Source organism: Clarias gariepinus, chromosome 20 (genome assembly GCF_024256425.1).
Source record: "Clarias gariepinus isolate MV-2021 ecotype Netherlands chromosome 20, CGAR_prim_01v2, whole genome shotgun sequence".
Classification (NCBI taxonomy): domain Eukaryota; kingdom Metazoa; phylum Chordata; class Actinopteri; order Siluriformes; family Clariidae; genus Clarias; species Clarias gariepinus.
In genome coordinates, this window is record NC_071119.1 from 17,406,476 (window position 1) to 17,478,564 (window position 72,089).

A 72,089-nucleotide genomic window follows, 5' to 3' on the forward strand; every position below is an offset into this window, starting at 1 on the left:
CCATGTTCCCTGAAAAAGCGGGAACGAGATGCGAGATGAAAACGCTATGGGAACATCTCTTTGTTCCACCAGTTGTGAAGCATGTGTGTGTCAAACACGCCAAAACTTTGGCTTATATAACCTTGGTCAGGTGACGTCATCTGATGAGGTGCACCTGCAGGTTATAAATAGGACTGAACCGGAAACATCCTCAGGTCAATTTTCGTCTGAAAGGACGTCCAGTCACGCCCGTAGTGTGGCATTGGAGCGCAGCATTTTGTTCCCGCTTTTACAGGGAACAGGGTTACAGCAAAGTAACTTGAGACGTTCCCTTTTAAAAGCTACACTTGATGCTGCATGAAAACGCTATGGAAACAAGAATACTAAAGCCGCCTCACTGCAAGTGTCTGGACCCCCAGTGTTGTGTAGTGTGTGCACAGCATGGACATCCAAACTACAGTGTAAAATCTGTCAAATGTGTGCGGAGAGGACCAACCTGCCACATTACACATTTGCTGCAAGGGGACACATTTTGTCAGCGCAATGATTCCTAAAGGCGAAGTGTGACCACGGGCCTCGTAGGCTAGGGCAATAGCATCTCTTACCCAATGTGACAGCGTTTGTCTAGTGGTGGCCGCCCCCGATTGCGGCCCCCATAGCATATAAAAAGCTGCTTCGACTTACGCCACTGGCTAGTGCGGTGGACATAAATCTGAAGAGCACGTACTGGACACAGTCAGGAAAGTCTTTCTAGCTCCAGAGCTGTAAAAAGCGGAGGACAGAAGGCCTCGAGAACAACTGGGTGCTTTCGGAACATAGTTCAGGTGAGGATGCAGAATAGCTTTGACTAGCCTAGGGGCAAATTCTAGGCAGGATGGGGAGACTGACAAAGCCTGCAGATCTCCAATTCTCCTCAAAGAAGTAGAGGCCATAAGAAAAACCATTTGAAGACTGAAAGGCACTGACTCTAGTGGTTCGAAAGGGGTGTCAATTAGACCTTCGAGCACAATCGCTAAGTCCCAAGAAGACCGTCGCTCTAGTGGGTGGCCTCAACTGTTTAGCTCCATGAATAAAATGAACAACTAAAGGGTGCTTTCTCACAGAAACCCCATCAGTCAGAACATGATGATGAACATGATAAGCCTGAGGACAACTTTTCTTGCAGAAACTCCAGCACTAAAACAATTTGGCAGTGGACTGGGTCTCAATGTTTTGCCATGCACCAACTTTCAAATACACTCCATTTGAGGGCATAAGTTTATCTAGTGGAGGGAGCCCTAGCACTTATAGTTTTAGTTACGATGGCTGGAAGACCAGCATCTCTTTATTGGTCTCCCTTAAAGGCCAGACGTGAAGGTTCCAGACCTCGGGCCAGGGATGGTCCTGCGTCTAAGACAGAAGATCCCTCCTCACTGGAATCACCCACGGTGAGCCATCGAGGAGAGATATTAGATCCAAGAAACACACTCTGGTCGGCCAACAGGGCGCTATCAATAAAAGGAGCAAACCCTGTTGACGGAACTTTGCCAGGACTCCTGGGAGCAGAGCTATCGGAGGAAATGCATAAAGACCCAGTCTGGGCCATCGCATCCAGACCCAGGGGAGCTGGAGGAGTCCGAGAGTAGTAAAGGGGACATTGTGCTGTTCCTTTTGAGGCAATTGATGTGCCACAGGAGAAGATGACCTCTCCAGATCCCTTAGGCTGGACAGCCATCTAAGACCGCACCCCAGTTCGTGAGGGAAGCGCCTGTTGCGATGACAACACAGACCTAGAGTGGGACCCAGAGTCAAAAACCAGGGTCTAAACCACATAGAATGGGTACGAAGCCCCTGGCGCATATCCCTTATTTGCCTCTGGGGATTGGTCCTTAAGTGAAATCCCCTGGTGCTTAGCCACAACTGAAAAGATCTAATGTGCAGAAGGCCCAAGGATATCACTGTGGATGCAACTGCCATGAGACTTAAAAACACTGAAAGTAATGAACAATCACTTTCTGGCCTAGCCTGATTTCTTTTAGGGTATTGGGAATGGTTTCAACACGTGCAGGAGACAGATGTGCCTGCATTGTGATCAAAATCCATATGACACCCAAATATGTTGTACTCTGAACAAAAAAAAGACTGCCTCTCCGGCGATAAGTCTCAATCATAAAGAATCGAGGTGAACTAGGACGACATCTCGATGTTAAAGCGCTAGCTGCTAAGACTGAGCCAGAATCAGCTAAGCACTAGCACCTAAGACTGAGCCTAAATCTATGTAATTTAGGATAGGGCTGCATCCGTGCATATTATATATATGTGCAGGGTGACAGGGCTAGGCAAAATGGAAGGACCCGATACTGGTAGGCCTTGCCCCCGAAAGCAAACCTCAGGAACTTTCTGTGTTGTGGCAATATTTGGAATTTGTGGAACAGCGTGGCAATGGTTTGCTTCTTACCTAAAAGATAGGTCATATGAGGTAACATGAAGGGGATCTACATCTGCCCCACGTAGACTCTCTACTGGTGTCCCGCAGGGCTCAGTACTTGGTCCTCTTCTGTTCTCCCTCTCTACCCGGTCTCTTGGTAAGGTAATATCATCGCATGGATTCTCATACCACTGTTATGCAGACGACACCCAACTTGTTCTCTCCTTTCCTCCCTCTGACACTCAGGTTTCCACCCGGATCTCAGCATGTCTGGCAGACATCTCATTTTGGATGGCTGCTCATCAGCTGAAGCTCAACCTCAGTAAAACAGAACTGTTGTTTATCCCTTGTGACTCATCTCCAGGTCAAGACCTTGTGATATCCATGGACAACAACCAAATCACTCCTTCAGCCACCGCCCGCAATCTTGGGGTAACCGTGGACAATCATTTGTCATTTTCCCCACACATCGCTAACCTTACTCGCTCTTGTCGATTTCTTCTTTACAATATCAGAAGAATTCGCCCATTTCTTTCTTCACAGGCTACTCAGGTGCTTGTTCAGTCCCTTGTTATTTCAAGACTGGACTACTGCAACTCACTCCTGGCAGGCCTGCCTCTGTCCACGATTCGTCCTCTGCAACTGATCCAGAATGCAGTAGCACGTCTTGTTTTTAACCTCCCCAAATTCTCCCACACCACCCCACTCCTCCGCTCCCTGCACTGGCTTCCTGTAGCTGCCCGCATCAAATTCAAAACACTGATGCTTGCCCACAAAGCTAAAAATGGCCCAGCACCCACTTACCTCTCTGCGCTAATTACACCACGCACTGCACCACGTTCCCTCTGATCCTCCAGCACTGCTCGCCTCATCCCACCATCTCTCAGGGATCGAGGGCGGCATTCATCCAGGCTCTTTTCTGTTCTGGCACCTACAGTGGTTAATCAATCGGAATGTAGGTCCTACCGTCGCCGCGCTCGGCGGTACCGTTTGGCTTTGTGCGTTTGCTGGCTTTTACCGTTGAGTGGCGCTATATAACTACAGGCTGACGCCTCATGCCTTAGTTCATTCTCTGCTGGATTAATGAGACACAGAGTTTTAGAACTGCACATAGTAGCGGATAAAATCAAGTAAAACGTAGTTAAACAAATTTATAATCACAGAACTAAAATGACGATACAAATGTAGAATTTAAATTAAATTAAATCTTATTAGGATCAAATTTAAACAAAATAAATGTTAACACAGTGAGCCTTCAAATTTTATCACGTGTAATTAGAAAAGACGCGTGTAGGGTTTTGTGTCGTCTTACATCTTGTGTTCTTTAAATTTATAGTAGATTTATTAACTAAAATAAATGACCATAAAAATTATAACATTGTCAGGACGTTCTACTGCGTCAGCTGATGTTGGTCATTCAGCCCCGCTTGTGTTTGTGCGTTATTATAAGAATGAAATGCAGTAGACTGTTATGATCTGTAACGGATTCGACCCATGTTGCACGGGCGGCACCATAAAGCACGGACACGAGGCGAGGTCTTATGGGAAAAGGGTAATTTATTTAGGTAAAATGGGGAAGGAAAGTGTTGAAGGAGGGAGAAAGGAAAGAATGGGATAAAGGTTGTGCATGTGCAGTTCCGGGGGCTGTGCCACACTGGCATGCGGGCACACAGCTGATGCTAAGTGTTGGTGCGAGTGGCAGAACTGAGCACGCAGAGGCAGCGCTCCTGCACGCTCCCTCGTGACGGCGCTTCTCCCGCTGTCGATGGCCGGCGCGAGTTCTCGCTGACGCAAAAACCTAACCACACTTTTCCTCTTCGGCAGTGGGGCTGCGAGGGCGGGCACGGTGCGGGAGTGTAGAACTGCCGCGGGAGCTCGCCCAGCTCTTTCTCGCGTTGTCCTCAGCGCGGAGATCAAAGGGCGGAATTCTAGTGTCCTTGTTTAAAGTCCCTGGGCCGCGTCACATCTCCTCTTCAATAACCTGCGTCTATTTTTAGGCGTGCCAGCTGCCACTTTTTAGTTAGAAGTTTTCAATACAAAGCTTATAATGCCCACATGACATGACGGAATAAGGCACGGCTGGTGATGATTGGGGTTTGTTGGGTTGCAGTGGATTGGACAGTGTGAGTGCAATGGCCATCCGTCTGCTCGCGCTGACTCTGCTCTCCGCGGATGGCAGGACCGGCCCCTCCCACCTCTCGCTCCTTTGAAGTCCCCGGGGCGCGTTCCATTTGCCCTGCTTGCATGCCGCACTTCCGCGTTGTTGCACGCGCGCTGCATACACAGCGCGTTGTAAAATCCCCTTTGGCCATACAAACCCCGAGTATTTTATAGCGCGGGGTGCAAGCCCGGGCCACGATAGCAACGATAGCTCACCAGTCGTGTAATTCTGCGGTCCCGCTGCTTCGCATGTCTGAAGGGGAGGCCGCCTAACTAGTGAGCGAGGAGCGATATTGATTTGGGCGCACGCCGTGACAGGATGAAAAAACTGTGTCAGATTAATGTGCAAAAACTATATAATAAAACTATATAGGACTACATGCCTTTATAAGACTCAACTTTTATTTAAGCGCACTCACAATAACGAAAAAACGTTGTGATTTTGTAAGTGTTGTGATTTTGTAAGTGTTGTAAGCTGCGCTGCTCTGTACTGTTTTTGGTGAACTTGAGCGCGTCAGAAAATGAACGCAAACGTTTTTTTAAATGGTCAGAGTCAGTCTGCTTGCTGTTTTCCCGATGCGTTCATAATCACTAGTCTACTTCTGCCGGTGCGCTCTGGAAAACTTTATGCATGCGGCTGAGCGCTGATTAAAACTATGGAGTAAATTAAAGAGGAGAATCACGATGCCGAGTCGAAGTCCTGAGCCCAAACCTCATTTAAATTAAATTAACAAATATTATAAGTAAAAAAACAATAGCCCACGTTTAGAAACCGTTTATAAATTCTTTCCGACATGAGTTGGCCCGGTGTTATGTGCAGAGCGCCGGGAGATTTCCTGAAGCTCAGAAATCACTGGGCATGTTTTCTAAATAGCCGCTATCTTTAATAACTGATGGAGGTTTTGAGCTGTATACACACGCATTCCTGCCTAAACAACTCTTAAAACTACACCTGTAACACAATAAACAGTAATATTTCAAACATTCTGCAGGCTGATATTTGGAGAAAGGAAAGAATAATGAATAAACCAGTTGTTGGGTCAAAATAACCCAACCAGGTGTTCATTTGTAAACTATATCTCATATGAGCCAACATGAGCAACCCAACAATGTGTTTAAAGTACCTGAAATAATCCAGAACTTAAATAACAATAAACCGATACAGAGATACGCTGTATAACGGTCACTGTTGTATTTATGGCAATGAGCGAAAATGTCACTTTGCGCGGCCATTTTACGAATAACTTTGAAATGCAACTGATTTATTTTGTCCGCTGACGTTTTTACGCGCCGGTGAGCGCGACGGTAATAACCATTCCAATTGATCAACTACTGTAGGTGGTGGAATGAACTTCCTCTAGATGTCCGTACATCAGAGACTTTGACTATCTTTAAACGACGACTCAAGACTCATCTGTTTCTCCAGTACTTGGACTAACTAGTGAGCCCCCCCCCGAAAAAAAAAAAAATAAAAAATTCTTAGTTGTGTTGGACTACTGGCACTTAGTTATTAACCTAGTTAACCCAGTGTAAGTATGTATCCAATTATGTAAACATTAAAGCACTTTTTGTAAGTCGCTCTGGATAAGAGGCGGGACTGTGAAGCGTGGCGATTCCTGCCCCAATCTCTACGAGGGGGTGCTCAGCTCGCCATACTTACCTTTTCCGCTTGAACTCCTGGAGAGAACCGGACCTGGTCTGGACTGGTACCCCTTTTCCACTGCTCTGGTTCTAGTGCCGGTTTTCAATTTTGGAACGAGTGCCCCGCTTTTCCACAAAAAAAAAAATTGGTGTTGGTGTCACACACACCCATTTCGCGACCGGCACTAGGACCCGGAAGTAGTACGGTCGCGAAACAGGAAGCATAAAAGGAGACAAGATGGCGCTTTACACTCGCTCAGTCATTGAGTTTCGCCCATGTTGGTCCAGATTGTCTGTCTGCCAAATCGTGAGAACTCATTTTCTTGGGTTTGCCTTCTGATTCGACTGTGTGTTTATAGGACGCGCGTTAAATTTGTGTTTTTCCCTTGCTCCCCTTGTGTGAGAGTCCTTAGATAAAATCGCGTGGTTATCCTGCCTACTCGCTTACTTCCGCGTTTGGGTTTACCATCCACGCTACAAAGAGCTAACCGCTAGTGCTAAAGTCTTCCGATCATCCCAGTTAGTTCGTGACAGTCGGTGCCCTAAAATAAGCACCGAACCAGCCCCTAAACTCTGCTGGTCTAGTTGCGAAAAGCCGTGACGTCACGAGCAGTGAGCGGAGTTATAGGGAGTGTTAAAAAAAATGGCGGAGACCCAAAGTCTGTTAATGTGGAGCGCAGACGAAACAAAAGCGCTTTATCTGCATTTTGGACATTCGCCGAGATTCAGCAGAAATTGGAAAGTGCTTTAAAAAAAGAAAAAGTGTATGAAGAAAAAAGAGAAAAACTAATAGTCGCAGGCTTCACACGAACAACCGACCGAATAGTGTATAAGCTAAAAAAAGAAAGACTTTCAGCCGTTATAACTCGAATAAGCTGCTTTTGGAGACTGAAAAACATTTTCATACTAGTTTGGAGAATTAACAGTAAACTGACTTCGGCCATAGTCGTTTCTATTTAGTGGGCGTGGCCTGTGACGTATTATCATGCAGCTCCCGCTGAGCTCCTGTCTAGTGTAAATGCGGGCCAGTTCTCGGTGGTTTTCAGTCCAGCACCGGCCGAGCAGCACCAGTGTAGTGGAAATGAGGAATGGGTGGCGCGACGGTCCCGACTCCTAAACACGGGGGAGAAGCCTCACAAAAGCCTGCTCAAAAAGCTAGTGGCGGCGGTGTTTGCGGCATCACCAAAGAAGCCAGGAGGCGACATGAGGGCATCAAGAAGGAAAGAGCGATCCCTGTCCATGATGCTGGTAAGGTTAAGCCACAGATGTCTCTTCGTAAAGGAAGCTGCCGCTTACTAAAAAAAACATTGCTGCATGCCTGAAGTTTGCAAAAGAGCACATTGACACTGCACAGCAGTAGTGAAAAAATGTTTTGTGGACTGATGAAACTAAGATTGAACTATTTGGAAAGAACATGCAACACTACATCTGACATAAAAAGATCACTGCATATCCTCATGAAAACATCATTTCAACCATAAAGCATAGTGCAGGAAACATTATGATTTGGGCCTGTTTGCTGCATCAGGGCCTGTCTGCTTACAGTCATAGAGTGGAAGATGAATTCCCATCACATTGGCTTAAACTCTGTAGAAGCTGGGTGATACAACAGGACAAAATCCCTGGAGTATGCAAGTCCATGACAGAATAGGGAAAAAAAAAACATCCACTTTTTGGAGTGGCCTAGTCAGAGCCCAGACCTCAACCCATTAGAGATTCTATTAAATGTCTTGAAGAAAGTCATACACATGAGATATCCAAAGAATATGACCGAGCTAAAGCAGTTCTGCCAGAAACTGATGTGATGTGATGTTCAGGACTGATCCATAGCTAGAAAGTGCCAAACAACATACAATTCCGAAAGGTTTAAATACTTTTTTTTGCCTCTGTATATAGAACAGTTTTCCACACTTTTGTGCTTTTCTGTGTATGTCTATTCTCTTCTCTTTTCCCCTCTTCTTTAGTTGATGTGGCCCTAAAAGGAAAAGCAACACAATCTTCTTTATATCAAAACTATCCTGCTAATTTGGCTATTGATGGCAACAGAGCATCTATCTTGAGTTCTGGCTCATGTGCACACACAAATGCTGAATATAATCCATGGTGGATGGTGGACTTGTTGGCAGTGCATAATATTAGCACTGTAATCATCACGAACAGAGCCGACTGCTGTACACAACGGCTAACTGGTGGTGAAATTCACATTGGCAACTCCTTAGTCAACAATGGCAACAATAACCCCAGGTGAATAAATTTTATATGTATTTAGATAATGCTTAAAAGTTTGGGATCACTTTTGAGATCACTTAGAAATATTTGTTTTTCCAAGGAAACACACACAAAATTAGTCTGAATAGAAAATACAGTATAGCAAAGGAACAAGACATGCTGACATTGTTAGAAATAATGACTTGGATGAAAATGATAAATGGGCTCTGCAAACTGTTTCTTTATTTAAAAAAAAACATTTGCAGCAATTATCTCCCATAGGATGGATTGGCTTGATGGACAACGTTAATTGTTAATAATAATAATAAAATTGTTTGTGAATAGCTTAAAAATGTTTCTCTTTGGAAGACCGAGATATGCAAGTGATCCCAAATTATTGAAGAAACAGATAGGTCTTTAGTCATTATTTAAAGACTGCCAGAGACCTACAGTAGGTGCCAGAACAGAAAACAATCTAGATGCATGTCCTCCTCTATGCCTGAAAGATAGTGGGACTAACCAGTTTTATAAGTGTGTATGAATTTTGTTTGGCTGACAGAGGTAAATAGAAATTTGAATATTATTGAAAGGTTAATTTTATTTCAGAAATTCAATTAAAAAAGATATATAGATTCTTTACACACAGACTGATATTTAAACTGTTAATTTTTTTTTCAACATGATCCAAATAGGTGACCCTGTAAAATGCCCCCACCCATCCCTTCATCAAAGACAAAATTCTAGCAAGAAAACTCTCTCACCATGATAATTGTGTCCCCAATTAAAATAATTTTAATCTGCAGTAAATCTGACCTACTAAAACACGTGATGTCATTCAGAATTTACATGATCCTTTCATTCACTTACATGATCCTGAATAATTCAATTCAATTTTATTGTATAGCACTTTTAGCAATTGTCATTGCCGCAAAGCAGCTTTACACAATCAAAAGAATTATTTAAGTTTGTATGAAATGTAAATGTGTATAAATCACAATGGTCAGTTTGTCCCTGGTGAGCAAGCCGAGGGCGACAGTGGCAAGGAAAAACTCCCTGAGATGGTAATAGAAAGAAACCTTGAGAGGAACCAGACTCAACACACTCAAAAAAATAACTCCTTGAATGAACATAATTAAATTATGCAAAGAATTTCCACCTGATTTAATGGCTCTCTTTCAGCATTAAGTAATTTTGTTGGCCCAACTTAATGTTCTTAGGTTCAGTCAAATTAATTTTATTAGGGTTATTTAACTTATTTACTACAGCTGCGTCCAACATAATTTAATACTGTTAACATAAATGAATAGCGTTGGTACAACAAATTTTTCAGTTGTAAATTAATTTGATCCAACTCAAGTAAATTAAAATTTTAAGCCCTGGTCAACAGAATTCTGTGAAGAAAGGAAGCATAAGACAAACGGGATAAAACAGAGATTTTTATTTTACACCAGCAGCAACTTACAAATGAGGTCTCAATTTAAAAAGAAAACATAAAACACCACAAATAAGTATTAATCATAGAAAAACAATTAAACACCAACAGAAACGTTTTGTACTTTATAACTGTTCGTTATGACTTTTAAATATGACCGTTAGAGACGGTTGGTCAGGAAACTCCTAAAGTCAGATACAGACAGGACACTTTCACTCACAAACTCCTGTGAAAAAATACAGTGTAAGGGCCATATTTCATTCTTGTGATTTGTTGTTATGTTTATCTTATTTCAGTTTATTAGTTAAGCATTAAGCATTAAGTATCATACATATAATTTGTATTGTGACATCATTTCATGGGTTGTTCTGTGACATCATCCCACAGTTATGCAGTTCCATGTCTATCACGCACGTTAGTTGTAGTTGTTGTTAAGACACGGAAGGATACAGAAAGGTGTGGAGCACACAAGCTTTTGACCGTGAGACAGTAAGCTAAAAGGAATACAGTAAAATAAGTTGTTGTAACTGTAATCTATCGAAGCTACAGAACACAGCAAGCGACTTGTCGTGACTACAGTGGATTTATGCAAGAAACTGTAACAACCGTTGTTTTTGATGTTGAAAATAAACAAGAGACAAAGAAATCAACGAAACGTCTGATGTCGTCAGTGACACTGTGTAACTTAAGACACGCGTCAGAACTTGTGAATAACATGCAGCTACATAAAGTCAAAAGCTTGGCTCCGCCGCAGAAATGAAGATAAGTGATTTAAGATTGTGAAGAGCGCGCGTGCGACTTCAAAAACGCGCAGAAACCGAAACCGAGAAGAGGACTTGCCTGCCTTAAACTTCACCATGTCACACGGCGAGGACAACGCCGCTATCGCCAAATCTGAGCAGGTGATGGTGCTCGACGAACTGAAGAGCGCCAGAGAAGGCAAGTGGAGTCAGTTGACTGTATTATACAATGAACTGGAGGCGCTTATGGACAATGCTTGCAATTTGCATGACGTTAAAGCCAAGCGCCGCCAATACAAAGCGCTGCTAAATGACTTTATTGAAAGTAATGTAACAGTGCGATCGTGCGCAAAGGATGAAGAGCGTGAAACCGATCAGCACCACTGGTATCACCCTAGATTAACGCGCTGCACAGAATTCATGGTAAGAGTGGAGTCGTGGATCGCGGACACTAGTAATCGCTTTACGTTGTCTCAAACAGTTGACGATGGAGTTTCGCCAAACGACAGTGTGTCAATGGCGGAGCGTAAGACGCCCGCCCCCCAAAGGCACGGAAGCGTAACGTCAGCGGCATCCAAGAGGTCCTTAACGTCAGCAGCATCCGAAGCTCGACTAAAAAAGGCAGGCGGCAGGCGCTGGAGCTGGAGGAAGCACAACTAAAGGCTAAACAAGCACAATTAAAGGCACAAAAGGAAAGGCTGGAAATGGAAACGGCGCTTGCAATGGCCGATGCTAAACTAAATTCTTACCAGAACCGCAAAAAACAACATCCTGCCAGACGGAGCTGGTCGTCGAAACGAGTGGTGCATGCCCCCCGGAACCAGAGCAAAACGACCACTGCAACCACAGTTCGTCAACAGAATACCTCGAGCTGCCATCACGCCTTCGAGCAACCCACTTAAGCATGCCAGTGAGTACCAAACCCATAATGTCAAGCACCCTAATGGAACGGCCCACCCAAGGTAACGAACACTCACTTTACAACACTGACATAGTGGAGCCTCAGGGTAGGATGCCACTTCAGGCAGATCTTACAGAAATGTTTGCAAAGAGTCAGAGGCAACATTCCTTACCTCCGCGCAACGTTCCTCCATTCTATGGTGACCCTCTTGAGTTCACGTCCTTCGTAAGAGCCTTTAAATATGCCATCGAGACCAACACTGATAGCAATCATGAAAGGCTATTCTTCCTCGAGCAGTATACTGAAGGACAGCCTAAGGACCTAGTGAGGAGCTGCCAGCTCATGCCAGAACATCGTGGTTACGCAGAGGCTATGAAACTGTTACATCATAATTTCGGAAATAGACAAATAATCGCTACAACGCTGATGCAAAAGGCACTCAACTGGCCGGAAATAAAGTCAGAGGACGGAAAGTCGCTCAAAACTTTTTCCCTGTTCCTAGTAAAATGTTACAATACCATGTCAAGCATTAACTACATGGATGAGCTAGACAATGCTACCAACTTGAGGAGTGTTGCCTCAAAACTGCCCTACAAATTGCGTGAAAAATGGAGAAGCCACGTATACGAGTACGAAGAGTGCAATGAAGAAACAGCTAAGTTCGTGCAGCTGATGAAATTCGTAGAACGGGAAGCAAAGGTAATGTCTAACCCACTTTTTGGAGACCTGAACGTTTCGACTAGTGGTACAACGACTAGTGGTAAAAAGCACAGCAACAAATACCCTTCAGGATTCAAGCAAAAAATGGAAGAAAAGAGAGGTAGCAGCTTTGCGACCGGCGTAAAACAGGTTGGTAAAAATCATAGAGACTCAATCACAGTAAAGAGTAGTGGTGCGTTAGTTATTAGTGCCTTCACTAAACCTTGTGCATCCTGTGAGCAAGATCATACCCTAGACGAATGCCACAAGTTTAACAATGAGACATATAAGGTCAAATTGGACTTTCTAAAAAAGAATGGATTCTGCTTTGGCTGTTTAGTAAAAGGACATTTAAGCAAAGACTGCACGAAGAAAATTACATGTCAGTTGTGCTCAAAGAAACTTCCTCGCATGCTACACATTGCAGCAAAGGACACAGCTCAAGCGATCGTAAAGGCTGACGAAACCGAACCAGTTCAAACATTGCCTGTTACAGCGAGTCACGAAACGAGTGCGTGTATCGGGGCTGGAGATGACTGTATTCTCTCCATAGTACCTGTTAAAATAAAGTTCAAGAAAGGCAACAAGACAGTAAAAGTATACGCCTTTATGGACCCAGGTAGCTCTGCTACCTTTTGTACAGAGTCACTAGCAAGGCGATTAAACGTACAAGGTAAAAAAATTGACATCATGTTAAGCACCATGAACGCGAAGAAACAAGTAGAAAGTTACGTGCTTACTGATCTAGAGGTTAGCAGTCTGGAAGAAAACACCTTTGTTGAACTCCCCAAAGTGTTCACACAAAAGAGTATCCCAGTCTCAGTGGAAAATATTCCACAACAGCACGACATTGATAAGTGGCCATACCTCAGCGAAGTAAAACTGCCTTACATTAATGCTGGAGTTGAAATTCTCATAGGTAACAAAGAGCACAGGCTCCTAGAACCATGGCGAGTAATTAACAGCAGGCACAATGGGCCATATGCAGTAAAGACTGCTCTTGGATGGACCATAAATGGACCTCTTCGAGAGTCGGTCGAGGAAGGCACATGTGACAATATGCAAGTGAGCGTTGCAGTCAACAGAGTCTCCATCGAAAGTGTGGAACAAATGCTGATACAACAGTACAACCATGATTTTCCTGAACTGAACTGTGATGACAAAGCTGAGTTGTCACAAGAGGACTATCAGTTTTTAGACTCTGTAACTAACTCCCTGCAATTTACCGATAATCACTTCTACATCGGTCTCCCATTTAAGAAAGCAGCTATTCAAATGCCCAATAACCGAAGCGCAGCCATGCAGCGCGCACTGAACCTCGAACGGAAGTTTAAGCATAACCGCTCCTTTTACAAAGAGTATCTTAACTTCATGAACGACATGTTTGAAAAGGGTCACGCAGTCAAGGTCCCCACACCCCACCTAAGTCGACAAGACGGGCAAGTGTGGTACATACCTCACCAAGATGGGTGACATCCTCAAAAGAAAAAGCTAAGGGTAGTCTTTGACTGTGCTGCCAGCCATCAGGGAATATCATTAAATAGCGAGCTTCTGCAGGGACCCGACCTGACAAACTCACTCATTGGGGTGCTCGCACGCTTTAGACAAGAAGAAGTTGCCATGATGGCAGATGTGGAAGCCATGTACTATCAGGTCAGAGTTCCGGAAAAGGACACAGACTTGTTGCGTTTTCTGTGGTGGCCGAACGGAGACGTGAGTCAGGACTTGGTTGAGTATAAAATGGTTGTTCATTTGTTTGGTGCAAAATCATCTCCAAGTGTAGCTAACTTCGCCCTTAGGAAAACAGAAGAAGAAAACCGCAGCAATGCATCTGCCGAGGCAGTCAACACAGTACTTAAAAACTTTTATGTAGACGACTGCTTGAAGTCTGTCTCTAGTCCTAGTCAAGCAGTTGCGCTATATAGTAATCTCACCAAACTGCGCAAGTGGAGGGTTTCACCTCACCAAGTGGGCAAGTAATAGTCGTACATTGCTAGCTTCCATCCCTGAGGGTGAGAGAATTAAAGACATGAGGGACTTAGATTTGAGTAAAGACGCACACCCTGTTGAAAGAGCTCTAGGGGTGCTGTGGTGTATTAATTCAGACACGCTCAAGTTCAAGATTAGTTTAAAAGAGCGGCCTGCGACTAGAAGAGGAATCTTGTCAGTCACTAGTTCAATTTATGACCCCTTAGGCTTCCTTGCACCAGTCATACTGCCAGCTAAGATCTTAATGCAGCAGTTATATAAAGAGAGACTCGCTTGGGACGATGACATTCCCGAACAATTTATAAAAAGATGGAGGGCCTGGCTACACGAGTTGCATCATTTGTCTGAGTTTAGTGTAGCAAGATGCGTAAAACCAGTTGACTTTGGAGTCACAAATACAGCACAACTTTACCACTTCTCAGATGCAAGTGAAATGGGATATGGAGTTGTCTCGTATATTAGGTTAGTAAATGCTGATGGACTCACACACTGTGCATTCATGATGGGGAATTCTCGCGTAGCGCCCTTGAAACAAACTACTATCCCCCGAATGGAATTGACAGCGGCAGTGGTTGCTGTAAACAACGATAAAATGTTGAAAGGTCAACTGGAAATAGAACTGCTGGACTCTGTGTTTTGGACCGACAGCACAACTGTCTTGAGATACATTGTTAATGAAAAACTATGCTTTAAAACCTTTGTCGCTAACAGAATCTCCATCATACGAGAGTCAACCAAGCCACAGCAGTGGAGGTACGTCGACGCTTCAAAAAACCCAGCTGACGCTGCTTCCAGAGGAGCTTTCTGTGAAAAATTCATGAAAAACAACAATTGGATCCATGGTCCCCCCTTTCTTAAAACACCAGAGAGTAAAGGGCCTGAAAACATTCACGATCTGTCGACGAAAGAGGATGACATTGAGATTAAACACTCAGCCTCAGTGAATCTCGTAAAAACTACAGAGAGCACAGATGCCGTGAGTAAACTGATTAACTATCACTCTGACTGGTATAAGCTAAAAAGATCCGTTGCCTGGATTCTTTGCGTTAAAGACATGCTTAAACAGAGAACAAAAGGGATTAAGGGACAGGCAAACAACTCAATAACAGAAAACCATAAGTCTCTAACAATTAAGGACTTAACAATGGCAGAAAACGAAGTCATTAAGTTCGTTCAAAACCAAAAATTCAAAGACGAAATTTTCATGTTACAAAAGGGTAATGCATCCGTAAAAAGAAACAGTTGTCTTTTCAAACTAGATCCAGTACTGCAGGACGGAGTGCTAAGAGTTGGAGGACGTCTTGGTAGGTCTGCAATGCCTGAGCATGCAAAACACCCTGTCATTATACCCAAAGACTCACACATTACAACTCTAATCTTAAGAAACACTCACGAACAGGTCGGACATTGTGGAAGGAATTATATGCTTTCAAAATTGCGGCAGAAATACTGGATTCCGACAGCAAATTCCCTTGTGAGAAAGTTTCTGTCCAGTTGTGTGACATGCAGAAAGATCAGAGCAAAGAATAGTGAACAAAAAATGTCAGAACTGCCACGCGATAGAATAACACCAGATCAACCACCGTTCACTAACGTAGGAGTTGACTATTTTGGACCCTTCGAGGTCAAACGAGGTAGAAGTAATGTTAAAAGATATGGCGTATTGTTTACTTGTCTGACAACAAGAGCCGTGCACATTGAAGTCGCGCAGTCATTAGATACAGACTCCTGCTTAAATGCTATTCGACGCTTCATGTGCAGAAGAGGCCAGGTGTCAGTTATGAGAAGTGATAATGGAACAAACTTCATAGGCGCTGAGACTGAATTGCGTAAAGCTATCCAACAGTGGAATCAGTCAAAAATTGAAGGCGTCCTCATGCAAAAGGGGATACAATGGATATTTAATCCTCCTGCTGGGTCTCACTTCGGTGGAATATGGGAAAGGCAGATAAGGTCAGTTAAAAAAATCTTGAGGTCTGTATTAAAAGAACAAACACTAAACGATCAGAGCTTGCACACATTCCTGTGTGAGGTGGAAGCTATAATAAATGACCGTCCCCTTACCACCGCTACAGACGATCCCACAGACCTGGAGCCCCTGACACCTAACCACCTGCTGCTGATGAAAAAACAGCCAAACTTGCCTCCTGGTCTTTTCAAAAAAGAGGACATTTACGCACGTCGCAAGTGGAAGCAAATTCAGTACCTTGCCGACCTATTCTGGAAGCGATGGGTGCGTGAATACTTGCCCTTGCTTCAGGAGCGCCAAAAATGGTCTCAGGTGAGAAAAAAACCTCTCGATTGGAGACGTAGTTCTAATAATTGATGAGTCTTCTCCAAGAAATTCATGGGTCGTCGGACGGATCACGAAAGTGTTCCCTGATAAAAAAGGACTCGTGAGACGTGTACTGGTCAAAACTAAAACCAGTACCCTGGAAAGACCCATCGATAAGCTGTGCCTGATATGTGAAATGGACTGTTAATTACCTTATGAAGTAGTCATGTTCCTTTCATTTGGTACGCAGCGATATGAATACCTTAAGTTAAACCGTTAACAAATGTCTAAAGTGGTAAGAAAGTTAATTCAAATTTTAATCCAATAGTAAATGTTGTGGCCCAATTGTAAAAAAAAGAAAAAACAACAAAACAAAAAATGTGTGTAATTGTCAGCCTTCCTGCCTGTCAATTAGGGGCTGGAAATGTAAGGGCCATATTTCATTCTTGTGATTTGTTGTTATGTTTATCTTATTTCAGTTTATTAGTTAAGCATTAAGCATTAAGTATCATACATATAATTTGTATTGTGACATCATTTCATGGGTTGTTCTGTGACATCATCCCACAGTTATGCAGTTCCATGTCTATCACGCACGTTAGTTGTAGTTGTTGTTAAGACACGGAAGGATACAGAAAGGTGTGGAGCACACAAGCTTTTGACCGTGAGACAGTAAGCTAAAAGGAATACAGTAAAATAAGTTGTTGTAACTGTAATCTATCGAAGCTACAGAACACAGAAGGCGACTTGTCGTGACTACAGTGGATTTATGCAAGAAACTGTAACAACCGTTGTTTTTGATGTTGAAAATAAACAAGAGACAAAGAAATCAACGAAACGTCTGATGTCAGTGACACTGTGTAACTTAAGACACGCGTCAGAACTTGTGAATAACATGCAGCTACACAGAGATAGATTCAATTAAAATTTATGATACATAATTTATCAAATAAACAATATTTATACTTTGTTCCTCTCGCTTCACAACTCATGAGAACAGCCTGAAACCAGAACCGAACCGCAGATTAAGCACGCGCATATAACCGTCGGTATTTTAAGTGTGATTAAAAATACAAGAAATAGCTTAAACCAAAATAAAATGACTAAACATCGCTAAACAGCAGGTGACATTTATGTTCAGTATTTCGTTTCTATTTAAAAAGAGGGGAATTAATTCCTGCTTACCTTTTCCACACGCCCGCCAAACGTTTGTCTTCTCAACACGCTGTGTTCTCTTCTCGCGATGTCTTTTCGCGATGTTTGATCTGATATTTCCGCTTTTCATAGTGACAAGATCTCTTTGGTTTATCTCAACATGATTGAATCTAATAAATGTTAAGTTGTTGAATTTCATGTAAATACAACATAATTTATTCATGTTTATCTTGGAAACATGAAATTATTATGTACAAAACACATATTAGATTTTAGTACATGTAACTGGTAGCCAGGTTCATTTTTTTGAGTGCAGGGAACCCAACCTCATTTGGGTAAAACAGAAAGCAGTAAATGATATGCATTTATACAGTGTGTTAGGTGGCAGGCAGTTCAGCTATAATGGCTGATGTTAATTGATGTTAATATGGAGTCCAGGTAGTTATTAAAGACCCAGGTAGACTTGTAGGAAGTTCCAGTCCTGAACTATCGAACTGTCAAGTCCCCAGAGAAACAGTTGCCAACACCAGTCAAGGCCAGAACCATCTTCTAGGTGGAGAGAATCATCCCCAGACACCAGACGCATCCCAAAGAGACACACGGGGCATCCATGTGACAAGATCTTCAACCAGAAGTAGGGCACCAGGATGGGTCAGACAGGTCCGGAGGGCAGAGGGAGTCTGGATCACTGGCAGCTCAGGAACGACATGTGCAGCTCGACAGAGAGAGAGAAAGAGTGAAAGGGGGAGACAGGGGGAGAGAGGAAAGAGAAAGAGGGGGAGAAAGAGAAGAGGAGAGATGGCAGTTAGGTATGGTCACAGTCACACAATGTATAATGTAAATGTATATTAACTGTAGAGTGCAAGCAGAGACTCCGGCAGGACTAACTATGACAGCATAACTAAAAGGGAGAGCCAGAAGGAAACACAAACATGAGGGCTTCCTGAGATGTAAAGCAAACAATCACCTCACCATCAGCAAACCTGAGTGATCAATGAGAGTGAGGAAGACAGCATCTAAACATACCAGTTCACCATAATACTCTACGTCCATGAGTCCCCCAAATCTGCTCCTTTACCTAAGGCAAATCTATTTATAAAAATGCTTGGCTACATGAATAGGTTCTTAGCCTGGACTTAAACACTGAGACTGTGTTTGAGTCCCGAACACTATTTGGAAGACTATTCCATAATTTTGGGGCTTTGTAAGAAAAAGCTCTGCCCCCAGCTGTATTTTTCATAATACGCGGTACTGACAGGCAGCCTGCATCCTTTGATCAAAGTAGGCGTGGCAGTTCATAAGACACTTGCAGTTCGCTCAGGTACTGCGGCGCGAGACCATTTAATGCTTTATATGTCAAGAGTAGTATTTTAAATTAAATGCGAAATTTCACAGGGAGCCAATGCAGTGAAGATAAGATAGGGATGATGCTTATATCTTCTGGTTTTAGTGAGGACTCTCGCTGCTGCATTCTGGACTAGCTGAAGCTTATTTATGCACCCAGCTGAACAACCAGACAGTAAGGCATTACAATAGTCAATAACTATTGTTGTCAATAACAACACCATGTGATTACAGTACACCGTAACTTTTAAAATTGATGAATTTGACTCTGTGATCTATGTCTCCACGGAAACACTAAAATGCTTTGGATGTAAAAAGATGGAAAATCTGGTCCGTGCATGTGATACAGCGAGGGTGAACAGGAAAGATGGCAGAACAACCTAAGCAGGCAAGGAAGCATCAACAAGAAACCAGTGAGAATACCACAACTGAAAAAGACATCGTGGAGGCCAGCGCACCATCCACCGTGGAGGCCAGCGCACCATCCACCGTGGAGGCCAGCGCACCATCCACCGTGGAGGCCAGCGCAACATTCACCGTGGAGGCCAGCGCACCATCCACCGAGGAGGCCAGCGCACCATCCACGGAGAAGGCCATCACACCATTCACTGATAAGTTTCCAAACACAGAGAGCGGTAAGACCAGGGAGCTCCCCTCTACACACTCAGGGGAATACCTAGGGTGCTAGTGCAGTAGATGAGGCGATCCCCCTGGTTAAATGAGCCCTGGTTCTCAGAGGCGAAGTGAGCCCACGCGCCTCATAGGAGAGGGCAATAGCATCTCTCACCCAGTGTAGTGGCAGCCGCCCCCCCAACCCATATCGTCCCCTGCGCCTGAGACAGAAGATCCCACCTCGTTGGAATCACCAATGGTGAGCCGTTAAAGAGGGATACTAGATCCGAGAGCCCGGCCAACAGGGCGCTATCAATAAGAGGCGCAAACACTGTTGATGGACCCTTGCCAAAACTCCCGGGAACAAAGCTTTCAGGAAAAGCGCATAAAGGCGTAACCAGGGCCATGTACGGGCCTCGGCGTCCGGACCCGGGGTAGCTGGAAGAGTCAGAGAGTAGTAAAGGGGACATTTGCTGATCTTGTGAGGCAAAGAGGTCCACCTCTTCTACCTGAAATCTCTCCCAGATTGACTAACTATTTTGGGGTGGGGTTTCCATTCCCCGTGTGTCAGAGATTGACTGGACAGAACAACTGCTCCCACATTCATATGCCCTGGAATGTAAATCGCCCTGAGGGACAGGAACCTGGCTATTTAGCGGCGCGAGCACAGTCCGCCCTGGCGATTAATATATGAGACTGCCATAGTGTTGTCCACCCGCACTAGGACATGGTAGCCTCTCAACTGCTGGAGGAAGTGCTTTAGGGCCAGAAATAGAGCCATCATTTCGAGGCAATTGATGTGCCGCGCGAGAAGATGGCCTCTCCAGCTCCCTTGGGCTGGACAGTAATCTAAGACCGCACCCCAGCCCATGAGGGAAGCGTCTGTCATTTGCATCTGCGACGACAAGACGAACTTAGAGTGGGACTCAAAGTCAGAAACCGGGGTCTGAACCACATACAGATGTGGCCATTAAGACTGCGCGTGTTTTCCCGCGAGACGCCGCAATTTAGCGCAAGGCGTGCCGCGACTTGCCTTGAGCAACATTTGGAAATTTAAATAAATGTGTTGTGCTTCACTAAATATCTGCCAGATGGCGCATGGAAGGACTTTATCTAAAAGCCGGACCAAGTATAATGAAGAATTGGGTATAATTACTTAGCCTAAAACAATATTGTTTCCAATGCTGAAGCAAACATGAATTTTATTTTGCTTTACAACAGATCTTTTATGATGAATGTGTGTATATGTGCTTCATATTATTTTCATAATAATGAAATGAGCTGCCCAAATTCATGCTTTAAAAATTCTTAATAAGTTTCTTATATATTTTTTGTAATGTTTTAACAGGGACAAAACAGGGAAAGACATGGCAATGTCTCAGTTTAAATGGTGTTGAAATTAATTTAATTTCCTGATATATCCTGATAAGTATCTGATAGACTTAACTATGCGAATGTCCTGATTCGTGAATATGCCAACATATCTTATTTAAAACGTAAAAATGTGTCGACATCATCAGAAAACATGAATGAACTATATATATTATATGATTAAGTAAATATTATTTTATGAACACGAACTTCTTCGGGCTTTTTATAATAATCATCATATTTGCTGTTTGTGTCCAGCATTTAATAATTATTTCATCCATTATTTAACCACGGCTGAAAATAATAGCTGGAATGTGATGTGATTGTGAATTCATGACTGAAATAAAGGTGTTTGTCTTTTGTAAAGTACTTTCACTTTACAAAAGGCAGCGTTTTTATCAAAAGGTTGATAAACGCGTGTTGTACAGTATATACAACGCGACAGCGCGCTCAATTACTCACTTCTCACCTTTCATGTAGATCTGCTCGGACTTATTAATTCGTTTTAAACCCCTTAAAAATGCGATTTTCGGAGCTTCAGGAAATCTCCCGGTGCTCTGCGCATAACACCGGCCCAACTCATGTCGAAAAGAATTTATAAACGTTTTCTAAACGTGGGCTATAGGGCTCAGGACTTCGATTCGGCATCGTGATTCTCCTCTTTAATTTACTCCATAGTTTTAATCAGCGCTCAGCCGCATGCATAAAGTTTTCCAGAGCGCACCGGCAGAAGTAGAATAATGATTATGAACGCGTCGGGAAAACAGCAAGCAGACTGACTTTTACAAAATCACAACGTTTTTTCGTTATTGTGAGTGCGCTTAAATAAAAGTTGAGTCTTATAAAGGCATGTAGTCTTATATAGTTTTATTATATAGTTTTTGCACATTAATCTGAGTCCTCATCTGTTAAATTTTTAAGGGACAATAGTTTTTTTTCAGCCTGTCACGGCGTGCGCCCAAATCAATATCGCTCCTCGCTCACTAGTTAGGCGGCCTCCCCTTCAGATATGCGAAGAAGCAGGGCTGCAGAATTAGGCGAAGAGCTGATGAATGGTGAAGAAGAGCTCTCCTTGCTAATATTCCCGGGCTTCCAATTTGCGCTATAAAATACTCGGGGTTTGTTGGTTTACAGTGGATTTTACTACGCGGTGTGAGTGAGACGTGCGCACACAACGCGGAAGTGTGGCATGCAAGCAGGGCAAATGGAACGCGCCCCAGGGACTTCAAAGAAGAGCCAGCGCAAGCGGACCGAGGCAGGAGCAGCTGTCCGCGGATGGCCGTCGTACTCGTATTTTATCGCGCGGGGTGCAAGCCCGGGAATATTGGCATGGATAGCTCACCAGCATGTCATGTGGGCATTATAAGACTCAAAAGTGGCAGCTGGCACGCTTAAAAATAGACGCAGGTTAATTTTTTTTATAGTCTAAATTAAAATCCTCCTCTTTAGTGCCTCCTATTCCTATTAATCCTATTGTTCTTTTAGTGTCACTGCGTGTGCTTACAATGCCAGACAACATTCAAATGCAAATTATTCACTCTCCCCAAGTGTGAATCAGCTGTTCTCACCTATACATATTAACCTATACGTTCTCACCTAAAGTGTTTAGGTAAAATTCCACCTATACAAGTATGACAAATATGCAAAGGAAAAAAATAGGAAGGGGCAAATACTTTTTCATGGCACTTCACAGGTAGTCAGATTGTTCCACTGGGCTGAAACTGTGGCAGGTGGAGTTATAGCACTTTTTAAATCACACTAACTATACACTGATATGAATAACTTTAAATGATGAATGCTACGTTAATATGATCTCGGGCTTGCTCCACATTATAAAAGCAAAGCGCGGAGATGGATATCATATTAACGTACGTGATGTGGTGGAAAATAGGCAGTGGCGGTTCTACACTGAATTGCCCCCACCCCCCCCACCCGTCAGCGCCACTTCTAACCAACCAAACCCCCTATCTGACGTCTGCTTGGTCTTGTTAATTTGTTTTAAAAACCCCAATTCTGCGAATTCCCCCAGCAGCGAAACCGGTTTGATGACTTCACACCTGTTGTAAAGGTGAGATGGGGGATTACAGTAACTGTGGGCGGGTTGTATTCAATGAATAGACTAAAACAAAATCATGTTTGCTTCGGCATTGGAAACAATATTGTATTATGCTAACTTTATTAATGATTATACACTTTTGTATTCTTTGTCCACACACGTGGGCATCTTAAACTTTTTAGATATTGATCCTTTCTCGATGCAGCGAATTTTCTGAGCAAAATAATAATAATTTACATGAATGAAAAGCAGGAAGAAGAAAAGGTAACGCGAAAATAAGAAAAAGCTTTAGAGAAAATAAGATAAAGCTTTAGAGGTAAATGCTGTGAAATGCTTTAAATGAACAGATTCTGCCTATAACTGGTCAGGGACAGTGAGGCTGGATCCAGCAGCCCACCACATCCCACATCATAATACATGCTGATAATGACCAACACGTCTCGTCTGATCTACCAGAGCCAAATAAAAAGAATGGCAATCAAACTGAATAAAATTAGTAGCAGCATTAACTTGTGCTAATAATTATTATGGTGGTCAATATTAATTGAAATAATGTTTCTCAGCATTATTTTGTATTAATATTGACTACCATAATAATTAAAACAAGTAACTAGTTTACTAGCGTGAGCTGCTACTACTGATTTATTTAAGCTCACCTGTTCAGTTTTATTGCCATTCCTTCTAAAATATTGTCTTTATAGGTTTATATGTTGTTTGTCTTGATGTTCTTTTCTTCGACTCTTTGTTTTACTAATATACCCAATATATGTTCAGTGATACTTCAAATAGCATGTTTAAATAGCATTGATTTCTGGATTGTGTTTTATTTTTAGACTAGTAACTGGTGTTAAAAATGTATCTCTACATTAATGAGCCAATGTATTATGGTGTGGGCCAGGAAGTCCAGGGACACTTTTTGGTCCCAGTCCGCCCCTGGTAAAACGAATGGAGAAAGCACAGTCAAAGCCCGGGGATTCTGCGTTCCGCGGGGGGCCAGTCGTGAATAGCTGACACTCAGTGACAGCCAATGAAATTGAAGCATTTTTGCCGCTTTCCACGTGGTGTGGCGTTGCTTAAATAATAGTATAAACTCGTCCAGACCCTGGTTCGAATCCCGCTCTGGGTGAAAATGTAATAAATGTGAATCCTTTGTTTTACACTTTTTTTGCTTATGATTATCATTAAATTATAGCAACTGTGAGGTGAGTGCTAATGTGTTTCATAGCTTAAGCAAAGAAAATTCTCAATTGCAAACATGCATATAGTACTGAAACAGAACTTGATAATGTAATGGCTATATCGTGGCATTTTAGCGCATAACACCGGCACTTTGAGCACTGGCTGGGAATCGAACCCGGGCCTCCCGCATGGCAGGCGAATCATCTACAACTGAGCCACCAGTACCTTTATATAATTCGAGTGCATAAAAACAATAAAACGATACTGTTATAGGCTAACATCATACATTTTTTTAACCCCTTTTGCACACACGCGCGGGTGCGTTACAATAATAATAAATTCGGAGAACTACTACTACTAATAATAATAATTCTGATTGAAAATGAAGAATAAATACATATCGGTTTGAGCTTGACACGTTTATGAGCTCTGTCGCTTGCTGTCAATGGGCGCCTAAGAGACAACATTTTTCGGCTTCAGTAGACACACAATACTTTAGACTGAAACACGACTGCCCCCTACAGGTATTGAAGGGCATTTTCACAGCTTGCCGCGCGCAGCTGCGGCAAGTCGTGGGATCCCTTTTCCGAAAACATGCGTTTTTACAGGCCAGATCTGTAGGAAGGGTACGAAGCACCTGGCGCGTAACCTTTATTGGGGATTGGCCCTAGAGTGAAATCCCCTGGTTCTTATCCACAAATAAAATGCTCTCATGGGCAGAAGGCCCAAAGGTGTCACCGTGGATACAGCTGCCATAACAGCTAAGATCTATGAAAGTGATGGTCACTTTCCGGTCTAGCTTGATTTCTTTGAGGGTGTTGAGAGTGGATTCGAGACGAGCGGGAGACAGCTGTGCCCGCTTACGATCAAATCCCATGTGACACCCAATATGTTGTCCTCTGAACAGGAAAGAGCACGCTTTTCGTGGCGTTGGTTTTCAATCCTAAGAAACAAAGATGAGCTAGGATGACATGCTGATGTCAAAGCGCTAGCTACTGAGACTGGGCCAGCCAGTCGTCTATGTAATTCAAATACGGATGCCCTGGAGTCGTAAGCGCCAGAACTACATTCATGCAATTTTATATATGTGCGGGTAAGAGAGCTAGACCAAATGGAAGGACCCGATACTGGTAAGCTTCGCCCCCGAAAGCGACCTTAGGAACCTCCTGTGTTGTGGCAATATTTCTATATGAAGTAAGCGTCCTTCAATCGATTGTCTCAAATCAATCGCTTGGTAGGATTTGAGAGCAATCACTTTGACAGTCAACATTTTGAAGCTGTATTTATTTATTTTAGATAGCGGAACAGCCCGCGAAAATCTAAAAAATTGGACGTACCCCCCCGTTCCTCTTGGGAACCAAGAAATACCGACTGTAGTAGCCTGACTCACTGTCTGGTAGGGGAACATGTTTCATGGCCCCATTCCCCAGCAACTTCTGTCAGCAGATGCGCACTTTCCGGTTTCACGGAAGTGGAGACCACGCCGTTGAAACACGGAGGGTGATGTGAAATCTGCATCCTGTAGTTTCTCTCTACAGTGCTTAGTACCCAAGGAGATATGCTTGGCAGTGGTTTCCACGCTGCCAGTTTCTCTGAAAGGGGCAAAAGTCTCGGCGGCTTGGTTAAACGGGGGGGGGGCGCAATGTTAGATGTTCGGCATACTGAAACATGGCAGGAAAAAACGAAGAGCTAACACTTTATAGGAGACTGGTGTTGCCCGAAACACCAGTGGTGGCGGAGCAAAAACACCGACTTCCTGGGGTGCCAGGGAGAACACTTCATTCTCGAAAGGAATTCTGCATGCCTCTTCCCATTGGGGGGCCACCCGCATGGTCCTGGGCACATGAACCTCAGGGCTTCTTTGTGAAGAAGACAATATGCCAGTCTGAGCTCTTTTGAGGCGGATTGCAAAGCGCAGGCACGACGCACCCCAATCTTTACGAGGGGGTGTCTGGCTCAAAAACACTCTCCTTGTGTGTTTCACGCTTGCAAGCATCAGACCCGGTCGAGACTGGGTGGCCGACAGTCCCGACTCTTGAGCACGGCGGGGAAGGAATTTCCGAAGGCTTGTTCATATAACTTCGCCTCATGAACCTAGTGGCGAACGAGTTAACAACATCACCAAACAGGCCGGAAGGCGAAATAGGGGCATCAAGGAGGAATGCGCAATCCTAAAACCATTATGGTGTGCAATGGAGCACCAACCAGACCTGCTGCCTGAAAAGCTTTTCCCTCCAGAGAAGATAAAAGTCTACACAGCTTGAAAGGAAATATTAGCTTTTCAGGAAGGATGATGTCCCAGGAGAGAGATAGCCTGGAAGCGTCTCTTCTATCTGGGCATCATCATATAACCATGCGCTTCCTCTTCAACTATATTTAAACAAATAAATAAAGTAGATGGCAGGAAAACACAGGATAGATACAGCTTACTCCATGAAAGGGTTAACTCGTATGGAGATTGCTAAGAAAAAAGAAGAGAGCGTTGTTGAGGCTCCGCCCCCTGGCCACCCGACAGAACCTGCCGTCTAATGTTTTGTTTTTTTTTAAGTGCTTGGGTGCTATTTCTATCTCCGCGGAGCGGGAGAGAATGTTTATCCTTGCCCATTCACAAGAAGCGCAGCGAGCGCTTGCAAGCGTACAGAGGGATTTCCCGATCCAACGAGGAAGTGAGAGATAGGAGTTTTAAATCCGTCTCTCACAGCTCTGCTGGATACACGCGTTTTAAGCCCCAGAAATGCGCCGCAGCCCGGTGCTTCCCAAGGAATGCGGGGCGCGCGCGAGCACTTTAATCGAAGCAGTAAAGTGTAGAGATCACCCTCCGATATGTATTTATCAGACACGGAGGGATATCTCAATTAAAACTCTGCCATATCGGTGAGTTAAACACTTTCTTATTTTGCTGGTTTAAACACACACGCATACACAACAAGGTCAGTGAAGACAAAAGATTTGAGGAATGTTTCCGGTTCACTCCTATTTATAACCTGCAGGTGCGTCTCATTAGATGACGTCACCCGACCGAGGTTATATAAGCCAAAATTTGGCATGTTTGATACACACATGCTTCACAACCGGCAACATGACAAGATGTTTCCCATAGCGTTTTCACGCAGCATCGAGTGTAGCCTTTGAAAGGGAACACTGTTGTGACAGTTGTGCATCTGGAGATCTCTCCATGAGTCCGACAAACAATACACTTGGGCTCATTCTCATGTCCCTCACACGGCTAGACCAATTTTATGGTTTTAAACACCAACTAAACATTATTAAAAGTTGTCACATTATCGCTGTCAGTTTCTCTGATCACAGCCTGATTTTATGTAAAGCCAAATTTAACAATATTTAACCGAAGAGTGCATACTGGATTTTTAATACAACCTCGTTAGACAACCAAGCTTTTAGAGACAATTTTACTAAAAAAAAAAAAAAAAACTCAACAATAGTTGGATTTTGGCAAAATCAAAATCAGTTACAAAATTTTTGTATTAATCAATAAGTAAGCTACAAAAAGAAATGTTAGATTTTCAATCTAATATAACCCTTATTCAGACCCTAAAACAAAAATAGGAAAAACTTTCTGATCATCTGGAATCCAAAGTGTAAGGTGCTCTTGTAAGAGCACGCTTCCAAGACTTTTTGAAAGCACCTTTTAAATATTTTTTTCATTTAGAACAGAAAATTGGGCAAAGCCATTTTATTCACAATATACGCTCTGAAAATGGAGACATTTTATCAGTTGCTATTAATATTTGAAAAAGAGCTGCTGATTTTTATTTAAAAAATATATATACTCTTCTGAGTATAAAAAAATCATTGTGATTGAATAAGGTTTCTAGGAGAATCTGCTTAAAATTTCCCAAAATGCTAAACTTGACGGGCTATTAATGTTAAAAAACTTCACAAAGCCCTACGTACAGTAATATGAGTAAGGCCCCAGGCATAGATGGTCATCCGGCTGAATTTTACAAGTCCTTCTGGAGTATCATTGGGGAGGACATCTTAGAAATCCTAAATGACAGTTTAAATAAAGGTATACTTCCACTGAGTTGCAGAAGAGCAGCCCCAACTCTGTTGCCCAAAAAAAGATTTGACCGATATTAAGAATTGGAGACCTGTGTCGTTGCTTTGTAGCGCCATCAAACTGTTATCAAAAGTACTTAGCAAGGCTAAGAAACATTTTAAAAGAAGTCATACACACTGACCAAATGCACTGCATTCCTGGTGGATCTATATTTAATAATATCTCTCTAGTCCGAGATATTTACCATATTGCTGAACCATATGGGCTGAATATAGGTCTGGTTTCCCTAGATCAAGAAAAAGCACTTGATCAGGTAGAGCAAAAAATTTTTATGGAAAACTCTTGAAGCGTTTGGTTTTAGTCCTGATTTTATTAGGAAAAAAAAAGTTTTATACAATGACATTTAAGAGTGTGCTAAAAGTTAATAGTGGCTTGAGGTGTCTTTTTAAAATACACAGGGGGTTCAGACAAGGATGAATGCTTTATACCATAGGGATAGAACCCTTACTACTTAAGTTACAAACTGAACTTAATGGAATCACGATCCCCGAAAGAGAAGAAACTCTCTGTCTTTTAGTGTATGCTGACATCATTTTAATTTTGAACAAACAAAGAGACATCAATACAACAATCAAGGTACTGAAGGACTTTTTTCCACAAAAATAAACTAAGCAAAAAGTAAAGCACGTCTTATCGGGAATTGGTCTGATTATGTACCAACACTGCCAAAAAGACCTCTATGGACAAATGGGAAGAATCAACCAGCTAGAAGAGTACCTAGGTGACGACAAGTACAGTATACACAAAAAACTGGGAAGGATCGCTTGAAAACAATAAAAGGCTGGCTGGAAAAGTGGAAATACCTAACCCCCAAAATGTCCTACAGATGTCGCCATTAAAAACGCATGTTTCGAGAAAAGGGATCCCGCGACTTGCTGCAGCTTTGCGCGGCAAGCTGTGAAAATGCCCTTCATTACCTGTAGAGGGCAGTCATGTTTCAGTCTGAAATATTGTGTGTCTACTGAAGTCGAAAATGTGTTCTCCCATTGACAGCAAGCGACAGAGCTCATAAACGTGTTGAGTTCAAACTGTAAATACTGATATGTATTTAGACACACTCTGGGCAATTTGGAGAGGACGCAGGCATTGTATGTATGCCGCTTCTCCCCTACATTCTACATTGTATGTATGTATGCTGCTTCTCCACCTTCTCTACCGCTGTTTTGAAAAGGACAAAGAACATGCACCTGGGAGAGGAGAGAGAAAGGAGGGGAGAGGACACAGGCGTTTCGGACGCCAACCAAATGGCCATAAATGGTGCTGGGCCAAGTCTAAAGGCGCCCGGCACTACCTTTAAATACTCTGTTGAGTCTTAACTCCCGGCTACTTTCATCTTGCATCCCAGTCATAAGACAGCTTGGACTTCTTCGCCGACCCCGGTATATCCATAGAAGCCACCGAAAAAAGTTTGTCTATTTCCAGCATGGCGTTAATAAAATTCCATCCGTCTGGTCTGCAACAGCACGTGTCGCACCTGAGGGGCGTCATCAGAACATCAGCGTACCTGGATTACGTAGCTGCCACCCGCCCCGCCTATCTCTGAGATCCTCTAGTGCTGGGCGTAATGAAAATCGTGGAGTGGATTATAGTGTTTTGCAGAGCTTACAGAGACACGTACCAATAAATCTGTCGCCTGCTACTATGGAAATACTGAACACACAATCGCTTAATAATAAATCATTTATCATACATGATCATATCTTGGAAAAAGACTGGACTTTATGTGCCTGGTTGAAACTTGGCATAAAACAGGAGATTACACCCTAAAAAATGCTGGGTTAAAAACAACCCAATCTGGGTTGTTTTTAACCCAGCTGCTGGGTAACTATTGGACTAACTAAATGCTGGGTTAATTTAACCCAGCAAAATGGGTTAAATATTCAACCCAAATGCTGGGTCATATTTAACTATAATGCTGGGTTAATTCTACCACATAAATTGGTTAAATGTTCTACCCAGATGTTGGTTCATTTTAACTGGAATGTTGAGTTAATTCTACCTCACAAATAGGTTATTATTATTTTCATCTGTAAAAAAAAAAAAAAAAACTACCCATGTCTATTAAACAGTTAAATTACTTTGATATACTGGTTTATTACAAAAAAAAAAAAACTTAAAAGTTTTGCAAACCATACATATATGCAATAAACAACATCCTATTAAATGTTCATAGAAAAAACTTTTATTTTTCAAAAGCACAAGAACAGATAATCAACAGCGACATCATTACTATACTATTACTCACAATGGCAGAATGGAGTAATAACACATAGGCTGAGGCAGCTTCTACAGAGCAGGATCTCTTTGTGACATTAGATATCTTTTCTGCAGAACAAAACTATCCAGCCCTGGTTCCGCTTTAACATACAAACACTGTTTATGACTTTTCAAGTAGGCCTTGCTATTTCATAGCAACATTACAAAAAGTCCTATACAGGTGCACACTACTTTAAATAGTTAATGTCAAAAATATAAAATGCCTTGAAGCACACATCAATCGCTCCAAGTAGTGTGCATTGCTCCAGAGCCTGTCCCACCAGAATGACGAATGCCTGAGAGCAGCGCTGGACATTATCTCCCAACGTCAGGATGTACAGTAGGGGTACGGCCTTGACCCTTTAGCCTGCTGGAGGTATTCCACCATGTTGGTGCCAACCTTAGAAAGAAATGAAAAAAAGTAAAAAATTGGTTGAATAACAAAGATTAAACTGAATAAGACTATCAATTTAATGTGTAATAGGATTTATACTAAATAAAAAAATGACAAAGCTAGGGTATAGGTAACATGAAACAAAAACATGGAGACAGCTACTACCAAAAATAAAATAAGCAAAATAAGCATGGCTTTTGGGATAAAGCTCATATATATATATATAGTTGATATTGTGGTCTGTGTTGATTTTAAGCTAATTACCGAGGAGATGCATTGTTATCTGTACAGCTGACTGATAGTTAATTTAGTCTGAGTCACAAGCAACTTTGGTTAAAGAGGGCTACCTGGTTAGCTTACATGCAGCAGTCATATTTGCATACTACTTGCCAAAGGGGGAAAGGTGTAAAATATTGTTATAACTCGGGAGAAACGCGGGCGACTTTTGACCGCGGAGTAAATTACTAGCTAGTAAAAAACGGGAGGGTTAGCAGGTGTGTATATTTGTGAGAGGGTCAGTGTTTTGTAACACCCCAGCATTTTATTGTCTCAAACAGTGAGATTAATAAAGTTCTAATGTTAACTAAATGCTAGCGTCATGCTAATACTACAGTTACAGTTTCGTCACCCTGCAAACATTCTACAGAGAAAGATAAAAGCTCAGACATCTTATCCGTTTCCTTCATACACTGGTGGGGTTCTTTGGCTAACTATAGCAGCTACTGTCAGCTAAATTAACTTACCTCAGACCAGCCTGAAAGTTTAAGTGTAACCTTAACACGGTAACAGTAATAAATCTCACATATAGTAATAATTTTTCAGTCATATGTGACTTAGGTGAGTGAACATGTGTATACAGACCTTGTATTTAACGTCATTTTCCCTTAAATGAACCGTCATCAGCGGTGTGGGAGCTCAAGAGAGACACGAAGCTCTGACAGCCGCTAAATCTACCGGTGAACTTTGGGGGAGGGGCCAATCAAACTTTAACCCAGGAGCTGGGTTACACAAAAACTACCCAACTCTCTGTAAATAACCCAGGAAAATGACCCAACAGAGGCAACCCAACGCTTGGGTAGAAAAAACAACCCAGCGTTTTTTAGAGTGTATTCATCACTCAATGAAGCCTGTCCTCAGGGCTACTGTTATTTGGAGAAAGCTTGCTGCACTGGACGTGGAGGTGGCCTGGCTGTTATTTATCGGGATGATCTGAAACTTTCTCCTTTGCCACTATCTGACTTTATCTCTATGGAATGCTTAGCCTTCAAATGCAAACCTCCATACTCAATAACAGTGCTGCTTATATCGTCCCCCCAAGCCTCACTCCATATTCCTTCATGAAATGCATGATTTATTTACATCATTCTGTTCTATGTCAACCAACATAGTTATTGTTGGAGATTTAAATATTCATGTAGACGATCTCTCTTGTCAGCTTTCAACAGAATTTTTGAGTCTGCTTGACTGTCTTGGTCTCCAACAGCATGTGAATGTCCCCACACACACTAGGGGGCACACTTTAGACCTTGTCATTACTGACTCAGCCCCCATCAAAGGCTTAGAGGTCTATGACCTGGGTGTGTCGGACCATATGGTGATATCTTTGGCCTTCACGTTCTTAATGCCTATTACTAGATCCAAGCGCCAAATGTCTTTTCGAAACTGGAACTGCATTAATCTAACCTCGATGGCTGCAGAAAGAAACAGCTTTATTTACTTCAGTCATAAATTCACAATCACATTCCAGCTCTTATTCCCAGCCGTGGTCAAATAATTAATGAAATAATTATTTAATGCTGGACATAAACTGCAAAAAACATAATGAAAAGCCCTAAGCACTTTTGTGTTCATAAAATAATATTTACCTAATATGATAAGATTTTATATATATATATATATATAACCTTAACACGGTAACAGTAATAAATCTCACATATAGTAATAATTTTTCAGTCATATGTGACTTAGGTGAGTGAACATGTGTATACAGACCTTGTATTTAACGTCATTTTCCCTTAAATGAACCGTCATCAGCGGTGTGGGAGCTCAAGAGAGACACGAAGCTCTGACAGCCGCTAAATCTACCGGTGAACTTTGGGGGAGGGGCCAATCAAACTTTAACCCAGGAGCTGGGTTACACAAAAACTACCCAACTCTCTGTAAATAACCCAGGAAAATGACCCAACAGAGGCAACCCAACGCTTGGGTAGAAAAAACAACCCAGCGTTTTTTAGAGTGTATTCATCACTCAATGAAGCCTGTCCTCAGGGCTACTGTTATTTGGAGAAAGCTTGCTGCACTGGACGTGGAGGTGGCCTGGCTGTTATTTATCGGGATGATCTGAAACTTTCTCCTTTGCCACTATCTGACTTTATCTCTATGGAATGCTTAGCCTTCAAATGCAAACCTCCATACTCAATAACAGTGCTGCTTATATCGTCCCCCCAAGCCTCACTCCATATTCCTTCATGAAATGCATGATTTATTTACATCATTCTGTTCTATGTCAACCAACATAGTTATTGTTGGAGATTTAAATATTCATGTAGACGATCTCTCTTGTCAGCTTTCAACAGAATTTTTGAGTCTGCTTGACTGTCTTGGTCTCCAACAGCATGTGAATGTCCCCACACACACTAGGGGGCACACTTTAGACCTTGTCATTACTGACTCAGCCCCCATCAAAGGCTTAGAGGTCTATGACCTGGGTGTGTCGGACCATATGGTGATATCTTTGGCCTTCACGTTCTTAATGCCTATTACTAGATCCAAGCGCCAAATGTCTTTTCGAAACTGGAACTGCATTAATCTAACCTCGATGGCTGCAGAAAGAAACAGCTTTATTTACTTCAGTCATAAATTCACAATCACATTCCAGCTCTTATTCCCAGCCGTGGTCAAATAATTAATGAAATAATTATTTAATGCTGGACATAAACTGCAAAAAACATAATGAAAAGCCCTAAGCACTTTTGTGTTCATAAAATAATATTTACCTAATATGATAAGATTTTATATATATATATATATATATATATATATATATATATATATATATATATATATATATTGTTCATTTATGTCTTCTGATGATTGCGACACATTTTTACGTTTTAAATACGATATGTTGGCATATTCACAAAATCAGGACATTCGCATAGTTAACACTATCAGATTATAAGGTAGCCTACTATCAGGTAATTAAATTTTTTTTAAGACCATTTAAACCGAGGCATTGGCATGTCTTTTATCAATTTGTCCCTGTTAAGACATTACAAAAACCATATAAGAAACTTACTATAAATTATAAAGCACGAATTTAGGCATCTCATTTCATCCTTATGAAAATAATATGAAGCACATACATTGAATATGAGACACGCATGCGGACACACACAAACACCACATATGTGCCTGTCTAGAACCGGCCCTGGCTGTGAGTGCTTATGACAGATACGGGAAGACATTTCCGTTTGGAGATAGCGTGGAATTATTAATTAAGAAACTTAAAAGGAAATCAAAAGAAAACTGAAAACACAAAATAGCTCTGCCATCTACGCGAGAACGGACGGAATTCTGGAAACTTAAACAAAAAACTAAAGATGTTCTCGGAGCTTATGCCCTTACCGAGGATTTATAGGAAGAGAGAGAGTAGAGTTTGTGCTTTGTGCACTTTTACCTGAGAGTTCCAGAGTATTCACGCACCCATCGTATCCAAAATAAGTCAGCAAGGTATTGAATTTGCTTCCACTTGCGACATGCATAAATGTCCTCTATATATATATATATATATATAAGAAAAAATGTAAAGTAGGTTTTTCTTTATTGTTTCACAATAAAGTGTGTTTAAAACATCACAAACCTCTCTCTCTCTTTCTCTCTCTCTCTCTCTCTCACCCTCTCTCTCTCACGGCAGATGTGTTGTTATTTCTACTATTGCTCCTGGTGGGTCTGCAAATTATACTTGCAATATGAGAGGACGTTATGTCAGCGTCATTCTTCCCAACACTTTTCAGTATCTTACAATTTGTGAGCTGGAAGTCTATGGAGTTTCAGGTTATGCTTTTTTTAAATATTCAATTTACATTTTCATATACATTTAATGTCATATTAAGTTTGACAACAGTTGCTAAATATCAACATTGTTGACCATTTGTAGTGCCTGTTATTAAAAGGGGATTTCTGAAATTAAAGATTAAAAGCAGTGACGATCTCAACAACCCTACCATGAAAGACAACATTCTTCAAAAGGTCTCTATTTGGAATAAACATTTAATAGGGTTTAAGTGTACATTAGGTAACATACCTTGTACTGTAGCTACACCCACTGATTATTACTAATTGTATTACCTTAGTTGCACAGCATAGCTTCTTGCCTCTTTAACCCATGCACACCCATTCCTCCACCATGCTGGTGTCATTGCTGTGTTGAAAATGGTTCACCATCCAAAAATTATTTGTTTAGTGACAGTTTAGTGGTGGTCCTTTTTCACAAAGTAGAAAAACAACATTACATGAACTTTAGAAAATGCAAATGCATATGAAGTGTATTATATAGTACAATATTGTATATGTGAAGTACTGGATAGCACATAACAGTATGTTTTCTCTATAGATAAAATCTGCCAATCTTCAGTCATCGATTTCTCAGATTCGCTGGACAATGGAACCAGAAATGGAAACAGTTAATAAAACTTAATAGTGGTAAGAAAGATGATTTAAGGAAAAATGTTACTTTTTTTCAGATAATGCAAATTATTAGCCTGCACCAAGCAAACAAAACAAATAAGGAGATTGCTAAAATTGGGTTAAAAGCTGTAAAACAAATTACAGAAGAAATGTTTGGGGGGGGGGGGGGGAACTCATGATGGAATGTTACTGGAGACCACTTAAACAGTTAAGTTTCACTGTAAGAAAAAAATCACCAGTAGAAATCATAGCTATCTTTAATAATGAAAGTAAGAGCATCTAACAAAGTAAAAGTACACCCCTCCACACACAATGTGACAAAAACTAAAATTATAAAAAAGCTGTGTTGCCATAACAAAACTACTTGCTAGTGAATCTAGATTTGCCATATTCCAGAATGATGGCCAGATCAGGGTAATTAAGAAGGCATAATATTTGATGCACCCATTAAGCATAATTCTCACTTATAAGCCTCTAAGTTTTGGTCACGTCTAGGCTCAGTAAGGCCACAGTGCTAACCAGTATTCTTCCGTGCCACTCAACAAAATACTGTTATGGAAATTGAATATGAAATAATGTAATACGAAAATATTATTTTGACCCAGATTTGTGAAACCTCTTTTTAAGTGAAAAGTGCAAAGTCCCGAAGCTTCTGCCATAGCTGAAAACTGAGCAACTGTCACAACCGTTTTTTCAGTTTTTTCCTAAAATGGTGTCTGCACCAGATGGTGCCGGTGAGGTCCCTCTTTTCTTTGTTTTTGTTTTTTAGGTTAGTTTTCAGCATTTTAAAACCAGAACAGGCTGAGGGCCCGTGCACACCACACACCTCTGCCTAGCACTTCACATCACCTGCCCCACCAGGGGCGAAAGGACACTAGACCATTGTTATATAAACAGTCTAGGACGGCTTCAAGGCACAATCTCGACCTCCGTTTGGGAAATATGATCATGCCGCAATCTTCCTCATGCCAAAATACAAACAAAGACTCAAAAAGGAAGTTCTGGTTCAGAGGGAGGTTGCGCGCTGGATGGACCAATCACTGGCCACGTTACAGGACACACTTGATGACGCAGACTGGGATATGTTCCGAAACAGCTCCGATGACGTCAGCGTGTGTACAGAAGCGATTGTGGGATTCATTGGGAAACTAGCGGATAATACCGTAGAAAAAAAGACTATCAGAACGTTTTCCAACCAGAAGCCATAGGTGGACAAAACCATTCGCGACACTCTAAGATCTCGCACCGCTGCCTACAATGCAGGACTTGCGTCGGGGAACATGGACCCGTACGAGGCTGTGTCTTATAACGTGCAGAAAGTGGTAAAGGCAGCGAAGCAGCGCTACGGGAGGAAACTAGAGACACAGCTCCAACAGAGTGACTCTAGGAGCCTATGGCGTGGACTAAGGACAATAAATGGACTATAAAGCACCAACAACCGGTATGACGACACGGACGTGACTCTGGCAGACGAGCTGAACACTTTCTATGCTCGCTTTGAGGCTGCAGCTAAAGACGCTAACGATGCTAATGCTAGCGGCACTAATGTCTGCAGACAAGAAGGCACTGCCAGCACTGGAAGAGCGTTCATCATCTCCGAGCATGACATGAGGAGAGCCTTCAAGAGAGTGAACACTAGGAAAGCAGCAGGACCAGACGGCATCTTAGGTCGTATTCTCAGAGACTGCGCAGACCAGGTAGCACCTGTGTTCACAGAGATATTCAACCTCTCTTTATCTCAGTCTTTATCTCCACATGCTTTAAAGAGTCCATCATTGTTCCTGTCTTGAAGAAACCCCATCCCGCTTTTCTCAATGACTATCACCCTGTAGCCCTCACCTCAGTAGTGATGAAGTGCTTTGAGCGCCTGGTCAGAGACTTCATTATTTCTTTACTACCCAACACACTGGACCCACTACAATTTGCATACCGCCCGAACTGTTCCACAGACGATGCAATCTCTCATCTCTCCACACATCACTCACTCACCTGGACACGCGGAAAAGAACTACAGCTCAGCATTTAATACGATAATTCCCTCCACACTCACCATCAAGCTGGAGCACCTGGGACCCAGCTCATCTATGTGTCAGTGGATCTCCAACTTCCTAACTGGCAGACCACAGGCAGTAAGGATGGGCGGACATGTCTCAGCCCCCCTCACTCTCAGCACTGGAGCCCTTCAGGGTTGTGTTCTGAGCCCCCTGCTGTACTCTTTGTACACCTACAGCTGCGTGGCCACTACCCACTCCACTGCCGTCATCAAGTTTGCTGACGACACTGTCGTGGTCGGCCTGATCACGAACAACGACGAGACGGCCTACCTAGAGGAGATTGGAAATCTGAAGAACTGGTGCCAGAGTAACAATCTCCTCCTGAACATCAGCAAGACAAAGGAGCTGATAGTGGACTACAGTACAAAGCAGGAAAGACCAGACAACCGTCATTAACAGAAGCCCAGTGGAGAGAGTGGACAGCTTCAGATACCTTGATTTTCACATCACACAGAACCTGTCATGGTCCTGTCACATCAACACCATGGTGAAAAAGGCCCGGCAGCGTCTTTACCACCTCAGACTCTTGAGAGACTTCACTCTGCCCCCCAAGGTGCTCAGGAACTTCTACTCCTGCACCATAGAGAGCATCCTGATGGGAAACATCACTACCTGGTTCGGAAACAGCACCATGCACAACAGACGAGCTCTACAGAGGATGGTGCGATTAGCTGAGCGCATTATCTGCACCGAGCTCCCTGACCTGCACTCAATCTACATCAAGCAGTGCTGGACCAAGGCCAGGAAGATTGTGAAGGACCTTAGCCATACCAACAATGGACTGATGAGGTCTGGAAAGTGATTCCGCCTCCTGAAGGCCAACACAGAGAGACTGAAGAAGAACTTTTTCCCGCAGGCGATAAGGTCTCTCAACCACACCACCACGCAAAACTAACAATCTTTTCAACATCCAAAATTAACTGGACATTCATAGATACTATGGACACATTCATGCACACCTACACTTACATATTTTATGTTTTCATTTTCTGGACCATTGCACAAGACACTTTAATAAGTCACTTTATTAAGACACTTTTTATGCATATTTTTACACATTTATATTTCTATATTTTGTATATTGTGAATGTTCTTATTTGTACAGTATATTTCTATTTTTTATCCTAGTTAAATTTATTCTCTATCGTATTTCTTTTTATTCATATTTATTTCTTATTTATAAGCTTTAATTTTCTTTTTAAGGTTACTGGCGGACATATAAGCATTTCACTGCATATCGTACTGCGTATGACTGTATGTGAAAAATAAAATTTAAATTTTTGAATTTGATTTGAAATTAGCTTAATAAATCTATGGTTATGGTTTTTACTGTTAATTTTTATTGTGTCTTTCACCAAGTGTTTAAGTGATCGCCATCCAAGCTTTTCTTATGATAATTCTTCCAAAACATTTACAGTTCAGCATTAAGCTTCCAGGTTTCGATGTGTTGAATGTGTACCAGGGCTAGCTTAGTGGTTAAGGCATTAAGGCAAAGAAACAGGAGAATTTCTTTCGCAAGTTTCCAGGTGGGCTTTTTTTTATCTCAAACACACACCCGTCAAATGCACAGACCGAAGCCTTTCCCTTTATTTATTTCTGCTGCATCCATAGTAAAAGTGGACAAATACACTTTCATAATGGAAGTAAGCATACAAGTTCTTAACACGCTTTAGAAACAAAAACTTAAAAATCAGTTGGATGGTTGGGTTAGGTGGAAATAACAAACAGTGATAAAGGCAGTGAACACCAAACAGAAAGCATCCGAACACAGGGCAAAAAAGGGAAAAAATAAAAGCATAGAGCAGAGAACATAGACAAAAATCTGTGGCAATGCCAGGAACTGAGCATATACTTTGTGAAGAGACAAAGAAATAAAAGTGCTATATAGTAAACATGGTTAAGCAAGGTACATCAAAAAAATTACACATTGGAGAGGCTTGCATTCATTTATCTTTTTCTTATTAAAAAAAATATTATATCTGATTAAAACAAAACTGGTGACTGGATCATGAGAACTCACCCATGCTGCAACGACATGAACACCTGAAAAATGACTTTGGAGGTGTGGATTAGAGCTACTTTGACTAATAAAAACAACTATGTGAGTCACACACAGGACCCAGCAGACAAAGAACCCATGGCTACCAACATGGCCTTTTCAGATCCCTGTCCAACTGAGCATCCATGTGCTGGGCCATCTATAGAAACCCCACCCACAACCCACAGCACCTAAAAAATTTGCTGCACATTCCACTGTTGCCAGAAAACACAGCATATCCCATGCTCTGAGGGTCTGGGAGTAACCTTTAAATAACAACCTAGAGAAGAAAAGTTTACTCTTTTTCTGTCCTTTTGTCATGCTGCATCTGCCTGCTGATTATCAGTTAGTTTTATGCACTGGTTCCTGCTCTGTCTGTGACAAACCTCTGTCTGTTTTAGGGTGCTATCCCAGTCATTTCACATACTGTCGTTTTCTGTCTACAGCTGCATCTGCCTCCAGCCCTTACTTTTGAGCACAATACGCATCTCCAGTCCACCGGCAGCCTCTACAGAAGGTTCTCCTGTCTCCACCTGTGTTCTTTACCAAGTCCTTATTATCACTCCCTTACACATTTCATGCACCATTGTTGCCTCTTTACCATAACTATAGAAAAGAGGGCACTGTCAGTTAGCATATAAATATATATACATTTATCTGGTGTCTTGCATTTGGGTCCTTTTCTATGTTACATTAATAATTTAATTACCTTTATTTTCATTTTTAGAACAGTTGTATTTGCTCTGTAACACAAAGGAAAGGTTACCTGCATTATCTGAAGTTGTTTTTCTTGTGATATTTAATGTTTTTCATGACCTTTAACAATATTAGTTATTAAACACTTTAGAGTACACCAGTTTTCTCATTGTTTCAATTTGCTTCCAGTGGCTTAGTGATCGGAGACTCTTTTCAAAGATTTGTATCTTTTGGCAGTAAAGAAGGCGGAATGTGATCTTAATAAAGTGACAAGTAATGGACATTGTATGAGCTTGTCATTCTGGAAGTCCAGCAGTCAGCTGTCAGGCAAATTGCTGAATCTTTTTTGACACTTTCATGCCACAATGCATTCTCCAGGTTATATAATTGTTGAATCATTTTTTAGACAAATAGTTTTTTTCTGGAGAACATCAATGGGGTTTAAAGCCTCAACAAAAGTTTTAAATCCTTAGCCATTTTCCATTGTGAAAGACAATCATTTTTGCCAGCTTCTCATTAACACATCTGTTTGGCTGGGGTCACTCGTTTTAAAATAAAGGTGATTATTTTAGTTTAATTTGAGTTTTTGGCAAGACAGTGGGTGCTGCAGCAGAAGTACTTGGCACAGAACAAGACACTTTTTCATGGTCACTGGATGACCCCTGAGGCCCCTGAGACAAAAGTGCTCAATCTCTCTTCTACAGCAGCACAGATGTGTGGCCAGGTCTTAGATATATTTGCAGGTTTATTGTTTTACAAATTCTGCATGCAGCTTTGCAGTTTCCAATATCATTAAAATGCAGACAGATGCTGCTTCTTTTTCAATTTTTCTCAACGCGAATGTATTTAAATCTGCATCTCTCTCTGTCGCACTACACTTGTCTCTGGATTACCTGCTCTTCCTCCTTTTTTCACATAATGGTATGATCTCAGTCTTTCCTCGCATGTAATTGGCTGCATGGTGTGCCCATCATAATGAAGTCTTGGTGAAGATTCAGTTCTTTCTGATGGGACTTGGCTCTTCTCGTTCGCTACAAAGAATCGGCTTTTAGATCCATCTCATTCAAGAACGACACATCACTACAGTGGCTCAATACAAAACCAAAACCAAAGCAGGGTTTTAAATGTTTAAGCAATATTACACAACAAGAAGTGCTGGTATGCTTAATATCAGCTTTGCTCAAATGTGGCTGAAGACACATGGTTGCAACCCAAGTGCACAACAGTGTGACCTCCATATTTTTATTTACATTTTTAATACCTCAATAGAAATGTTGAATTATTTAATAAGCTACTATCTTTATGTAACAGAACATTATTTTTAACTTTTTTTTTTGTTTATGTTTTTGTCACTATGTAGGATTATTGACACAACCTACTGTCCAGACGTACAGTATTGTGGTGAACTGTTCTCTGATGCCTTGTGACTGCAGTCACTTAGTAATTCAAGCCTAAAAAAAAAACTTGCTCCAAAATGTTTTTTTATCTAAGCATTTAATAGCAAAAGTTGTATGGATTTCATATTAACTTAACACAAAGTTTGAGAACATGACGCGTAAATATCCTACATAGAAATGGAGCTATAAAAGAGTGAACTTGGGTCTGTCTTTGTCTTTTTACATACACCTATATTGCCAAACATATTCACTCGTCTGATGTTACTTTAGTAACATCCAATTCTGAATCCATAGGGTTTAATATAATTTAACCTTATGGATTAAGAACCCCATCCTTTGCAGCTATACAAATTTAAACTCTTCTGGGAAGGCTTTCCACAAGGTTTAGGAGTGGGCCAACATTATATTAGAACCTATGGATTAAGAATTGGATGTTACAAAAGTTCATATGCATGTGAAGGCAGGCGAGCAAATACTTTTACTGTATCAATATAGTGTAAATCAGGGTGTTGGCAGCCATAATTCTGTATGCACTGTGCATACATATTTTTAATATAATTTTTGTGGGTACATTGCACCTAAACATTAAAGGTATGTCAGTTTGTACAGTATATATACTATGAAATAAAAGCTAGACCCAACCAGACATTGTTCTTGACAAAAGTTAGTGTGAGGCACACCCACTCACTCCCTCACTCACTCATCTTCTATACTGCTTTATCCTGTATTCAGGGTTGCGGTGACCTGGAGCCTATGCCAGAAGGCTTAGGGCACGAGGCAATGTACACCCTGGACAGAGTACCAATCAATCGCAGGGCACACACACACATACACACACTCACACACGAATTCACACACTATGGGCAATTTAAGAACGCCAATTAGCCTAACCTGCATATCTTTGGACTGTGGGAGGAAACTAGAAGAAACCCACCACGCACAGGGAGACCATGCACACAGAGACGAGAATCGAGCCTGGCCAGTAATCGAACCCGGACCCTGGAGGTGCAAGGCGATAGTGCTGGCACACCTACTGTGTGACCACAGTAGGTGTGATCCACAAAATATAAATAAAATATCTAAATAAATATAATTATATATAAAATAAAATATTAATAAAAATAAAAAATCTTACACACTAAGAGTTCATTTAATCACATGTAGCTTTTATTACAGAACACAATGTGGTGGCCAGTTTTCATATAAAATTTATTTGAGTCCTGTGGGAACGAATTCCATTCCAATTACATTGATTAGATAATGGGGTCATTCAGTACATACAGATCATCAAATCACTTGATTTCATTGCCGCATGATGACCAACTGAAGAAACCCTAGATCAAAATACTGTATTCAGAGGCTTATACAATAGGACACTTTGCATGATGGGTGAATCCTGTATTTAGGGTCATGGGGGGCATGGAGCCTATCCCAGGAGATTTGGGGCACAAGGCAGGGGACACCCTGGACTGGGTGCCAATCCATTGCAGGGCACACTTGACAATACTGTTCTTGCAAAAACTATTCTAGAACAGTTGACCTTTATATCTTAAAATAACAATTGACTTTTGTTGTTGCCTAATTACCTAATGCCAACTACAGTTGGTGGACAACCAGAATGGTTATTACCATCGCGCTCACCGCCGTGGGAAAACGGCAGCAGGCAAAATAAATCAGTTTAACTTTAAAGTAATTTGTAAAATGACCGCCAGGTGGCGCAAAGTGAAATTTTTCACTCTACGCAGTTTTAAATAGAATTAAGTCATAACATTATGTTGTATAGAAGAAATACTACAGTGATTGTAATTTTCACATCTGAGACCTTTATACAACAAAAATGAAAAATCTGAACCAGAGATGTTGATATTTATTGTGTAATAATGAGTCAAAAAAACAAACATTAGTTAAATGTTGGACAGAATATCAAGTTCACTAGCTGATAATTTTATTTGTACGAAAGAATGAACTGCTATATAGCCTATCCCTGTTTAAATTGGTTTACTGTTATTTTAAAAAATTAATTCAAAAATGCATCAAACTTTAAATATAGAAATAACTAGTGAAATAGCCTTTCAGAATAAAACATTACAATAACTTAAAAAAGACGCAATAAAAATGCTGTGTTGTTTCTGTAAGCACATCCTTAGGTGGTTTATGCTGGGTCAAAATTCTGGGTTATTTCGGGTACTTTAAACACATTGTTGTGTTGCTCATGTTGGGTCATATGAGATGTAGTGAGTCATTTACAAATTAACACCTGGTTGGGTTATTTTGACCCAACAACTTGTTTATTCTTTATTCTCTGTTTTCTCCAAACGGCAGCCTGCAAAATGTTTGAAATATTACTGTTATTGTGTACAAGTGTAGTTTTCGGAGATTTGAGCTTTAGGAAATCTCCCGGCGCTCTGCGCATAACACCGGCCCAACGCAGCCTCGGAAAGAATTTCTAAATTGGGCTATTGTTATTTACTTACAATATTTGTTAATTTAATTTAAATGAGGTTTGGGCTCATGGTTTGGTATCTGTAATAGGTTTGAGCCTATTTGCACGGGTAGCACCATGAAGCATGGACATGAGGCGAGGTCTTATGGAAAAAGGGATAATTTATTTAGGTAAAATTGTGAAGGAAAGGATTAAAGGAGGGAGAACGAAAAGAAAGGGGAAGGGATGAAGTGCACGTGTAGGTCTGGCTGGCATGCGGGCACACAGCTGGCGACAGGTGGCGGTGGGGCAGAGTGGCAGAACGGAGCACGCAGAGGCAGCGTGCCTGCATGAAATAAAGGCGCTGTGGGAGCGCGAGGATTAAAGGGCGGATTTCCAGTGTCCTGTTTAAAGTTTCAGGGGCAGCAAGGAAACTCACTCTGACCATTTTAATAATTCAGTGATAAATTAGTGATTTCCTTGGTTTCGGCTGTGCTGAAGGTGATAATGTCATCTTGTCGTCTCCGCACCAGTGAGTGCGCCTACAATTCATATTTTATATGAATGACATAATCTAATAATTAGTTTTTTATTAAGTTATATAAAAGCAGATATTTCGCTTCCTATAAGTATATATTTTTCACGTTTGTGAGGCGAGTATACACGGTGTTTTGGTTAATTTTCATTGGTTAAAGTTCACCGAGCTTGAGCGGGGAATGATAGTAGATTTGGGCGCATGCCCATCACAGGCGCACGCTGTGACATATCGTCATCCTCGGCTTTAACCTTCTACCTAGTCTTATCAGCGCTCACCTGCAGGCATAAAGTAAAAAAGGATTTTCCCCCATGCATTGGGGGAAAAACAGCAAGGAGACTCACCCTGACCATTTTAATAAATGAGTTCCGGTTCGTTTTCTGACGCGCTCAAGTTCACCGAAAACAATACAGAATAGCATTTGCTTTAATTACTTTACAAAATCATTAAGTTTTTTCGTCATTGTGACGCCTAAAAATAGATCCAGAATTATTTTATATAGTCTAAATAAAACAGCTTTTCTAAACAGGGGCTATTGTTGTTTATTGCCTCCTCTTTAATTCCCTAAAACGTTTAATCAGCGCTTACCCGCACGCATAAAGTTTTCTCGAGCGCGGAATTTTTTTTTGTTGTAATATTTAATAATATTTATGCTGTATAATCAGGGGCTCTTATTCCTATTTGTCCTGGGATGTTGTTCTTTTAGTGTTACTGTGTGTGCTTTACAATGGCAGGCAACATTTAAATGCAAATTATTCACCCTCCCCAGGTGTGAATCAGCTGTTCTCACCTATACATTCAGAAAAACTAAAATGCACCCCTCCCCGCTTTAAGACCTGGATTTTGAAGACCTGCAGTGATTCAGGCCTCTTTTTAAATTTCTGCAAATTTCATCTTCTGGATTCTAGATTCTAAAATTGACATTATTACTGTTTTACTAGAATAGAAGAAATTGAGATTTTTTTTTTAAATTATCATAACATAAATTGTATTAGTTGTAATCACTCTATACACAATAATTTTCTTTGGTATTTTTATAAAATATCAATAGTTAATATTTTATTTTAAAAAATGAAAAAAAAAAATCCATTTGTATTTCCCATTTCTAAAATAGCATAAAAATCACAGGTTGTGTATAGAGTGATTAAAAACAATACAAGGCATGTTATGATGAGGAAACATGCAGTACTTACATCTAAACTGAGTCGTTTACATAATTTACTGATCAATAGCTCATGATAGATACATTTAAACAATTTATTCATACAGATGTACCTGTATTACACGGAAAGTTACAGGCTTTTTACTGAATTATTTACTCCTTTAAAGAGCCATAAAAGAACTGTGACAGCAGGCACACCTAAAAATAAATGCAGGATTATTTTTTATATGAAGTTTTCCAAAGCGCACCGGCAGAAGTAGATTAATGATTATGAATGCGCCGGGAAAAACAGCAAGGAAACTCACAAACCCAAATGCTGTCGGCATACGCCGCGACAGTAAAAGTAACATACCGCTTGTCCGCCAACTGTATGTTATTTCATAGTTTTGAAATCTTCATTATTGAATGTAGGAAGTGAATCACTAAACAGAATCAGATATACCATAAGTCATGCTGAAAATAGCATGTGGTGGAGGATGGATTTGTCAACACTAACAGCACCAACACCTGTCTAGAAAAGACAGATGGACATACAGTATTAACAACATCCTAGTTAATAACAGCAACAATAAGCCCAGGAGCCTTAATAACTCCAGCATGCTACTCCTAAACTTTTGGTGGAATGTTAACTCTTGGTAGAGTGGTGATTTTTTTTTCCTATTCTTAGTAATGAGATTAAAACATAATGCCTGCTTACACTGTGTGAGGCTTTTTTTTTGGCAGATACCATAGACTAGAAATCAGAGGCTCATGATGCAGTCAGAAGGTTGCATAGTAGACGTTTCCATAAAATTTGCATTACTCGATGTGCCTGGAGTGCCTGACAAGTTGACATACTTCTGTATATTCTGTGCATTTACCAGCCACAGTATTGGGAATACCTGAATAATACTGAGCAAAATACCATTTGCTTTCAGACCAACATCATTTCCCTGATTTTTTTTTTTTTTTTTTTGACATTATGATCTAAATTTTCAAGTTGGATGATGCCAATTTCTGACTTTGTCTACATTTTCACAACCAAATTTAAGACTTATCAGGTTAGGGATTTTTTTTAGTTTTAATGAGACTGTCCCCACTATACCTGATGACAAACAGAAGAGAAACCCCATTTGGTTGTAGCTTAGCCACCTCATTTGGCTGGATGTTTTATCTGTTGCAAGACGCTTTTGCTGTAGCCTTTCTGTTAGCTCGAAACAGTCTGGCCATCTTCCTCTCCTGTTTTTAATCTGAGTACTGATTCATTCTATCATCACTAAGGTCCTATTTTTCTCAATTATAATATATTGTAGCGTTTTTAACCACTAGGAAGGAACTTGGAGAGACGAGTGAGCTTCCCTGTTGCCCAATGCAAATGGCTGGGAGGATTTTATTAGGTACGCACTTGTTCACAAGTATGAGCAACACCTTCTCAAAATGAACCACATCCAATTTAGCCTTAGCATAAATCACACACATCCCTCGCCTACGCCACAATATAATGTGAATACTAACTAAAAGTTAACCGGATCATGTATTCGCATGATTTTATATTTTATGCATATGCTGTTTCCACATGAATGAGCTTAGTTTGTTTTCCATACATTCTAGAGAGGTAAATGAGTAGCTTTGGATGACCTAACGCAAATGTCATGCAAAATACTGTTTTACCTAAAAAAAGAAAAAAGAAAAACTTAACCTTAACCTATAGAGGACCACAGCAATATCTGTGAAATAGTTTAGTAGTACATATTCCCAATAATCGTAGACAAATACTACATATTCCAGTATAAACATAAAATCATAATTTTGCAAATGCCACAGATTCTCCAGTGACAGATTTTTCACACCAAAATCTTTCGTTCCTCGCTCACTCTGAAACTAACACTAACAGCCTTATCTGGCATCATGGTTTTCCCATTATCAGGGATGTGAGGGTGTGGGGCCGCTAAACATGATACGGCTGATATGGGTATTATGGAGTATTTGATGCCCCAGCAACTCTTCTTTTTTCAGTTACAGCCAGTTACTGCGACTCAGCAACGGTAAAGGTATCGACTTCAAGGCCAGAGTTTTAAACTGCCGCCACAGCCACAGGAATGTGACATGTCTGTTTTTTTATGCCAGATTCCGGATATGCCACCAACAATAAATGGCTGTTTAATCTTCCAACATGGACTTGCTGCTAAGGAGCTTGTGAGTGCCACCTCCATTCTGTGCCCATCTCATCATACCTTCTTAATGCTTTAGACAAGGACATGCTGCCATTTAACTTGCGAGTGCAAGTTATATTTCATGCCCACCTTGCCAGCTTGGTGCAACTTTGATTTCAGTGCCTTCAACTTCGGACTGGTGCTAACAAAAAGTGATTAGCCCCTCGCCACTCTGTGTAGACATGCTACTGATAAGTCGCTGCCCACCATCTCTGTCTGCCACTGCCTACTGGTCACAAATGGTTACTGGCGCAATCTCTTGATTTAAACTTACTCTTTATTCAAAAGACAATTTAATTGTTTCTTTTTTAATTCCTTCATGGTTCAGTACTGATGCTTGTGTGGACATTACAGGAGCATTCAGTGGTGGACAGTGGTCAGCGTGGACACTTTCACCAATCTTTTACAGTTATACATTCTGATATGCAACAAGCTTCAATGCATACTGGAAAAGAAATTTCTGATTTCAACATAGCAACTGAGAACTGATGTTTTCTTGCTAATCAATATATCCCACCCCCTTCACAGATACCACTATAATAAAATCTCCCTTTAATGGCTCAAACATGTGGAAATGGCTTGGAGCAAGGGACTGTAGAGGACTGTATTGGAATAAATACCAGCCGAGTTTCTTTAGTATGCAAGTGATGTTCATGAATGATTGAATGTACAGTTCCCAAAGATAGATGCGTCTATTCTGAAAGCTGCAACAAATTGGCAATGGCAATTTGGGAAAAAATTGTGGAAAAGCCTAATCTGCATGTATTTGAAGTGGAAACTGGAGTACCCGGAGAAAATCCAGTGCTAACCACCATGCCACTGCACCGTTCTTTAAAATGTTAACACCATTTAAATGATTTACTGGGGCTAAAGGTCTTAACACCATGCTGTGTGTGAATTCTTCTGTAAGATCTTATGTCAATAAGATTTATAAAATTATTCAAAAGAAAGTTCATCACAAGTCCCAGTTTGACACGAACACCCCACGAATAAAACCAAAATGGAAGATTTAGGTTTTTCAGCTTTTTTTCTTCAGCTTTTTTTCTTTTTAGTTTTTACATGATTATAGACTGTCATCTGGGGCAAATATATTTGAATTTGAAAAACAGAGTGCATTTGACTATTAAATGAACTGCATCATCATTTGGCAAACTCCAAATGGAAAGCTGCACACTAATTGTAAAATGGTCATAGAGACAACTTCCTGGTCAATGAAGAGCAAGGTAAGTAGCCTGTTCAAACTGTGCCTTTATTTAGCTCGATACATTATATATTTGTTTTATGATGCACTTAGAATTGCACAGTAAGTCTAAGACGTAAATATTGAATGCAACATTGTTTTAAAATGTTAAAATAATACCTAGCCATGTTAGTATGAGTCCACTTGGATTTAAATAAACTCCGAAATGTTAAATTAATACTGATGATTTTACTGTGTCATTTATTTATTTTGTGTTAATTGTTCTTCACTGTTTATATCAGTCTGATTAAACAAAAGATGAAAAATTCATGGAAGACCATGCTTCATTTTTTAGGTAAGCTCTGATTTTATGTATCAAATTTATTTTAAGTATCCTATAAAATTAACTTATGGTAAGTTGCAGTATACTATGATTGATTAACTGTCTCTTGTAAATTATGTTTCTTCGCATTAAATCTCTCTAAACAGTTATAATCAAATATGTTGCTTCATGTGTTGTTCAGGCACATGTAGACTGTGTAAGAACACAAGAACACAACACTTTTTTCCACAAGCCATTCGTCTCCTAAATAAAAAGCGACTGTACTGATACACACAAACACATACATGCACACTCTCACTCAGATACAAAAAATTCAATCACCTCAATACAAATGGAACTTAACTGATAACAACAACCATCAGGAAATCTCACATACCAACCTGAAATTGCTTTTTGCACAATATTTATTACCAGCTATTTGCACATGGACTGTTTTTATATCTTTGCTACTAATTACAAGAAATGTTTACTGCTCTTATCTCACTACCGCAACTCATTATCAGAGTATTGGATTGTGTTGTTTGTTGTGTTGTCGCTCTCATTTGCACATTTGCACATGCACTTTATGTTGTCTTTTTGTATAGTACTTAGTTTTTTTTTTTTGTTGTAAATTTATAGTGTTAATGTTTCGACTTAGCTAGTCAGCTATTTAGGATTCTAAGTTAGCTTTTTTAGTTAGTTTTTTGTTAATTTATGTTGTTAATTTATGTTGTTTATATGTAGCATGTTGGTCCAGGAGGAACTCTGTTTAGTTTTACTGTGTACTAAACTGTATATGGTTAAAATGACAATAAAGGCCTACATGATTTGACTTTACTTAAATATTATGAATTTTTGTATAGGTATATGTATTTTGTCATTGCAGTGGATGCTGACCCGACAGGAAGGTAAGAATGTACATTTGTGTGTGAGAGACAGAGAGAGTCACTTAATATTCACAATTCTGCACTATTTTATACATTCATACTTTTAAATTATATTTACCTACTGTATATAAAAATGTTTTATTTTCCCATCCAGTCAATGTAGCCTTAGGAGGAATAGCAAAACAATCTTCTATATATGGAAACTATTATTCTGCTAACTTGGCTATTGATGACAACACAGCATCTAACTTCGGGTTAAACTCATGTGCATGTACAAATAATGACTACAACGCGTGGTGGAGAGTGGATTTGTTGGCAGTGTATGATATTAGCAATGTAATCATTACTAATAGAGGTGACTGCTGTCCAGAACGAATAAATGGTGCTGAGATTCACATCGGTAACTCCCTAATTAACAATGGCAACATTAACCCCAGGTGAGTTTTTTTTTTTTTAATAAATTATTTTATACAATTAAATTAAATAACAAATATTTTACCATATTAACATAAAGGTATAAATAATTACTCAGCAACTTTTAAATCCAACTTTGTTTATAGAAAATGTATAGCTGTATTAATTGACTATTTCTGATTTTCAAGCATATACTGTAGTACATCATTCAATGTGTGTAATACTGGCATGTAAGTCATCAAGCAATGAATTGTACTCATTTATACAGTACATTAGTGCTATTGAATCTGAATGTTCAGAAGGTGATGATTAATTTTCTGTAACAGCAGCTGTGACAATTCTTTCATCAACAAGACAAACCACAGGTTTATATGTTTGCACTCATTTTAATTTGGTAACATTTTATGTCATATTCATTCAATAAGAAATTGTTCTGATCCTTAAAATAAATATATTGATAATTATAATGATAAGTTTAGCGAAGATTGGCTTATTTATGAAGCTCCTGTTTTAAGTTTTCATAAAGAGAGCATCTTGTTTTACAGATAGTCCACAACATTAGATCTATCAACTGAAATAAAAGTATATCAAAGTATTTGTCATGCTAGAACTTTTACACAGTCTAGGTTGAAAAAGATTAATTTAGGATAGAGACTTTTTTATATAAAATATTAACCTTGGATTTAACTTAACTTTTAACCGTAAGATTAAATAACTCTCTCTCTCTCTCTCTCTCTTTCTCTCTCTCTCTGCAGGTGTGTTGTTATTTCTAGCATTGCTGCTGGTGCCTCTGAAAACTACACCTGCAATATGAGAGGTCGTTACGTGAACATCATCATTCCCAATATTAACCAGTTTGTTACTCTTTGTGAAGTACAAATCTATGGGGTTCCAGGTTACATTTTTACATTCAATTCACAATTTCGTAAAAAAAAAAAAAAAATAATACGTTTTATAACAGCTGCTAAAAATACACGTTTTACCTTTTTGTAGTGCCTGTAATTAAGAAGGTATTTTTGCAATTGAAGCTCACCAGTAGTGAGGATCTCAACAACCCTAAGATTAGGGATGAAGTTATTCAAAAGGTGTGAGTTTTGTGTGAATATACACTCGTTATCAGTTTATTAGGTATACACACTATGTAGTTACACTCATTATCTATTATTGATCGCAGCCCCTCTGTTGAGTTGCACAGCTTCTTGCTCCTCTGCTGTTTAATATTAATTCACACTGTTAGCTGGATTATTTTTACAAATCAGCATTGATTTAATAAATTGCTTTTACTTCCCATGCACATGTGATCCACCACTGCTGGGTTGAGAGTGGTACACTATCTCAATAATATTGTTGGTCATTGTTGGTCCAGTAGTGCTTCTTAATAAGAATATAACTATAAATGTAGATATTGATGACCGAAATACATAACATAAGATGACCTAAAGGTAGTAATCGATTAAGTGCATTATGATATATACTGCTTAAAAAAGTATTGGATAGCGCATATTGGTAATTTTTCTTCATAGATCAACTCTTCCAATGTCCAGTTATCAGTGTTTCAGATTCGTTGGACAAAGGAACCAGAACTGGAAACTGTAACTTAAAAGTAAGTAATAAATGTAAAAACACTTTAGTAAATGTAAAAGCACACCAAAGTTCAGCTCAAGTCAAGTTTGGTTCTGGAGAGAAAACCATTTGAACTTAAGCCCAACCTCTATAAATTGGGACCCACCCCCACAATTGCAGTGAGAATGTAGTGGGTATTAAAAGGATAGTAATAAAATTCTCTCTGTTAACCTACCATTTAAGGTTCATCACACTAGTTTGACAAGAACCTTTTTAGACACCTGCTGATGTCCTATTGGCCAATGGCAGCCATATATTTTTTAAGTAATTAAATTTGGTCATTATGATAATCCTCTTAGCTATATACAGTATAAAACGGCTTAACATAATGACCTAATTATAATTAGTTCTAAGTACTAATTATTGTTAGACAAATTAAGAAGGTACACTGGAACCTTGGATTGCAAGCATAATTTTTTTCCGAAAGCGTGCGTGTATACCAAAACTCTTGTATAAAAAACACCCTATAGGAAATAATGTAAGCTCTGACAATTCATTCCCCAATCCCAAAATATTAATCTATAAATAATTAATACAAAATATAAATAATTTTTACAAAAATAAAATAAATTAACCTGTACTTTACTTTTGAGAAGAATTGTGGCTGTAGTGATTGAGGGGGCTGCTGTATTGGGGCCACTTAATCTTATCAGTTTGATTTATACACATTCACATTTCATACAAACTTTAATAATTCTTTTGATTGTGTAAAGCTGCTTGAAGACAATTTTTATACACACATACTCAAGCAATATTTATGAGGGTGTTTCATCCCGATGCACTGAGAAGGAACACTGATAATGGAAAGTGGGATTAGAGGGTCAGGGGCCGGCTTACGTTGGGCCATTTTTAGGCACTTCGGGCATCGCTGACAGAAACTCCTCGCTTGGGCTTACAAACCTGGCTAGTGAAATCTGTCTCTAATTTTTTGCCTTGGTGTTTTTTTCTCTGAGATGACCATCAAGTAGGTGCATGTGCACACGGTGTATTTTTTTTCCCTGTGGGACGACTAGCAGATCCCTGGGTTCTCCTCTTCTCTCTGTGTGATAGTATAGAAGTCCTTTTTTATTAGAAAATATGATGTCAGATTTCCCCTGTCAGATTAATCGAAAGAAATTAATCTGAGAGTTTTCCTCACTTACCGCTTCTGCATCTGCTTTTTCCTCCGCCTTTCCTCCTTCTCTTTCTTTTCCAGTCATGTTCCAGGCCAGTCTCTTCCTAGTAACAAAGAGACTGGGAGTTTGGGCATGATCCCCGCTATCAAACTGTGTTTTCCCCTCTCATCCTCCACCGTAAAACGTGCCACTGGGACTCCCCTTGGCTGTCATGTACACAAGTGATAGGGAGGGGACGGGGTGATGGACGTGCTGAAGTGATGGCACTCCTTGCGTCTATGAGCACTAGGAGTGGGGCACCACCGACTCTGACCCAGTGGGTGGGAGAAGGGAGATTATTTATGTCTGGCTGACTTTCGGCCCAAAGGCTCTGGGAGGAGGTTGAACAAGAGAGATCTGGTTCTGTAGACATGGCATGTCTGAATGGGGTATTTGGGTGAATGAATTGCACTGGTGTGGAGGTATATATCTTTGTGGGCTTTTTTCTGAAAGTTTTTTTTTGGCCCTAAAGGGAGTGTGGCTAATGCACATTCCAGCACTTCGGTCATTTGACCGTGAGGAACAGGCTCGCATGTCTACGGCATTTCTCTCTTCTTTTGCTTGTTTAATTTAGTTCTTGACGAAGGAAAAAAACACACAGAAAACTCTCAGCCATAATAGGATCCGCTACTTCAGGTTGCGGTTGAGGAGTAGGGAGTTGTGCAGATGTGACAGTCCCCGGTGTACAATCCATGCTCGGGCTAGCAACGCAACATGTAAGCCGGAGCAGTAAAAGCTTGTCGGTAGCTATCCAATGTGCAAACTGATGTTGACGTACAGTGTTTTCTGCACGAGAAAGAAGATGCTTCTCTATTGTGCGCACTGGATATGAAACATAAACTACCTGAAACAGTAATGGAAAAATTAATGGAAAAATTAATGGGAAAAAAGGTTGTAAAGTTTTTCTAAAGTTACGTAGTAGGAGAGGGGAATTGCACGGTCTGTCCGCTGTGCTTTGGTAAGCTTCTCTGGCGCCAGGAGAGACAGTCAAACACACACACACACACACACACACACACACACACACACACACACACACACACACACACACGTTGTCTTTCAAAAAGGTCTCTGTTTATTAACAGCAAAAGATGGGGTTTATATGTTTGACCAAACACCTGTGCTATAAACATATGTAACTACAAAGAACATGAACCATTGTAAATGTCCTGGTGAGATCCTGAAGAATCAAAGGAGAGGAAGATAGAGAGATGTCCGTCCAGAGACAGATCACATGATGTTGGCTCGAGTTAGGGGGAGAGGGGGAGAGGGGGAAGAAGCCAGAGGGAGGGGGGGGAGAGAGACATAAAGAGAAAAATGAGAAGGTGAGCGTGGGAGCGTTCACACCTTAAAGAGCAGATGTAAGAGGAGACAGGGAGATAGCAGCAAGAAAGATTTACCACGTTAATATTAGATCTATGAGGAAGAGAGCAAGATAGTAAAAATTACTTTTTTATATATAAAATAATTCTAACAGTTGCCACCTTAAATTCTAAATGAATTTGTGAATGTCAGTTACAGTAGTTAAACTGTCTTCAAGGTAATTAAGGTCCTGCACATGAAGGGCCACATAAGAACCATCCAGCACGGCGGAAACATAACGAGAGATAAGTGACCGTAGGCAGCTAAAAATACAAGGGCCAAACAAAAAGAGAAGTAGGAAGACAAAAAGTACAGGAATAATCATTGCAAAGTAAGGGGCAAGTGAGCCAAACAAAGAGTAGAGAAGTCCCCAGTTTGTGTTACCCCGTTCATCATTGTTTAGTTGTCTAGAGATTCTATGCATTTGTTCAAGGGCAATAGAAATGTTACCATGAATGTCGTCGTTAGGGAGTATGTATGTACAACACTGGCTACCAACCATAGCACAAACACCACCTTCCTTAGCAAGTAAAATATCCAAAGCCATTCTGTTTTGTATAACGGTCAAACGAAGAGCTGTCAATTCTTCCTTAATGTCAGAAATGGCAAAGCTGGTAGCATTCACAAAAGATACCAGGCGATAATGGGTTACTTCTAATTGATTCCACAATTGTGTTATACCGTATTGTGGAAAAAGTGCCTCCCAAAATGTAGCAAATTTAGATTTAAGTTGATGCTCAGGTGGTGGAAAATTGTCATCCAAAGAGTCATAGATAGATCGTTTCATTCTTCCATGATTATTATGGGGATTTGTGTGAATGATAGTAATGGGTTCCTGTAGAGGAGCCAGGGCACACCGACCTGACCAATCATGAGGCAAATGATCACGGGCAAGGCCACCACATATCCACCACCAGTCTACAAGCATCTGGGTGCCTTTCTCATTAGGAGTTGTAAATGAACAGTTATATTGGGCAGACGGTGAGGAGCAGCTACAGTCCCTACCTGTGCAGGGAATATAAATTGTCTGGCAGATATATTCTGGTAAAGTCCCTACAATGTTTGTCTGAAAGCATAAAGGAAAAATTATCGTGGGTTTTAAAGTCACGACAGAAACAGCCATTAAATAATTAAGAGGAAGAGTGACAGTGTAATTGTCCTGGAAAGAAACACAGGCATCCTCACAGTAAGAACCATTATTGCAGGTTTCCATACGACATTTATTAGTTAAATATGGGCCACGAGTATAACCTGTTCGTTCAAAAATACGACTGTCTATAGGAAACAAGAGATCTGGTTTGGCAAACGAAGCAGCAAAGACAGTGTAGTTAGCTGACTTTGGTAGCGGTTCATGCTTAAATGGATGTTCTGCTAAGTGAGGTAGAGAGGTACAAACGAAGCACCCATTATTGACATTAGTTTGTTTTGGCAATAAAAGTCGCGTATTGCCAAAATGAGTTATCAGGAAAGCTGGCTATTGTTAGGGACAAAACTGTTGCACTCAACATAGCAAAAAATATTACCGTGGAGGAACAAAGACTCATAATTAGTAAAGTTAGCAAAGTTGATAAGAAGGATGATAAAGAGAATAGATGGAAAGGTTATAAAGGAGATGGTCAGGGTTAAATCACTTCTAGAATTACAATAAGAAATTAAATTAACAGTACATAGGTCATCAGGCGTTGGCACAAAATAAAATAAAATGTGGAAAAAAAGCTAATACAAAGTTGAACCTATATGTGTATGTGAAAAAGGTGAGAAGCGACGAGAGCCCCCTTTTGAGGTGTCTTCAGGACGTGTCGCTCCACTAGCCCCGCGGTGCAAGCTAGGAGATCTTGTGAAGTAGTGGTCGATTACCTCAAGCAGTCAGAGTCGTCTGCGGTGCCTTCTTCACAAGGCTGGCGTGAATCCACTGTGGCTGTGAATCTGTGAGAACAGCTGTGCGAGTCACTGCAATTACAGTTGTAGGTGCACTGTAGGCAGCGTCCCCCACCTTCCTGGGATTCAAACTTTTCACCAGCACTGTATCACCTGGGATGAAAGAATGAGTTGGCTTGTCTGTAGGCAGAGGAAGAGAAGCAGAGACATTACCATGAACACTGTTCAGTTTTTCAATGAGTGCTTGCGTGTAATCGCCGACAATCACGTCCAGATCACCTGTAAGGGAAACACCAGGGTTACCTTTTATCCAGGGAGTGGGGAATGGTCGTCCCATTATAATCTCAAATGGTGAAAGTTTGGTTGTAGAATTGGGTGTCATTCTAATTTTACAAAGCACAGACGGTAACAGGTCAACCCAGTTCTTACCTGTATCCATCATGGCTTTGGTCAACCTATCTTTGATTGTTCTGTTCATCCTTTCTACCACACCAGAACTTTGGGGATGGTAGGGGATGTGAAATTTCCAATCAATGCTTAAAAATTTACACAATTTTTGTGTCACTTTGGAGACGAAGGGGGTGCCATTATCACTGTCAATAGATGTTGGAATACCATGTCTAGGAATGATTTCTTTAGGCAGAATTTTAACTACTATTGTTGCATTTTCTTTTGAGCATGCTTCTACCCATTTAGAAAATCTGTCCACAATTACAAGCATGTATTTAAGATTTCTGACAGGTGGCATGTGTGTAAAGTCAATTTGTAAACATTGAAATGGTGCAGTAGGCATCGGCAAGGCATCATGTTTAACATGTTGTCCTTGTGTATTTGCGCGAGCACAGATCAAACAGGAATCTAATAGAACAAGTGTAGCCTGTTTGATATTGCAAATGCACAATCTGTCCTCGATCATACGGTTTACCCACCAACCCAAAATGTAGATCTTCGGGTGATGAATGGGTTTGCAAGAAGGCTATGTCAGATGCCAAACTTGGCACGGAGACATGGGACGTCAGAGAGAATACTGTATCCCTACAAACCTGTGGGGACAAAGGTGCTTTTTTAGCGGCCCATTTGGCAACTTCATCAGCTAAACAGTTACCCAAAACCTCTTCAGAGTCACCAGATGCATGACCTTTGACCCTAACTATAGCCAATTGTGAAGGAAGCAAACTAGCTTGTAAAAGATCAGTTACAGGAGTAGCATGTGAAATAGGCTTTCCATCGGCTGATTTAAAACCTCGCAAAGCCCAAATCTTTCCAAAATCAGGTGTGACACCATAAGCATACTGCGAATCCGTAAAAATAGTAACAGGTTGATTTTTAAATAGGAGGCATGCACGAGTAAGAGCGGTAAGTTCAGCAGCTTGCGCTGAAAGAAAGGGCAACGAATAAGCTTCTAATACAATATTGGGCAGTTGACAGATAGAATAGCCGCAATATGTTACATTATCATTAGGCCTCGAACAAAAGCCATCAACATAAATACTGTATGGATGCCATGCTCTAAAGGAGTGGTAGATAAATCAGAGCGTACTGCCGAGGTAGTGGTGATCCCCTGTAAACAGTCATGATCAGCCCAGTCTGGTTGGGTCTGATCGGGGCCACAGAGTGTCATGAGGCGGTATAAGAGTACAGCCGGAGTGTTAGGTGTTAATGGTTTAATAGTTAGATTATGTGTGGCACAAAGTATAGCTTCGTATCCTGAACGACGTTGAGCTGTCATGTGCTGTGTTTGAATATTATTAAGGATTGTCATACCTTGGTGAGAAGAGTGTAATACTAAGGGGTACGAGAGAACAATCTTTTCAGCATCCGTGACAATGAGAGCAGAGGCAGCCACAGCTTGCAGACAAGCAGGAAGTCCTGATGCTACAGGATCTAGGGTTTTAGATAAGTTTGCAACTGGCCGATAAGACCCGCCGTGATCTTGGGCTAAGACCCCCACTGCGACCCCCCGTCTTTAGAGACATATAGGTGAAATGGCTTGTCATAATCAGGTAGACCCAATGCCGGAGCTGAACTTAGAGATTGCTTGAGGTAACAAAAAGAGTCCTTCATCTTAGATGTCCATGTGATTTTGTCTGGTTGAGTGGAGGAGCATGACTGGCGCAATATCTTGTCATAGTAGGAACAGTCAGGAATGAACTGCCTACAATTGTTTATAAGTCCAAGAAAACTCATCATTGCTTGCTTAGTGGCAGGTGGACGAATCTCGACAACAGATTAAATGCGGTCAGCAGATAATGTTCTTTGTCCCTGGGCGATTGTGAATCCCAGATAGGAGACCTGCAGTAAGCAAAATTGAAGCTTAGTGAGTGAAGCCTTGAATCCAACATCATCCAGATGTGTCAGCATGCACAGTAAATTTTTGCGACATAAGTCCTCAGTTTCAGGTGAGAGGAGGATGTCGCCGACAGAAGGCGGACTTTCTCAGGCAGGGTCTGGGAAGCCATGGCATCTCTTACAACAGAGCTGGAGAGTCTATGAACCCTTGAGGAAGACAAGTCCAGGTCAGTTGTTGGTTTTTGAAGGTGAAAGCGAATATAGGCTGCGTCTGCCAGGGACACTGAAAAAAGCAGAACACAAATCAACTACTGTAAAATATAAATTATTTGGAGGTATTGACGTCAAGATGGATGGGATGTCTGGAACAATAGGACTGGCAGGAATTACAATATTATTAATTTTGCAGAGCTTATAGTCAATGCTGAAACAGGTCCGCGGTACTGAGAACCACTAAAAGAAGAGCATGTAGTTCCAGTATCTATCATAAAAGGATAAGGAGTACCATTGACATTTAACATTAAAATGGGTAGGTTTTGTGGATCATTACTCAGTACCAAGGTCAACATACTCACTGTGGGGTTCTTGCTCTGTGGACAACACCTTTTGATTTTGAGAGCTATGTGTCTCCGTAGTTGAAGAATAGCTAGGGGGAGCAGAGACAATAGGTGATTTCACCTTAGTAGTGAGAACAGGAAAAACATGTATGAGTGGTTTGGAGTTGGTGGTCGGTTTACACTTACGAATATTATCTTTACCATTTTTAGCTATGACATTTTTAGAGCACTCACCATCCCACTTCGGTTTCAAATCACACCATGTAGTAAGTGCTTTTTTCATATATTGACTGTCCCACTGTGGATCACCATAACCTTGATTAATTAAAAGATCAGCAGTGATAATGTCAGCATTGTCAAATGAACCTTCTCTTGGATAATGTCTCCACTGAAAAGAACCCTCCGTCCATCCAGCCAAATTGTTAATGAAAGGTTGAACAAAAAATTCCAAATTCTTGATTATACATCCAGTCATTAGGAGTAAGAGACTCTTTGCAATGACCATTACCCGTTTTGTTAGTAAGTTACACAAACCAAGCTTATCGAGGTTAAGCAGACACTTTTTATTTTTATAATTTTTTTAAATTACGGGTGGTGTGACGTTCGAACAGAGTGTAACAGAATTTATTTAAAACTGAAGAATACTGTAATTTATAAGTGTATTATCAAAATGTGCAATATCTTTGCGTTCCTGATAACACTACCAGGAATATAGATTCTATTTCAAATCCCACATGCCTCTACACCTTTGGAGATTATTTACACAATTATCAAATACCAATATAGTAAATTAATAAGGCATTCGGCCAATCTACCCTGTTTCTAAGAACACTCTCAGAAAAATGAACCTCAGGTGCGCCGAGCTGAGTCCACACGCCTCTACGTCAGGAAGACAATAAAACTCATGCACATTCCGCGTGTATAACTGCAACTGCACGCCATTCCCTGTTCCAAAGAACACTCTAAGGAATATGGCTATAACCAATTAATTTATTTATTTTCTAACCACGCGCCTCTACGACAGGGCCAGCTTATACACAAAGTGCACGCTACAAATGCCTCACTAAATAACTAATATTGTAATGCATAAATTACATCAACAACAGAAGTTAGTGAACATAGAACTTTTTAAAACACACCCGAAGTAGCGCATCTCCTCTAACGGGACGTGGTTTGATGACGTAGGTACTTGCAACGACAGCACTGTGTATGTTTTTATCTTATTGCTAACAACACCGGTTCAGGTTCAGTTAAGCGCCTAGTTTTATCTATATCTTTCAATTAACCACAAACGCTACAGCCGCTGTATTTTAATTAATAAATCAATGCGAGTAATGCCAAAAACAACGCAAGCCAAAAACAAAATAACATGCATAAAGTGTTTTTTTCCAAAATAAACCCCAAATATACACCAATTTATTACATAAATGAACTATTGGTTTAAAAACTTTTCTGTCCAAGGAAGGAAGTACAATAGCAAAAGTAATGCTTAACTTACCTTCCTGGAGAGAAAAGGTTAGACGAGCCCCCAAATTGTAAAGTTTTTCTAAAGTTACGTAGTAGAAGAGGCAAGTTGCTCGGTCTGTCCGCTGTGCTTCGGTAAGCTTCTCTGGCGCAACACACACACACGTTGTCTGTTAGAAAGGTCTCTGTTTATTAACAGCAAAAGATGGAGTTTATATATGTTTGACCAAACGCCTGTGCTATAAACATATGTAACTACAAAGAACATGAAATGTCCTGGTGAGATCCTGAAGAATCAAAGGAGAGGAGGATAGAGAGGTGTCCGTCCAGAGACAGATCACAAGATGTTGGCTCGAGTTAGGGGGAGAGGGGGAGAGAAAGAGGGGAGAGAGACATAAAGAGAAAAATGAGAAGGTGAGCGTGGGAGCGTTCACACTTTAAAGAGCAGATGTAAGAGGAGACAGGGAGATAGCAGCAGGAAAGATTTAACACGTTAATATCAGATCTATGAGGAAGAGAGCAAGAGAGTAGAAATTACTTCTTTATATATAAAATAATTCTAACAAAGGTGTTGCCTAAATATGATAGGAACACATTTGATATAAATTAATCACTAAACAAAGGGAATAAATATCTTTGTGAAATCAAATGTTGCTTAAAAATATTGAGAAAATGTTCAGGCTAACCTTACATTGTTAACTGGGTTTATGTTATATAAGCCTAGTAATGATTTTAAAATACTTGCAGGTCGTTTAAACCTCAGAAGAATGTAGACTATAGTAGCTTCAGTAACATCTTATATCATTTATTGTAGCGCAGCCACATAAAGGGGTATTTTAAATTACAGAAAAATTATTAAGGAGCTAATGCTGCTCACCTGTGCAAGGAAATGTGCCCTATCTGGTTTTACCTGTACCCATAGACAGTGTTGGTTACAGGGTAAGCTCTCGCGAGGATGCGCAATCGCAACGCAAGGGGAACTCGGAAGTGAGTCGGGTCTTGTGTGCCGGTATAAAGCCGGAACCGGCGAGCAACCCGGCACGGAGAGATTTACCACAGCGCGCTGCTTGTTTTAAAACAGTGTTTGTTAGATGATTCAGAAGGAGTACTTTTCCCTGGGCGGATTATTCCTCGTGGACACTAACCAATTACCTTTTGTTCCGTTACTCGAGCTCCCAGATTTGTCATCTATCCCGGTGAGGCTAAGCCAATTTCTCTCTGGACAATCATACACGCACTCACACACCCGAATACATCACACACATTGTTTATATTTGTAAATATTTTGTATATATTGGTTTTGGTGCACCTTGTTTGTTTGTTTGTTTGTTTGTTTGTTTGTTTGTTTTGTTTAATACACTTTGGTTTGGTTTAAATCTAGTTATTGTGCCGCATCTTTACTTGTCCTGCCTTGATTGCGCAATACCAGAAGTGTTGTTTAAAAACCCGTATTTTGATTCTCGACCCTGTAGCAAAGTAACTAATGGTTTAATTAAATCCAAACGTTACATAGTGGTGGCCCGTACGTACGGGAAACCGGTATTTTCGGGTATTTTCCGGTTTTGTGTGTCGTAGCAGAACAAAATGGATGCTAACATAGCTAATGCTAACGCTAATGCTAGTGGTGTCGTGAAGGCCAACCATGCTGTAGCTAATAATGGGCTGGAGGATGTAGACGATGCATTTGTAACACGCCGAAACAGTACAGCTGAAATAACATCATTGATTAGTTCACTATATATATCTGACAGACATGATGATGATAATGATGTTGATGATATTATTGCTCATGGGTCTGATATTAATGTGATGCACACAATGCAAACTGAACTAACTCAATGCAAGATGGATATGGTGGCGCTTACAGACAAAGTGAACACGTTGGAGCAGGATTTTAGACAATCCATAAACAGCAGTCTGACCAGAGAAACCAGTTTTCGTGACGCAGTGGACGCTAGCTTAGAAGGGCTGGAGCGCTACTGCCAAGAGGCCCTAGAGAAACTGGAAAGAGTGGTCACTGACTGTTTTCTGCGGCGTGACGTGAACTGGGAAAACCAGATGAAAAAACTGTGGCTCACGAGTACGCCCTCCATATAAAGGTTACAGGCCTACACTCCTGAATCTCCCCAAACTCCTGCTCTACATTCTCCCAGCACTGCGATCACAGCATCTATGGCAAAGGTAAAGCAAATAAGCAGTCATGAAACATACAACATTCCTCCTTGTGTTCAACCACACTCTTCTGCTTAGCTTACCTCCTCAGTTTCCCCTTTTCTTCAATTCAATTCAATTCAATTCAATTTTATTTGTATAGCGCTTTTAGCAATTTTTATTGCCGCAAAGCAGCTTTACACAGTCAAAAGAATTATTTAAGTTTGTATGAAATGTGAATTTGTATGAATCAAAATGATTTGTCCCTGGTAAGCAAGCCATGAGAGAATCATTCCCAGATATCAGACGCATCCCAGAGAGACACACGGGGCATCCATGTGACGAGATCTTCAGCCAAAAGCGGGGCACCAGGATGGGTCAGACAGGTCCGGAGGACAGAGGGAGTCTGGATCACTGGCAGCTCAGGAACGACATGTGTAGCTCGATAGAGAGAGAGAAAGAGTGAAAGGGGGAGACAGGAGGAGAGAGGAAAGAGAAAGAGGGGGGAAGAGAAGAAGAGGAGAGATGGCAGTTATGTATGGTCACAGTCACACAATGTATAATGTGTAAATGTATATTAACTGTAGAGTGCAAGCAGAGACTCCGGCAGGACTAACTATGACAGCATAACTAAAAGGGAGAGCCAGAAGGAAACACAAACATGAGGGCTTTCTGACATGTAAAACAAACAATCACCTCATCGTCAGCAAACCTGAGTGATCAATGAGAGTGAGGAAGACAGCATCCAAACATACCAGTTCACCATAATACTCTACGTCCATGAGTCCCCCAGATCTGCTCCTTTACCTATGGCAAATCTATTTATAAAAATGCTTGACTAAATAAATAGGTTTTTAGCCTGGACTTAAACACTGAGACTGTGTCTGAGTCCCGAATACTATTTGGAAGACTATTCCATAATTTTGGGGCTTTGTAAGAAAAAGCTCTGCCCCCAGCTTTATTTTTCATAATACGCGGTACTGACAAGCAGCCTGCATCCTTTGATCGAAGTAGGCGTGGCGGATCGTAAGACACTAGCAGTTCGCTCAGGTACTGCGGCGCGAGACCATTTAATGCTTTATATGTCAAGAGTAGTATTTTAAAATCAATGGGAAATTTCACAGGGAGCCAATGGAGTGAAGATAAGATAGAGGTGATGTGCTCATATCTTCTGGTTCTAGTGAGGACTTTCGCTGCTGCATTCTGGACTAGCTGAAGCTTATTTATGCATCTAGCTGAACAACCAGACAGTAAGGCATTACAATAGTCCAACCTAGAGGTGATAAAAGCATGAACTAGTTTTTCTGCATCGTTTAGCGACAATAAATTTCTTATCCTGGCAATATTTCCGAGGTGAAAGAATGCTATCCTGGTAATATTATCTACATGTGCTTCAAATGAAAGGCTGAAATTAATAATCACACCAAGGTCTTTCACTGTTGCATTTGATGGAACAGAAAGGCCATCTAAAGTTACGGTGTGATTTAAAATTTTACTCCTAGCTGTATGCGGCCCTATGATTAGAACTTCTGTCTTATCCGGATTAAGCAGAAGGAAGTTAATTAGCATTCAATTTCTTATGTCCTGCACACATTGCTCAATTTTAGTAAGCTGTTTTTTCTCATCAGGTTTTGCTGAGACATATAACTGTGTATCGTCAGCATAACAATGAAAACTAATACCATGCTTACGGATTATGTTGCCCAGAGGAAGCATGTAAAGGGAAAAAAGCAGTAGACCTAAAACTGAACCCTGCGGAACGCCAAATTCCACTAGAGAACATGCAGAATAATCACCATTTAAGTCTACATACTGATAACGATGGGTCAGATAGGATCTGAGCCAGGAGAGGGCTGTACCCTTAATTCCTACTACATTTTCTAATCTGTGAAGAAGAATAGCGTGATCAACGGTGTCAAAAGCTGCACTGAGGTCAAGTAATACAAGCATAGTTACACAACCCTGATCAGAGGCCAATAGGATGTCATTTACTACTTTAACGAGTGCTGTCTCTGTACTGTGATGAGGCCTAAATCCTGACTGATACAGTTCATGTATGCCATTTCTATGTAGATATGAGCATAGCTGCTCCGCTACTATCTTTTCCAGAATCTTAGAGATAAAGGGGTGGTTTGATATTGGCCTGTAACTGGACAGCTGACAGGGGTCGAGGTCAGGTTTCTTAATTATTGGTTTGATAACTGCTAATTTAAAAGATTTCGGAACATAAACAATGCTGAGTGAAGAATTAATTATTCTCAACAGGGGTTCTGTTATTGCTGGTACTATCTGTTTAAGAAAATGTGTCGGTACAGAATCAAATATACAGGTTGATGAATTTGAAGAAGAGATGAGTGAAATTTGTTCATTCTCTTCAAGGGGAGTAAAGTATTCTAGGTGCTGATCTGACATGGCTAGATTAACATCTGCATCAATTACATTGTTTGGTTTCAAAACCTCAATTTTATGCCTAATATTTACAATTTTATTATTTAAAAAGTTCATAAAGTCCTCACTATTGCATGATGTTGTTGTGGAGATTTCTGCAGTGGTCTTATTTCTGGTTAATTTGGCTACAGCATTAAATAAGAATCTAGGATTATTTTTGTTGTTTTCTATAAGAGTGGAGAGATATGTTGATCTAGCTACACTAAGAGCTTTTCTATAGTTCAGGATGCTCTCCTTCCATGCTATTTGAAATACTAGTAATTTAGTTTGATGCCATTTACGTTCTAATTTTCGAGCGGTCTGTTTTAAAGTGCTTGTGTGATCGTTATGCCAGGAAGCAAGTTTTTTATCTCTAATAATTTTTCTTTTAACTGGAGCTACATTATCTAAGGTATAGCGAAATGTCGACTCTAAATATTTAGTCGCCTGATGGAGTTCTGTGGGGTCAGACGGTGATCTAATCGAAGTTGGGAACTCTGGGAGATTACTGATAAAACTCTGTTTGGTAGTTGATGTGAATGTACGTTTCATACGGTAGCGCGACGCTGTGCGTACATTATTACTGTGACACACTTGAATTGAGACAAGATAGTGATCTGAGATAACTTCAGATAGTGGAATTGTGAATTAATTTCTTATACTTAATTCGAATAATATTATTAAATCTAAAGTGTGACCTGCTTTATGAGTGGGTCCTACTACACACTGATTTACTCCTACTGAGTCCAGTACGGACAGTTTTCTTTTTCCTTTTATGGCCATTCACCCATTCGCCTGGAGTTTCCAGCTTCAGAGACAGATGTGCGCAACTTCATCGAACATTGTGAGAATTATCTGGAGATCAGACCACTGCCCAGCCCAGAACTGCTAGGAACCCTTGAGCACGGTTCTACGAGGACCTGCTCTGAGCTGGTGGAAGGCAGAGAAAGGCAAGGTGAAGGACTGGAAGTCTTTTAAACAGGCATTTATGGCGGCTTGCTTACCTGATGACTACCTCATGGAAGTTGAAGAAAACTTAGGGTCTCTGGTACAGCAGCCTAGTCAACGCCTTAGAGACTTCGCCTATGACTACCGTGCCCTCTGTATGAAGTGGAAGCCTGATATCGCTGAGAAAGAACTAGTGGGGCGAATCCTGAATAATATCAATCCAAGAGTGGCAGGATGTCTGAAAGAAACAGTGAACACCGTGGTCGGATTATTCCTCGTGGACACTAACCAATCACCTCTCATTCTGTTACTCGAGCTCTCGGATTTGTCATCTATCCCGGTTAGGCCGAGCCAATCTCTCCCTTGCAGCATTTCACACACTGCAATAACACTGACTCTTGACAATCATACACGCACTTACACACCCGCATACATCACACACATAGTTTATATTTGTAAATATTTTGTATATATTGGTTTTGGTGCACCTTGTTTGTTTGTTGTTGTTTTGTTTTGTTTAATACACTTTGGTTTGGTTCAGTGTTGTTTTCGTCAAATAATTTCGTTGACGCCACTTTTTTTCATGACGATAACGAGACGGTGAAAAGATAAAACACTGCTCTTTGATGACTAAAACATGACGAGACTTGTGTGAGTTTTCGTTGACAAGACGAGAATGGATGAAAATGTTAGTGGGTGGTCTGTCAGACGTTTAAAATGCATGACATTTCTGCTTATTGTGCGTGTCAATTAAAACCTAAAAAGTATCTGTTGCTTCATTCTATCCTTGTTTGGTCACGCCCATCACCTGGCATGCAGCGCACAACCTGCTCAGCACGTCACACTGTTGTCACTCATCACAGACAATGGACCACAATGGCGACAGTTTTAACACAGGGGGTTGGTGGTCGCGAACGTAGAGACGACATATGGGTGTATTTTAAATATAACCCAGCCGCAGTGTTGTTTTTGACAACCATCTTAGATCACACAACTAACGTGCGTGATAGACATGCAGCTGTGGGATGATGTCACAGAACAACTCATGAAATGATGTCACAATACAAATTACGAGTATGATACTTAATGCTTAATGCTTAACTAATAGACTGAAATAAAATAAACACAACAACAAATTACAAGAATGAAATATGGCCTTTACATTTCGAGCCCCTAATTGACAGGCAGGAAGACTGACAATTACACACATTTTTTATTTTTATTTTTTTTACCTTAGGGCCACAAAATTTACTATTAGATTAAAATTTGAATGAACTTTCTTAACACTTTAAACATTTGTTAACGGTTTAACTTAAGGTATTTATATTGTTGCATACCAAATGAAAGGAACATAACTACTTTATGAGGTAATTAACAGTCCATTTCACATATGAGGCACAGCTTATCGATGGGTCTTTCCAGGGTACTGGTTTTAGTTTTGACCAGCACATGTCTCACAAGTCCTTTTTTATCAGGGAACACTTTCGTGATCTGTCCGACGACCCATGAATTTCTTGGAGAAGACTCATCAATTATTAGGACTACGTCTCTGATTGTAAGGTTTTTTCTCACTTGAGACCATTTTTGGCGCTCCTGAAGCAAGGGCAAGTATTCATGCACCCATCGCTTCCAGAATAAATCGGCAAGGTATTGAATTTGCCTTCACTTGCGATGTACGTAAATGTCCTCTTTTTTGAAAAGTCCAGGAGGCAAGTTTAGCTGTTTTTTCATCAGCAGCAGGTGGTTGGGTGTCAGGAGCTCCAGGCTCCTTTTTTGGAGTAATGTATATTGATTTCACTGTTACCACTTTATCTGTGTGTAATGCTTAATCATTAGATCAGAAAGTATTTGCAGTTGAGTGGAAACCTTATATGTCTAAAACCATGCTATGTTCACAACTTATGTGTGACACTGCCCAGCAGCAATCTCCAATACTTATTAACCTAAATTAATTTGTTAAAAGACTATACTTCTTTTTTTGACTAAAACTAGACTAAAACCTTTTTGAGTTTTTGTCGACTAAAACTGAACTAAAACTATCACATATAGAAGTGACTAAAATTTGACTAAAACTAATAAGCATTTTAGTCCAAAAGACTAAGACTAAATCTAAGATGGTTGTCAAAAACAACACTGGTTTCGTTTAAATCTAGTTATTGTGTCGCGTCTTAACTTGTCCTGCCTCGATTCCGCAATACCGGAAGTGTTGTTTAAAAACCCGTATTTTGATTCTCGACCCCTTAGCAAAGTAACTCGTGGTTTAATTAAATCCAAACGTTACAGTATAATTACTGAAACTATTTCTTACATGTAAAAAGAATTTAATTGACAATTAGATTAGGTTTATGCTAAGAGTCTATATTTGCATTGTTGACTTCTTCTTTTCAAGACCTCTGCATTTTACTCTGGCATGCTGTCAATCAACTCCTGACTGATGGCAGCCCATTTTTGCATAAACAGCCCTTGGAGTTTGTCAAGCATGTGTCCAGCATTTGTCCATTAATGCTTGGAGTTTGTGACTAAGCCCCTTCCTTGGTTGAGAAGCTACTTCACACATTAAGGTCTCAGGATGCTTTACTATTGGCATGACACATGATTTATTGTAATGCACACCTTTTCTTCTCCGGACAAACCTTTTTCTGAATGCCCAAAAATGGAAAGGTGAATCATCAGAGAAAATTACTTAAATAACTTTTAATGACGTAAAAGTTTATTTACATAGCATAGAGGGACTTTGCTATTAATTGCAATTCATCTGATAAATCTTCATGACATTAGGAAGTATATGTAAATTGCCATCATAAAAAGGAACTTTAAATTCATATTTGGATCATTTTTAAAGATTTTGGCTATAGCTATAATTAAGAAAAGTACTTCCAACATGTACTTATGGGGAAATAATTTTTTATGATCTGTGAATCTGTGTGCTGATCTGAAGTGGCAAAGCCAGTCCTTTGGTTTGAAAGCTGATTTCTCTTCCCTCAATTTACTTAAGTCACTAAATCAAAGGGAGGAGGTGGAGGGGGGGCTTTGTGAAATTATTGTTACCACCCAATGTTAATTAGTTTCCAAAAATACCACATTCTAAGCTGCTTCCCTACTATATCACAACAATTTGGGAAGAATTACAATAGTAAATTTTGTACTGCATAATATTTTTATCTGTGTACAATTAGTGTTGTAGAACATCCACAAGACAAGTTAGTTCCTGTTGTATTGTATGACAATTTTTTTTTAAGTTAATAATAATTCTTGTCGTGTTTCCAGGAAATTGGGAAAGTGAAAAGTCATCTGTTTTGAAGATCCTCCTGTACTGGAAAACATATTAAGTGCTGAAACTTAAGAATTAATCCATAAATGCTGAACAAAAATACATATCCTTAATGATGTCATAAACAAACAAAAAAACCTTTGTTTATTATCAGAATAAAATAAAACATTTTTGGCACTTCTTAAAAAAAAAAGTTGTAATGTACTGTAACAATTTGCATATATCTTTTTAAATTACCCCAACTTGCCCCAACATTTTTTTTTTTTTTTGCATATATCCTATTAAAAACTGCTCTGATAATTTATTTGAGTATTTGTTATGATCATTTCTTTGAGTATTTGTATAGCCATACTTTTTTGAACAAAGTTTTGTTTACTTATTATATTATATTTATTTATTAACTTCATCCAAAAAGCTATGTTTTAACCATGAACATCTACCATACATTAATGGGTTTTTGTAAAAAAAAAAATAAATAATAATTATAATACTTTGTATAAGTGTTAATTTAATGGCTTAGGGTTCATTTCAAATATGTATTTGTACTGTACTGTATGGCAATATTATAATTAATCATACTAATGGCCACTTCGGTAGGTACACCTGTATCTAATGCAATCTAATACAATCCAATAGAGCAGCTCTGTCATAAATTTTAATTTTACAAGATTAAAATTACTCAGTTTTTAAGTTAAAACTGTTGGTATCAACAAGGAATGAATTGGCCAAAATACTAGAACAACCTATTAACATAAACATATAGTTTCAAATTTTTTACTCTTCCAAACTAAAAACTGAGTAATTATAACCTTAGGTAGAGCTGCTATGTTGGATTGTACAAGTGTAATAAAGTGGTCAGTAAGTATATATAGTCTCCGAAATGACCATAAAGTTGAATTAATGCCTTTCTAAAATGGTTGCAAAAATCCCAGAGCTTTAGGTAGAATTTATAGCAGGTCTGCTTATTAAATGCTATCCACTTTATCAGAATGTGCTTATTAAACCGTCAACTAAGTGACAACCATAGTGCAACCAACTTAGTGCATCAAAGAGCTTTCCACATGTTTTCCCTTAAGAAACTTTTACAATCCTTTATTTGTGCTGGGCACATTTAAACGATAAAAGTGATGTGCTTTAATAAATAGTAGATTTGTAAAAAAAATCTTTTGTAAAATATACACGATAGATAGATAGATAGATAGATAGATAGATAGATAGATAGATAGATAGATAGATGAAAATAGAAAAGAGCATGGTTGTGGTTATTTTGCTACCAAAGATTGTGTGTAAAAACAATTTAATAATTAATGATTGAGCATGGACCATTTTCAGGTCCCCAAAGCTCTTAGAAAAAACTGAAATCTACCAGGATTCTCGATTTTAAACTGTCATGGTGTCATAGCTCCATGTTTATGCTAGTTTGTGCCAAGCGTTATTCTGTTCTGTTGTTCTGTTCTTCCTGGTAATATAAATTGCTATTTTGGCTTGACCCAGGGTAAAAGTACTTAATTGACACCTGAAGCTGTTTTTCCTGGTGTATTTAAAACCAAAGCTAAAAATCTGAAAACTAAAATTTACAAGGAAACACTTTAGGTTCTTCTGGAAAAACTCAAAAAGTGGCTGTAGCCAGGGACAATGTATAAAGGTATGAAAAACGCTTTCTCTTTGAACACAAAAAGGCATTCTTATGTGACTTCAGGGTTTAATATGGAGATAAAAGAATTAACAGCAATAATACCATGTAAAATCCTTTATTAGAGGCACTGCTCTCTTTAAGCTACTCATGTGCACAATCGCTCACTGCTGACACAGTCTCCAAAAATCCAACTGCACAAAAAAAATGCAACCTGAATTAAAAATTAAATAATCACATAACAATTAATTCTGTGCTTGTAATTTCGCAATGTGAGTCAGTGACCTGTGACTGGCTGCTCCACCCAATGATGCAATTCACATATGAACAGTATTTACACAGCTAATCATTGTTGACAGGATATGACAGCGTCCTTATGTGCCCCACTTTGCTTTTATCTAGCAAAGTGGTGTGGACAATGCTAAGTGCTGCTTATGTTGACCCTTTGTAATAATGGCAAAACAA

General features: G+C 40.3%; 2 protein-coding genes across 2 annotated transcripts; both read left to right on the forward strand.

The window, feature by feature from the left end:
• The first annotated feature begins 7,275 nt into the window (after positions 1 to 7,275).
• Positions 7,276 to 40,193, forward strand: LOC128508426 (fucolectin-like). Its single transcript, XM_053479768.1, has 6 exons — positions 7,276 to 7,435; positions 8,152 to 8,431; positions 34,796 to 34,935; positions 35,039 to 35,130; positions 35,495 to 35,583; positions 40,107 to 40,193. The coding sequence occupies exons 1-5, from the start codon at positions 7,276 to 7,278 to the stop codon at positions 35,576 to 35,578; spliced, it is 756 nt and encodes a 251-aa protein (XP_053335743.1). The 3' UTR covers positions 35,579 to 35,583; positions 40,107 to 40,193.
• Positions 40,194 to 49,550: 9,357 nt separating this feature from the next.
• LOC128508394 (fucolectin-like) lies at positions 49,551 to 52,468 on the forward strand. Its single transcript, XM_053479716.1, has 6 exons — positions 49,551 to 49,599; positions 50,430 to 50,474; positions 50,608 to 50,890; positions 51,623 to 51,762; positions 51,861 to 51,952; positions 52,391 to 52,468. Exons 1-6 carry the CDS (start codon positions 49,563 to 49,565, stop codon positions 52,466 to 52,468), a joined length of 675 nt encoding a protein of 224 aa, XP_053335691.1. The 5' UTR covers positions 49,551 to 49,562.
• Positions 52,469 to 72,089: the final 19,621 nt, after the last annotated feature.

Coding starts and splice junctions, on each gene's coding strand:
- LOC128508426 (XM_053479768.1), top strand. CDS start 7,276: ATGGGTGGCGCGACGGTCCCGACTCCTAAACACGGGGGAGAAGCCTCA. Junction 8,432..34,795: donor AATGGCAACAATAACCCCAG/GTGAATAAATTT, acceptor CTCTCACGGCAG/ATGTGTTGTTATTTCTACTA. Junction 34,936..35,038: donor GGAAGTCTATGGAGTTTCAG/GTTATGCTTTTT, acceptor GACCATTTGTAG/TGCCTGTTATTAAAAGGGGA.
- LOC128508394 (XM_053479716.1), top strand. CDS start 49,563: ATGAAAAATTCATGGAAGACCATGCTTCATTTTTTAG. Junction 50,891..51,622: donor AATGGCAACATTAACCCCAG/GTGAGTTTTTTT, acceptor CTCTCTCTGCAG/GTGTGTTGTTATTTCTAGCA. Junction 51,953..52,390: donor GGGATGAAGTTATTCAAAAG/GTGTGAGTTTTG, acceptor TTTTCTTCATAG/ATCAACTCTTCCAATGTCCA.